Below are 62171 nucleotides of genomic sequence, written 5' to 3' on the forward strand. Positions count from 1 at the left end.
AGGCTTTCAGGTGAAAAGGGGAAAAGCACCCTGTAAAACAATGTCATACAATATGTATTTGCATCTTTCCTTGCAGTGGGTGGGTCTTGAGTGAGTGAGTGAAGTGATTGAGTCATGTGAGTCAATGTTCTACACTTTTTATGTTGCTCCACTTAGGTACATAGAATATGTAATGTAATGTAACATTGGCAGAGTCTGTTGCTGCACCTTAATTTGTGTACTTCCATGCTCACACTTGCTATATTGAGTGCATATGTGCATTCATATTGAAAGGTATGGCAACATGCAGAGCACTGTAAGTATCTGGGTGTTGCACTCAAAACAGTCAAAAAATTACATACTTCTCCCCCTCAACGGTTGCCATCGTGGCTACACAGCGGAAGGGGAGGAACCTCAGTTGTATTTTCAGACGTGTGGAAATGTTGATTGTGGAAGGAGGACACATCGTCGGCACTGATGGCCCATGTCGAATGACACAGGGGGCACACACGGGAAAGTAAAACACTAATTTAAGTCAAGTGAGCAAAAGCAGCCGGAGGGTGGTGCAACAATTGTAGTCACGTGTGCGATCATCATTTCCGGTGAATGCACAACGGCATTGTTTGATTTGGGACAACACTATCCTGTTGAAATTCGCGCACTTCTCCACAGTGTACTACATGTGAGTGTACTGACTGAAGTATCCCATTTGAGTCACAGCATGTGTGTTTGTCTCTGGGTAAACACATTCTTGTGAACACCAGTACTCACAGCCCTGCCTCATCAAGATAACATTTATATATTATGAAATTGTTTTCCCAGTTACATTGTGGTGGCAAATGTAATCGCTGGCTAGATTTATATTCAGAGGCAACATTTTTATGAATGAAGCTCTATGGTCATGGATTTTCCAGTAGATGGTTGGGGTTGATGTGAGGCATTCAAAGCACAGGGACTAAGGTTTACATCCAGACATCTGTGGTTGAGTTTAGGCAACAAAAACACTTTGGTTAAAGTCATGGAAACATCTTTTGGTTTTTGTGAAATGTAAATAAACATGTTGTGTCTCAAATCACTGTGGATATTTTGGTGCAAGAATGGATATTTTGGTGGAAAACATACATTGTCGTTGAACATTTTGCTTATGTTTACTATCAACATATTTGCAAACTGCAAAATACGAAAATAAACATTTACTGTCTATGTTATTAGAAAAGTATTTGCTATTATAAGTGAGTTATATATAAATGTAATTTCTAGGAGACAGAGTTGGTACTCAAGTGCAATCATTTATCATAACTTACACGACAGTATCCTTAATCAGCCTGGAGTTTATGATCAGATTAGATTTATGCCCCCTGTCATATAAATTCACATTAATGAAAAATATTGTGGGACATATGAACAGCTGCTGGTAGAGAGAATTCGCCTTAAGGAGGAAAGACTGACTACTAACCATCGTTAACAAAGAAGAGAATAGTCAGCGGTTCAGAGGTCGCTGATATAATGCACTGTAATCGCCGTACTTTGAGCTAATGTCAGCATGTTCACATGAACACAATGACAATAATAACATGCTGATATTTTATTAGCAGGTTTAAAATAGCTATTTGTAAGTTTTGCTATTGCTACATAGCTAACGTTAGCATTAGCAGCTGTTTACTTATCAGTCTAAAAGAAACATTGTGACTTCTGCATGAAACCTCATTCCTTTTCTCACCAACAATTGTCTCCAGAGGTGGAAACAAACACCAATGTTAACTCTTGTCCCTATCATGTCTTTTCTTCTACTGAAGTTAGCACGCTAACCAGCTAGCCCAAACTCACTGTAGCGTCCAATCTGTCCTGAAAACGTAGTGCTACTCAGAGGGCGTATTATAACCTCCTCTCTTGTAAATAGGGGTCACCAACCTGTCGACTGCTATCTTTGAGAAATTTAAGGTAGATCTTTAACACTAGACGTGCAGTAGGTCTAAATAACAGATTTCCTTTCACCCCATTTTCAATATGGGCTAATTGGACTGTTTTCCCTAATGACATTACGTTGCAACATGAGGGATGCAAGCTGCTACTATTTTTCGCTGCATCGCTGACAGCTCACGGTACATTTAGCTGGTTGCTACTTGTAGCTTGCTAGCTACTGTACAGTTTGGAAGCAGAGCATAAAAATAGGTAAGAAGAAACCCAGAATGGGAAGAACAATATTTTTTCACATTAGTTCAAGACAAATGTGTTTGCTTGCTGTGTTGTCAAACACAGGTCCTGTGTAAAAAGGTAATTCGAGGAGGTGCCAGCCAAAGATGACAGGGAGATACTGGGTCTTCAGAATTACACTGTACTGACAGCAAAGTCAAAAGACAGCCACTTCCGCAGCCTTGAAAAACAATGACACTTTTCTTCTTCTGTCATCCTGTGTACTGAAAGTGTTTGCTACTTTGGGTCGACCTATGTTTGTGAAAAGGCTTTTTGGCAAATGAAGCAGATCAAATCCAAGCACGGGAGCCACCTCACTGACTAACAACTCACTGACTGCATGAGGTTGGCTTTGTGGAGTTATTAACCGAACTTTAAAACACCGGCTGAGAGATATCAGTTACAGCCATCTCATTGTTTGAGTATTTACAGCCACTGTGACAATTATATCTGTAAGAGTGAGTGAGTGAGTTGTCAACAATACAGTAATTGTAATTGGTAAACATTGTAAGTAGAGACACAGAGTGGATTTTAGAAACACAGACTCAGTTTGTAATCGACTGTTTTGACACTGGCAGTGAGGATCCATTTTATTTTACGTAGGCCTACATGTGTTTTATACTTGTTACAGTCTTATTGTGGTGTTTAATTAAAAAAAAAAGTTTTGAATGACTTTTAATGAGTTTTATTTTGTACTGGGCTACAAAAGTTGTCCCAGCCTAAATGCAAATGTAACCTTTATCATTTTCAAAAAGGGTTTTAAGCATTTTATAGCTGCAGAATTTCTTAAGTTTGTATCAACATACAAATGTAACCCTTTATTAAGAGTAGGAAGAAAATTAAATTCTGCTATCATTATGTGTCTCATTATTTCCCTTTTATCACATTGATAGATTGAAGGCTTTATCTATTGTCTTAAATGTGGGTAAAAAGAAATGATGTCGAGGTAAATGTTTTTTTTTCTCTGTGAATTTACACAAGTAGATCTGGCCTTTCTCTATTGACGTCATAGGTGATCTTGAGTTAGAAAATGTTGGTGACTGCTGGTCTAAAACATGCAATAGGAGGAGGACAGAAATAACAATAGATAAAATCAGATACAGTGTTTTAACTGACATGAACTGATGCTTAAATGTTTTTGTTTTGTCTCAGTTGTGTTAATTTTCAATTCTTATGTTTCTACTTGTGACGTGTGTATATATTTATTTCATTCTCATTGTTGGAGATCAGCCTGTGACATTATATGCTGGCTGCTCATATTTGCATAAGGTCAGCTTATTGTGCTGTTAGATTCTGATGGATTTACATAACAGAATAACAGAATGATTGACTTGCTGTTTATTAACGTGTCTGAATAAGTCCATGAAAGATGGGTCATGAAAATGGCCAGACAAGAAATTAGATAATAATAATAATAATAATAACAACAAAAATAATACACCATTTAGTTTATATATGAAAATGTAAAAGTATTTGACATCATTGACAAATATTATATGTATATATTTCAGATCATATCATATTCTTCCTTCACTATGTGTCATAAAAGAGTGAAGTGCATGTTGGATAATTCAACAGCAAAACATAAACATGTGTGATAGAATCAGTGTTTTACTTAATGGTGATTATTATATTTTGTTATTATTATTATTATTATTATTATTGTTGTTGTTACTGTTGTTGTTGTTGTTGTTGCTGCTGTTGTTGTTATAAAATGGACTTACACAAAAAACACTCATAACAGATACATTTCATACAACAGACATTTTGACTTGCAATAACAAGAAAAGCACAGGTGTTAGTAGTGTCTCACTGACATGACTTCCTGTGCCACTTAAAAGAACAGAATTACTGTCATTAGTTAGATGTCATACCTGAAATGACAAGTTAAAATATCTGCTGTGAAATAGGTCTATAGACTGGGAAATATACTTTATGCAGGGGGACAAATAATTGGTAGAAGAACTAAGTGATGAATGGTGATGAGAAACAGGCCAGTTAAATACATTAGGAAACATAAGTGATTCATCCTGTGCAATGACAGCAATCCAATACAATTAAATACATCAGTTCTGCAGGAAAAATGCCTTTGTGAATCTTAACTCTATTTTTTCCTATCAAAGAGGTGTTTAGTTAATGGTGTGTTTAAAACATAAAAACATAGGAGAGACCAAGAGGCTCCTTTGAGGGAATCTGTCGTTCAATCCTGTATTTAGTAAGAACAGCCACAAGAGGGAGGCAGACACAAATTAAAAAAGCATGACAAACACAGTCTATACATCAAGAGCCCCAGAGCATTTCAACACACACATCTCTCAGTCTCACAGAGCTTGAAATCATGCAGGATTTTCGGACACCATGTGCTGCTGCCATGTTTGTGCTTACCGTAAGATAAACTCATCCCTCAGAGTTTTTGAAAACAGCAGTCGTAGGCCTTGTTACAGTCAATATCTCTCTCCACTGTTGTGAATCAGCCAAAGTCAATAAAATATTTAAGAGTAAGAGAAGAGAAACTAAGTCAGCTGGTAACATCAAAGTGTCTTCTAATATACACTGGAGCAACTTGTTTACATGGGATGGTGGCAAGCCCCTGAGGGAGGTCTGGCCTGGTTCTTATTCTGCTCAGCTCAAGCAAACAACAGCTATGGCAGTGTCAACATACAGATGAGAACCACTGGAGACAAACAAGTGTGGATCTATGCTGGTGGTTAACAAGAACCTCGGTGTGGTCGCTGGTCTAGTTTCTGTGGGGCTACTCACAGTCCCCTGTGTTTGATTGCAGAGCTGGTTCTTCTGTCAGTTGACAAAGACCAAAGCGGTGTTTCAGAAAAGTGTGGATTATTTTGAAAAGTTGAATTAGTCAAACAAACTGAACCATTGGTGATCTGTTTCATAAAGCCATGCAATGTCTCCATATCTGTTTTTGATCTAGGTCAGGTATACTAGTTGCAAGCCAAGGAATGCTAGTGGCTATAGCCTCAGCTGCTAATAACCACAGTCAGTAGGTTACCAGGCCCATCAAGTGAATAGCCTGGCAAGTGGGTAGCTTCGCTTGGAGACTGATAATCAGATACAGCCACGACTAAACCAGTTTCCAGTCTCAACATAGACACAGACTCCTCCGATTTCTCAGTGGTCTGAATTTTGGCACTTCCTGCACAGTAAAAGATTTGGTTAAAGCAACAACAAGGACTGGAATTTAACAAGGTGAAAAGCAAAATAACAACCACATAACTAGAATAGAATAAGGAGCTCCAGAAACAATAGAAATGATTTCCAAATGTTAAAAGAAAGGCATGGGCAAGTGTGGGACTTTCTCTGTCTCTTTTGTTTTATGTCTGATGATGACTGAGCTACACATAAAAACAAAAGTTAAAAGTAATGCGAGACTGTTTCTTGTTTTGTTTTCCTAATAAAAACCAACAGAAGCCATTTGTTATTTCCAATTATCATCACTAAGTCAGTAAGTCATGTTATACTGAGCTGCAGTGATGGAATATGAAGAACACTGTCAGGAATCTCTCACAATAATAATAAAAGATTCTTTGTGAAATTGAAACACAGATATAATCATCATTATGTGTAGTGTTGTAAACCATCCCCCTGTTTTATAGAAGCTCTGTTTTAAAAACAGAGTAGACATGGCAAACCTTCAATAGTATAATTATTCTACTGATCTGTTGCTCTTTATTACACCTGACTTTATTATAAACTCAGTGCTTTTGTCCCTGTGAGGTTGCTGTCGGAATGAAGACTCAGTTTGTCCAGTGATCCGATGGGTCAGTAGTTGAGTTGTTGCTAATCTTGTTTCATAAAACACCCCCCAAGACTATTCCAGTTTTGATGGGATGAAAGTATTATACTGCTCACAAAATCATGGTGGAAAACCCTCCTGATCAGAAGGGACTACATCTGTTTGGTGTTTGACAAATTTATTCTATCTGTTGCTGTATTTTTTGTTTATTTGTTTCTCAGGCAGAACTCGTGACTCCAGCGATGACGCATACAGACTGATGAGTCTTTTGTGCAACACTGATCAAAACAAAACAACAAAACAGTGCACACATAACCTAATTAAAACATAACACTTCATAAGACATAACGGTTCACAAAATGGAAAAGTTAGGGACGACATTTTTTGTTCATGACTGGACAGAACCATGTCACGTCAGAGTTTAATCAAGACTGGCCAGTGATGCTATAGGGATGTGAATTACCTGCTGCAAACACCTTTGTTTTTATCATTGACAGCTTGAATGTGTTCAGCGCTAGAACACCTTCAGCACATGTGTGTGCATGCACCACTCTCTGCGTCTCTGCTGCTGTTTTCACGCATGCACACATCGCACACTTCCTTAATTCAGTCCACAACCGACAGCCAAGCCATAAAGTGGAGAGGGACCGAGGACACACGCGCATCACACGACACAGCAGTTAGCTGCACTGATACATTTATTGTACTGACAACTGAACAAAAGAGGAGTACCATCTGTTTTGAGTGGAAACATTACAAACTGTGATGTGTATAGGAAGGCTGTTCACAACTGTGGGGACATCACAGATTTGTTTAAGTACATTACAAAAAGAACACAAGAAAGAGTCTTTTCGGAGAAGCATTAGCCTACCTGAAATAGCTTAATGTCATTAATGTGTCATTGCAAAAGGTATAAGAGTCCAATGTAAGCTAGAATAGGCAAAATACATTTTGTTATTTCACAGGTGATTCTCCATGAGGTCAGGATAATACAAGAAGCCTTGCAGAAATTATTGTAAAAGGCCGTCTAACTTTCTCATTAGTCGTAGATGAGGGTTTTAGAATTTCCTTGATCCATACAAGATTGCTGCAGTGTAAAAAGCAGATTGGATGTACTATCCATGTTTTGCACACACTATAAATTGATTAATCTAATTATTAATATAGTTAATCTAATTTAATCTGATCTACTTCACATACAGTAGAAATACAGTGCTACGGTAGTATTCTTTCACCGAGGCTTAAAGAAATTCAGAAACAGCTGAAGATCCCTTCAGACAAACTGATACAAGCAGCTGAAACAGAAGGAAGCTGTTACCACAGTCTTCTGTCTTCTTAGAGAAAGCTCACTGTGCTTAAGTGAGGAAGACAGGTCCTTGATCAGTCTGTCCACTGATGCCCTGAGGCCTTTTGAAGAGGGAACAAGAGAGATGGGATCTAAAAAAAAACATGTTTCAGTTTCAAAAGTGCTTCCCCTTGTGTATCTACTTCTGAGAGCAACTGCATCTCGTGAAAAGTTAGCATGTCGGCTACAGAGCTGTCACTGCAATGCCAACATCATTTCAGAGGTACTGGAACCCTTTATGGTCTTGCTGTCAGCACTTTCTTGAGCACAAGATATAAAAACGTTGTATTCTGTGATCAGGCAAAATGTTGAACCCTTGAAAGTTCCTCAGTTCCTGAACTTACCTCAAGCTGTGCCTTAACAATGGATGTTGTGACTACATAGGCTGCACCTGGAACAATAGGTGCAGGGGAGGAGTTTGACTCTAGTACTTGCATCTCAGCAGCATGGGATGTTAGTGGGATGTAACATTTATGTCTTTGCCTTATATAATGATGTTTTTTATTCTACGTCATTGCTTCGTATGACGATGGGGAAAAAAAGGAACACAAAGGATGAACTCCTGGCTTTAAAGTTTACCAGATATGGAGTTAAACCTCCCATACCGGCTGAGCTGAAGAAGCCATACCTTCGATGCAAAGCCGGGTCTAAACTAAGGCTGGGAGATGGCACTTGTGAAGAACCAGCGAGCATATCGTGAGTGTAGTCTCATGTGTTTCACAGAGACCTGGTTAAACGACAACACTCCCGACCGTTTTGTGGATTTCACTGGCTTCACTGCAGTAAGGGCGGACAGAGACACCAGAGCAAGTGGGAAAAATAAAGGTGGAGGACTGGTTCTGTTTGTGAACAATAGATGGTGCAACCCCGGTCACATCACAGTGAAGGAGAAGATCTGCTGTTGGTTGGCAGTTGGTCTTAGACCGTACTATGTACCGAGGGAGTTCTCTCACATCGTTGCCATTGTTGTTTACATTCAACCACGAGCAGAGCCTGCAGTCGTGCGTGACGTCATTCACAAGACTGTTGCAAGAGTACAGACCCAGCACCCTGATGCATTCATTGCAATATCAGGGGATTTTAACCATGTCACTCTCACCTCTAACCTGACTGGCTTCACTCAGTATGTTGACTGTCCCACAAGGGGAAATAAGACATTGTTGTATGCAAATGTCAAGGAGGCCTACACTGCTGCAGCTCTACCACCACTTGGCAGATCACATCATAATCTGGTTTTTCTTCAGCCTTCCTACAAGCCCTGTGTACTGAGGCAGGCTGCAACCACCCGCTCATTCATGACTGGACCCCAAAGGCCAGTGAGTGTCTAAAAGACTGTTTTGAGTGCACAGATTGGAATGTCCTGTTGGGGTCACAGGAAAATGATAAAAGCAAGGACCCTGGCCTTGATAGAATGGTTGAATGTACCACAGACTATATTAACTTCTGTATGGACACTGTAATACCAGCAAGGACTGTACACTGCTTTCCAAACAACAAACCCTGGATAACCAGTAACATCAAGACCCTCCTCAACCTGAAAAAGGAGGTCTTCAGGGATCAAGACAGGGAGAAGCTCAGGTGTGTGTAACATGAGCTGAAGAGGAGATTAAAGCAGGAGAAGGAGGGCTACAAAAAGAAAGTAGAGAGGAAGATGCAGCACAACAACACCAGAGAGGTGTGGAAGGGGATGAGGACCATCACTGGCTATAAAGAGAAGAAAAGCCAGGCAACATCAGGTGATGTGCACAAGGCGAATGAGTTCAACATGTTCTACAGCAGGTTTGACACAGCCTCACCTGTTCTCTCTCCCACTGCTTCAGCTGCAGCTTCTCCTACGACATCTCCTCCACAACTTGACACTGCAGCTGCAACTCCCTCCACACTGGGGTCAATTCTCATGTCCTTTACTGTGGAGGAGGTGAGGGCGGCTCTCAAGAGGCTACGTCCTGGAAAGGCAACAGGCCCGGATGGTGTGCGTCCGAGGCTGTTAAAGGACTGTGCAGCCCAGCTGGCTGAGCCTCTACAGAGAACCTTTAACTTAAGCCTAGAAACAGGGAGGGTCCCGGTCGTGTGGAAAACATCATGTCTTGTTCTGGTCCCTAAAGTAGGACGACCAGCTGAGATAAATGACTAGAGACCAGTGGCCCTCACATCACACATCATGAAGACACTGGAGCGGCTGCTTCTCCACCTTCTGAGGCCACAGGTTGAACATGCACTAGACCCCCTACAGTTCGCCTAGAAAGAACATACTGGAGTCCTTTACATGCTCCACCAGGCCCATTCTTACTTGGATGAGCCAAGTAGTTACATGAGGATTAATGTTCTTTGATTTTTCAAGTGCATTTAACACCATCCAACCCCCCATTCTTAAAGACAAGCTGGAAGGGATGGGGGTGGATCCCTGCTTCACGTCCTGGATTGTGGATTACCTGACAAGACGACCACAGTACGTCAGGCTGGGTAACTGTGTCTCAGGGACAGTGATGAGCAGCACTGGGGCTCCACAGGGGACTGTTCTGGCTCCGTTCCTGTTCACCCTGTATATGGCCGACTTTAAATACAACTCTGAGTCTTGCCACATCCAGTAATACTCAGATGACACAGCTATTGTGGTGCATATTAGGAATGGACAGGAAGATGAGTACAGGGATCTGATGATGGCCTTCAGTGAATGGAGCGACAAGAACTGCCTCCTTCTGAACACCTCCAAGACCAAGGAGATGGTCATGGACTTTCTGAGGTCCAGGCCCACCCTTCAGCCAGTCAACATTTGAGGGAAGGACATTGAGGTGGTGCACACTTATAAATACCTACGTGTGCACCTGGACAGTAAACTGGACTGGTCCCTGAACACAGATGCCATCTACCGGAAGGGGCAGAGCCAGCTCTTTTTCCTCAGGAGGCTCAGGTCCTCTGATGTCTGCAGTGAAATGCTGCACATGTTTGATCAGTCAGTGGTGGCCAGTGCACTCTTTTATGCTGCAGTCTGCTGGGGTGGCAGCATGTCAGACATGAAGACAAGGAGACTGGACAAGCTTGTCAGAAAGGCTGGATCTGTGCTTGGCATGAGTCTGGACTCACTCAGAACTGTTGAGTAGAGATGCATGCAATGTAAGATGGAGGCCATCTTGGACAATACCAACCATCCTCTCCACAACACTCTGGCAGGACAGAGAAGCAGCTACAGCTGCAGCAAACGTCTCATCTCACTGCGCTGCAGAACACAGATTGTAAATATGATGAAGATACACTTTAAATAGACCACATTTCATACCCATCCAGCCTCTAAAGAGATAACTTGGGTCATTTGTTTTACTTGAGTTGTCATCATTTAGTCCATTTGCTGTTTGTAGCAAGTATAATCAGTTGACAGTTATCTTCATAGGTCCTGTACAGTCACTGGACCAGCCAACGACATCTCCTTTATTATTAATTTATTGTTTATGAATAAACATCATTTCTAAAATATGACACAGAGTCTAACATCTTACCACTATAACATTAACAATGTTATTATTTATCTATGTTGACTGGATATTTACTATAAAAGTTGTAGCCTGAATTGAGAAGGACTAGTTGTAGTTTCCTTTATGCTACACACAAAAACAAAAATTAGATAGAGTAAATGAGTGAATGAATAATAAGTCATAGAAATGAAAAAAAATTCATGGTGGAATTTCATCTTGTTATATAACCCTAACCCTTTAATTTACAGGCTGTTGATTATGTAGTAATTATATAGTAATCTCAAGTCAATTAAAATCAGTAAAATCAGTATAATGACAAGTTGTTGTAGTATAATTACCAGCAATTACTGTAAAATATTATAATTACAGAGTAAAATTGAAGCAGAATAAAGCGGGTTGGCCGGTAATTATATGGGAATTTTTATTTTAAGTAGTATAGGCAACATACAGGGTAAGACAGGAGGGTCGTTTCTGTATAAGCTACCATTAATATCAATAGCATTAATATCCCATATTTATTTTCAGACGGACTACAGACAGTTTCCTCCACATAGCCAAGTACTTTCAGTGTAATAAACTTAATGTATTTGTAATTTCTAGTCTTACCTTTTAATAAGCCAAGAGGAGTGGTAGCAACTTCAATAGTTGTTTACTAGTATTTGGCAACTGCTGGAAATGTCAACGTTGTTAACCCATATTTACCTTTCTGCCTGTAAAGTGAAGTGTGCATTATTTCTTGGAAATATATAGTTTCAACATAAATTTAGCAAAGTTATAAGAACAACATGGTAACAAGAAATTACTTTGCCATGGTCTGTAAGATGTAACCTGCACAGTAACTTATCTGAATGAAATATGTAAATATTTTCAAAATAATAAATGAAGACAGGGTAGGTACCATGAACTGTTACTGTCATTACCTTTCTACGGCCTGTAAAATGTAACGTGAACTCTTTTTTGGATCATACAGGTCATTTCCTTATGATAGAGGACAACATGGCAGTATCAAGATAATTACCTTTATATTAGATGTCAAGTGTACAGTGTTTCCTTGAAATAGTTCCATAGTTTCAACCTAACCTGACCCATGAAGACTTTGCGACAAATTAAAACAATCAAAGCTCAAAGCTTCCAATAGTGCCATGGGTAGATTTATACTTGAGTCAATAGACAATTGGAGCGGTTGCTTTGGGCGCACAAAAAGTTAAGGGCTACCTGTAGTGGCAGTGTTAGCATAATGTTGCTAACAATGTAGCTGGGATGTGGTAGAACAAGAGATTGGCAGCATGAATGTGCAGTTGACAAATCGGCAGAAATGATGTGATGGAATCATGTCAACATGCATGGAGCAGAGTCTCAAAGGGATGTTTCCAACATCTTTTGGAATCAGTGACATGAAGAATTTAGGTTGTTTTGAGAGTAAAGGAAGACCCTACCCAGTATTTGTATGGTATTCCTAATAAAGTGCCCAGTAAGTGTATACACAATATACATTGTGGCCAACGGGGCTGGTATCATGGCTTATAGTATCTTATAGTATCCAGACTGGGTGTAAAACAATTTAGAACTGTTAAACAGAGTTTAAAAAAGTCAAAATGCACCTTTAGTAACTATTTGTAATCTGAGTTAACTTCTTTAATTTTGTCTGTGGGAAACTGTATAAATCTGAGACAAGTAATGAATGTTTGCACTTAGTCACACAGCTCATGATGAGAAATGTGGATGAATAAATAGAGCTTGGAAGTTAATGCAGGCTAGACAGTTCTTCAGTGTGGTACATGAAAACATTTACATTGACACTACACTTTTGGTTGCAGTATAAATTCACACTCAACCACATTCTGTGGACAAGCCCAAAACACATTTCTATACAGACTTAAGCATGTATGGAGTCCCATGTCAGGAGGAGCTGAGGAGGAGCCGAATTAAATTAGTCCACTTCCTTTGGCTGAGGTGTTGTATAGCCTGATGGCAGTGGGAACAAAGGATCTCCTGAACCTCTCTGCTCTGCAGCGCAGTGAGATGAGATGTTTGCTTCTGTAGCTGCTTCTCTGTCCTGCCAGAATGTTGTGGAGAGGATGGTTGGTATTGTCCAAGATGTCCTCCATCTCACATTGCATGCGTCTCTCCACAACAGTTCTGAGTGAGTCCAGACTCCTGCCAAGCACAGACCCAGCCTTTTTGACCAGCTTGTCCAGTCTCTTTGTGTTCGTGTTGGACATGCTGCCGCCCCAGAAGACTGCAGCATAAAGATAATAGGGATAAATGTCACGTTCCTTCACTCCTCAGCCCTGTGATTGCTGCACAGATGCAGCCAATCTTTAGCAGCCTGCTGCCATGAGCCAACTGAATGATTATGTATTTAGCAGACACATTTGTGATCACAAAGCCCTGCAGGTGATTGAACACACATCACTAGGTAAAACCCTGGCTCAGTTGCTTGGCAGATCAGACAGATTGGCTGTTCATTAGTTTAAGAGGGCCGTTACCTTTAGATATTACAACTATAAAATACTTTTCACTGTAATCATTTGCAGCTCATAAAACATTGGAGGCACATGCGCTGCAGCAAGAACATGTGGAAGACAGTTTTATTCTCTATCAGACGATGTCCTTGAATGCTACTTCATATATATTTGCATCAGTCTAAGCAGTTATTAGATATAATCTCTTTGAATGTCAGCTGTTGACAAAGAGTGAGACTTAACTTTTGAAGTTTTTGTGATTCTCTTTATGCACACAAGAGCAGGTTGTAAAGGCATAAAATATGTCATACTTGACAGAATAATGTTTATAGTTATGCAAATTCTAGCATTACAAAATGGACTAAATTGATTAATTAAATAAAATTCTCATCAGAAGAAACTTTTATAACTTCTTGTAATGTGAAGTTATCAATTTCAAATGGATATTGAAATGTTCCAGCAGGATGATTATTCCTGCCCTGTTGTCATGACATAAGCTTCTATTACACTGCACTCAGCGAGTCTAACTGACTCCAAGTGTCTGCAGAGACTGGTTAAGCCATGTTTGTTTGGTTAAGCTATGTTAGGTTCAGTTCAGTGTTTCCTGTGCACCCCCCAGGTCAGATGAAGTGGAGGGGATGGGGCTACCAAGGATTGCCCTGCCTTGGCATCTGCTGCCACTACTGTAATCCACACATTGAGCAAACCAGTTGTCTCAGTTCATAACAAAGTCATGCCAGTTTGATTCAACAGGTAAATTAACTTCAGTGAGACTTGTTACTGCTGATGAAAGTTATTCAGTTCTGCTATTATTATTGTTATAAATTACCAGAAATTTAAATGTAAGTCAACACTCATTGTATGAGAGACTGTTTCCACTATGAAATGATTTACTTTGTTTTTTTGTTTTGTGTGTGTGTGTGTGTGTGTGTGTATGTGTGTGTATGTGTGTGTATGTGTGTGTGTGTGTGTGTGTGTGTGTGTGTGTGGTTATAATGGTCTGACTGGATATAATAAAGAAGGTCCAACATGCTCTAAAACTTTACTACAGCAAAATTATGAAATGATGTGTTGTACCAAATTCAGGAGTCTCCACTCAGTCATAAAAAAATAATAACACAACTCAAGAATATAAAAGCACTGCTAAGCAGCCCCTAGAGGCCTGCATGTAACTAAAACTAAGCCATAAAATATTCCCTGTCTTGATGCATTTGCTAATTCATAGAGGTAACAGGAGGACATAAACAGATTCCTCCCAGTTTGCTGCGGTCAACAGGAAGCTTCATGTAGCCAGGCACAAATGAAGATAAAGTAAAACAGTGACTTTTTGGCCTTTGTGACAATCTTTGGTCACGGCCTTCTTGTTTAAGATGTCTTTAACTGTGATGTTGATCCCAGCTTGGTCTCTAGAGGGAGCCATACGCCTTCTGACTGTATCCCAAAAGTGTGGTCCAGGCAGTTTGTGGCTGATTGGAGCTGAGTAAACCCACAGCTGATGAGTCTGAGATGCTGTTTGAGAATGGAACATTTATAGACTTCAATTTTACAGTTACAGTAATGAGACCAAAACCTTGTCAGAGTAAAAACAGATCAATATTTTTCCTTATGTATCCAAGAAAAGTTAAATTTTAGGAGTGTTGAGCAATTTAAAGGCTCTAACATACGTCCAATCTGGTCTCCATGATGAAAAACTAGTGACCGTTTCATTATTATTTTGTTTCTCATTTATGCCAATAAAAAACGAAAATGAGAGGTCCTTTAAAAACAAAATGAAAAGGTGAAAAATGTAATCCAGTGAGAATTTGAAGGACCTTTATTTATTATTATTTAGGGATGTACATTTATTTTAACATGGGAGAAAAAACAAAAATTGTGATTGATACTAATTGTGAAAGTTGTGCATACTGTGGTAAAGCCACATCTGAAGTCAGAAGTAATGTGAGTAGTTCACTGAAACCACTGCAGATGTAATTTCTTTGATTAAACTCCCGGTGGTGTATCACAGAAGACAGAAAAAGAGGAGACTAAATCATAGAGGTGCAGTAGATCTATTTACAGATTAATACATTGAAAGTTTGTTTACAGGTGCAGTGTCGAGAAAAAGTAAGTAATCCTTTGGAATTACCTGCATTTCTGTAGAAATTTGTCATAAGTTATAGTCAGATCTTCATCTAAGTTACACTAATGAACAGACAAAATGTACTTTAACTTGTGAAAAATAATATATTTCATTTCATTTATTGGTTTATTTACTGTAAATCAGGGTCAAGGTACAATACATGTATTGCACAAGATATAGCACAATGCTAATTTCCATCTGTTGCCCCTGGGCATACAATGCACATAACAATAAAAACATGATTATTCCACCTGACACTAATAAATACACCTTAAGGACAGGTCAGTGTGTATCCATTCATAGGCATTATCAGCATGACTCTGTCTTTCAACCATTTTCAAACATTGGTTTTAAACTGATTAAAACTAATATACTAGAAAATAAGTTGAATCAAAGTTCAAATTTTGTTGAGCAATGTTTTATATAACATCTTCCCTCGTTGATGATCTTGTTTGTTTTATTGCACCATGAGCTGTTAACAGAAATTGTTTAAGGGGTGAGGGAGCTAAACTATGCAGTGTCTAGTAAAATAAACACATACTGGTCATAAACAGAAAAAAATCAAAGCTCAATAAATTTTAGTTTTTCAATAAAAAAATTAAATAACATTGTAATAATTTAAATAATGTTGTAATAATTATTGTGGTATGAGTTTATTTTTCCCAGTGTTTTAAGAGCGTTTGAATTGTTGTTGTTCAGGTCTGTGACCAGGAGGTGGCACAGTAAGACAGATGTGATAATATAGGGTGCATACACAACATAGCTGCACAGGTTATGATCTGATTGATCTGTTAACCTGAGTCTATCTTAGGTTACCATGGTGGTTTACTCTGGTAAGAAGTGAACCACTGTTGAACTGAAAGCAGTTACCCAGAGTTACCTCGCTATCCTCAAATCCTGATATAAAAGTTTCGCACTCTAGCTTTTAGTAATTTTAGTAAATATGAAATTTGTTGAACTATGTATGATTTTCTGTGAAATGTACTTGGTATGTTTTATGTTTTTTTTTATTTAAGAGTGGCTAATCAAGCCTCAATACTTAAAATGGTTGACAACCTCCACTTTTTCTCCATTCATTAGCATCTCAGGATTGGGAGTACTGGCTTTTTTAAATGAGAAAAACATAGCAACAGTTACTGCATGTCCATAGCTTTTGTGAATTGTAAAGCCGCTTGCTGTTTTGATTTAGAATGTACTTCTAATGTGTCATCTGCGTACATTTGTATGCAGGAATCTACACATATGATTGACAAATCACTGATAGAAATACTGAATGACAGAGGTCCATCAGTTACCCCAACAGTGTAGTCTAGAAAAATAGACTGATGTCCTTTTATTCTAGTGCAATGGCATCGAATATCTAAATAGGATGATATCCAGTTCATTGTGCTGTCAGATATTATATTGTGATATGTTGTGCTGTTTTTAAATCAATAAATATGGCATCATCAAGTGGACAATGACAAGAATTCAGACGTTTTAGTTGAGAGGCCACCACCTTCTCCAAGACTTTCAAACAGATGGGCCTATAGTTATCAACTGGAGTCAGTCACCATCATTCAATATTGGGTGTAATAATCACAGCAGCTTTTAGACAATGAGGGAAATCAGCTTAGTAATGGGAGCACATAAAATTGCTGAATTTCTTATCACCAAACAAGTATCAAACCCATAGACAGCTCTTGAGCTCTTTAAATTATAATGTATTTATTATTTATTTCATGATGTCCTGTTCACTCACTTCAATCAAAGAGAAAACAGGGTAGCCTTTAAAGACTCTGGTGGTTTAATTACAGCATCTCTTGATCTGAATGATGTTGCCAGGTATTCAACTGATTATTTAAGAAAAGTCATCAAAGGATGTTGCTTTTACTTTTGCATCTTGTGTTACTTTATTGTTAATTCTCAGTTCGAGATGCTGAGGAACCCTGTCTGTTCCATTCAGGGTATTAATGTGTTTCCAAAGCAAATTACTGTTTTCCTTTGGACTTCCTGAGTTCATTTACAATTTCATTCCTAAGATTTCTTTTTTAAAAAATCATATCAGTATTGAGACCTGACTAGTTGTTCTATCTTCCCAGTAAGCCATAAAAGGTTAGCTTTTTTTATGTATTTTACTAAACACCTCAATATATTCAGTTTTTTTTCCCAAATTGGTTATATTTATAAATAACTGTATAAACTGTATATACTGTATGTATATATATATACATATATATGTTACATTTCAACGTGCCAAAACGCGCATTCGCACACACGCCTGTGCGTGTCAGAATTCTGTGTGTCAGAATTCTGTGTTCTCATTATGACGTATCATTCGGTATCAAAGCCACATTAGAAAGTAGTCTATATATCTGTGGACTGGACAAACCAGCTGGCAGACACACAGTGGATCTGGATGGAGATACATCTTGGAGCTTTTCCTTGTTAATGAAGTTTCTTAACTTGCTGATGCCCGTGGCTTCTCGAGACACACGGAGAAATTTCATAGGAAGAATACGAATATTCTTATATTTATTTGTTTATTTATTGCGTGTTTTTAGTGTTTTTTTGTGGTGGGTTAAATTTTGGAAATCAGAATGGTTTAGTCTTGCAGCAGGTAAACGCGGTATTTTTTGGACATTTGCTAACTTTGTCAATCTTAGTAAATGTTTTTGCCTAGTGGAAAACACACACAAACAGGAGAGGCAAGAGGAACACCGAAATTAGTAGCAGAGGAAAATACCGTGATGTCGCTTTAACTTGCTCTGGAAAGTGGATTCAGAAAACTTTGATGAAAATCCTGGATATAGCTTCTAAAAGGTAAGGATCGACGTGCTGAATAAGAGATTTCGTGATTGTATTACATGATTATATCACTAACCCTAATATTGAGTGTTGTCCTGAAAGTCACTGCTGTAGATTTTGTGTTGCTGCAGTGTTTTGTATGTGTGCAGAGAGCTGATAAAGTCGTGGTGGACGATTGTTGTAGTGAAAGTGCTGTGTTTCTGAACAGCTGTGTTGTCTCAGCAACATTTCTACTTTCTGTGTTCCTATTGTCTCTCCTGTTTGTGTGTGTTTTCCACTGCAGCTTCAAATCTTCTGTGAATTAATGCTACTCTTTTTACTTATTTTAATAGGCAGTCACTGTACATCTATCATAGATATATTGTTCAAAATGTGCCTTGTAATACTTAAGTTAGGGAGTAATGTGTCCTATGAATTTGAGAAGGCCCCCTTTTGTGTATTTCTTCCAAAGGATTTTCTCCAATCCAACCTAAAAGATTTCCTGGAGTTTTGTGTTGCTCACTTTAGGGTGGTGACGAAACAGTTGGCTGTAGAGCACCTTTACCTGGCTGCTTAGGATCTCACACCTGTTCCTTGGCCTGAGCTCTGGTTCTCAACCCCTGGCACTGGCCCCTAGTGCTGGGGAGAACCAGAACCTGGGCCAAGTGTTTCTCATTTTTCTTCATTGCTGTAGTACTTGCTCAGAGTATGCCAGTTGATACTTTAGTAGTGTCCTGTGGATTGGAAGAGAACCCTCATGTGCATTTCTTCCCAAGCTTGAGACGCCAGGGCTGGCAGGAGCCAGTACAAAGGTTCAATGCATTCTATGCCTTGAAAGAGGTATCCACATGTCTATTTCTCCCCAAGGATTTCCCCACTCTAACCTAATAGGTTTGGACTTTTTGTTCTCTTACCCCTTGGCCCAGGTTATATTTCTCAACCCCTGTCAATGGCTTATTGCCCTAAGCACAGGCTTCTTGGGCATAGGACAACCTCACACCTGCTCATGATCCATGGCCCCTGGAGGTTATGGAGGATGACCAGGGGCTGGTGCCCCAATGACACATGAACACCTTAGGGGGGCTTAAGGGTAGAGGGAGTGATCCATGACCCTTGAAAGTTATGGAGGATGGCCAGGAGCAGGTGCCCCGATAATGGGCGTTTGCCTTAGGTGGCCCATAGACCTTGATCAGGGGTGGGTGCTCTGATAATGGCTGCCTGCTGTTCGAGGGGCGGACCCTTCAGCAAACATAATTTTATCTCAAACCCTACCCAGGGTCAATGACCCTAACTTGAGGGGGGTCTCACTTCCCCATAATGTTGCCTTAACTACCCTGCTCGCCCGCCTAGAGGGGGCCGTGCACAACCTTCAGTGCAAAGCCCGGGTGGGCATCCACGCCGTTCCATGCACAAGGGCTACCTGGTTGATCCTGCCAGTAGCATATGCTTGTCTCTAAGAATAAGCCATGCAAGTCTAAGTACACACAGCCAGTACAGTGAAACTGCAAATGGCTTATTAAAGCTGTTGTGGTTCCTTTGATGACTGTCAAGTTATATTCATCACTGTGGCAATTCTAGAGCTAACACATAGAAATGAATGCTGACCTGACTGGCCACTTTGATGAATCAAGATAACTTTGATATGATCGCTGGCCGTAATTCCAGCTCCAATCGCATATCTCAGATCAGATCAGATCTTGGGATCGAGCTGACCATAAACACTGCCAATTAGCGATCCAGCAGCGTTATTACCATGACCTGCCGAGCAGCTTCTGGGAAACCAAAGTCTTTGGGTTCCAAGGGGAGTACGGTTGCAAGGCTGAAACTTAAAGGAATTGATATAAGGCTATGATTCCAGAAACCCAGTTTTTGAGAACACAGGCCTCAAGAGTTTAGTCCCGACTAGTCTCCCAACATGTTTCCCGACATGGGGGTGTTCTAAACCGCTGGTTGTTGGCAGGTTTCCCCTTCCATAACTGTGGTTTCCACCAATAGACACTGACCGATTGGCATCCATGACCCACCATTGATGGGCCCCCACTGGCTGGCCTAGTGCCAGTGTTCGGGCGGACTGTTCCTTTGGCCTGTGGTTTTACCTCTATGGCCCGGGACAGATTTGCGTAGTGGGAGTTCGAGGACTCTTCCTCCACATTCCTCCCATGGCTGGTTGATTGATAGCGAGACGGAGATGCCACGTCTGCCCCAGTTGTCCTACAACAGAACTCCTTGAGGGGTCACTGGTATCACAGCCACAGCCTGAGACACCTCAGTGCCTCTTTCAGCAGGCCCTTCAGGGAAACGAAGTTTCTCAAATCGTACCCAGGGTCAAACACCCTAACTTGAGGTGGGTCTCACTTCCCCATAAGGTTGCCTTACTTTCCCTGGTTCCCAGTCCAGAGGGGGCCCCACACATGTCCAGTGCATGGTCTGGGTGGGCGTCTGTGCCGTTCCGATGCCTCGAGGGCTACCTGGTTGATCCTGCCAGTAGCATATGCTTGTCTCAATGATTAAGCCATGCAAGTCTAAGTACGTATGGCCAGTACAGTGATACTGCAAATAGCTTATCAAATCAGTTAGGGTTCCTTTGATTGCTCTCACGTTAATTGGATAAAGGTGGCAATTCTAGAGCTAATACATACAAAAATCACTGACCTTCAGAGATGTGTTCATTTATCAGATCCAAAACCCATGCTGGCCCCCGTGGAGCCGATGTCTCATTCGCATCTCTGCCCAATCAATTTTCACTGGTACTTTCTCTACCTACTACGGTGAGTCAGTGTGGTTCATTTCTGAACTGGTGCCATGATTAAGAGGGACAGCTGGGGGCATTTGTAGTGTGTCTTTGAAGTGAAATTCTAGGACCAGTGCAAGAAGGATGAAAAGAAAACAATTTGCTAAGAATCTTTTGATTAATCAAGCACAAAAGTCAGAGGTTCGAAGATGAGCAGACACCCTTGCACTTCATTAATATCCTTTAATGAGGATCAATTGGATGGCAAGTCTGGTGCCAACAGCTGCTGTAATTCCAGTTCCAATAGAATATCTGAGATCAGATCAGATCTTGGGATTGAGCTGATCATAAACAATGCCATTTAGCGATCCAGTGGCATTATTACCATGACCTGCCAGGCAGCCTCTGGGAAACCAAAGTCTTTGGGTTGCAAGGGGAGTAGAGGCTGAGGCTTAATTTGACTCAAAAATACCCTGTATGTGAATCCAATTCTAGAGGTAATATATGCAAACAAGCACTGACATCTGGAGATGCGTGCATTTATCAGATCCAAAACCCATCCAAAGGGGTGTCTCTCGGGGTGCCACACCGACTTTGGTGACTTTGAGCTGAACTTAAATTACTTTGAGTGGTTGATAATACTAGAAAAGTGTTAAATAAGTGCAGTCCCTTTACCAAGTGCAGACAATTCCTGAATTGGGGGCATGATTAAGAGGGATGGCTGGTGGCATGTTTTCATTAATCAACGGAGGTCGAAGGTTCAAAGATGATTAGAGACCGTTGTAGTTACCGGTTACATTGTAGTACAATTACCATGACCTTCCTGGGCAGCTTCCTGGAAACCAGAGTCTTTAGGTTCAAGGAGGAGTATGGTTGCAAAGCTAAAACTTGAGAAAACAGGCCTCCAAACTAGTGTCCCAACATGTTCCCCAACCTCAGGGTGTCCCAAATGGCTCATTGTTGGCAGGTTTTACCCTTCCAGAACTGTGGTTCTCAAAAATGATGAGTGATTGGCATCCAGGACCCGCCATAGTGCCATGCAGTTCTTGGACGGACAGTTTTTCTGGCCTGTGGGTTTGCCTCTATGGCCTCGGAGGGCTTTGTGTGTAGGGAGTCAGAGGACTCTTTACTCTGTGTTCTAACTTTCAATGGAACTTTCTCTGCCTGCTATGACAATCACAGGTAATGGTGAATCAGGGTATGAAATCCTTGAAATCCTTTTAAGGAGAATCAATTGAAGGGGTTCTGTTTCTCAGCCCATGTAACAAGTTACTTGACACCAGTCCTTACTACTTGGGAGAACCAAAAGACCAGTTCCTAGGCCAAGTGCTTTGACCGAGAAAGGCTAAAGTGTTTCTCCAGTCTAACCTACAAGGTTTTCTGGAGGGCCACTCATGTAATTCCCCCCATGGTTTTCTCCAGTCTGGCCAAAAAGGTTTTGAGTTCTCTTTCAAACATTGCTTGGTATCTCACTGTGGGATGTACCCTCTGGCATGACCAATCACGGAAGCTCCACTACCACCATGCCTGTCAGGGAACTGACCAATCATCTGAGCTGCATGATCCGGCCTGTCCTGCTCTATAACCTCCTGCAGCCCCCACAAGGCATTCTCGCTTCCTTGAGCTCCTCAGCTATCTTGACTCTAGATTTTCCACTTAACAGTTCGCTGACACAGCCGTCAACATAGTCACTGAATGTGGAATCGTGGGTTGAGATTGTAGACTTTTAAGGCTACTTTACATCTTTTTGTCAAGGAAAGTTGTCATTCAGGTGGAGGTTATGGCATTGTGGCAGACCTGTACCTGTGTTTTCACATCAGCTAACAGGCTAACACGCCTGTGGTCCAAGCGTGGATGTGGGAGATGAGATGTTATTGGGATAAGCCTTTTAGGCACAGGGTTCCCGAAAAGGGCTACTCTGGCCTGTAGATTGCTAATAGGGAGGTTCTGGGTCTTGTGGACCCCACGGTGGTGTAGCAATCGATGGCATAACATCTTTGTCCCAACCACCAATCCACCCTCGCTGGGACGATGGTAAGATGGAGCATTTCACTGCCTCCATGTACCAAAAGGTTTACAAGTCGGCTGCCCAGTCTATTAAAGATCTGAATGTGGTGATGCTGCTGACAGCTTATCAGGGCGAACTTTTCCATGATATGATTCACCTTCTGGATAAGGGCCCTCCAAGTCCAGCAATGTGGGAGGAAATATGCGTCTTCACGGACCTCATCCTCTGTATGTCTAGAAGTGAAGTTCAGGGTTGTGACCGCGTCATGGGCCTGGCTGTGGCAGGAGAGAGATTGCTGTGGCTTAATCTTTCCAGCCTTCTGTTCCAGGATAATCAGGTCCTCATGGATTCCCCTTTTGTCCCATCAAGGGCTAAGGGGTGGTTTGGAAAAGCTGTAACCTCTATGCAGCAGGTTAGTGACCTGAGAAAGAAGCAGGGCGAGGTGTTCGACCTCTGCTTCCCTCAAAAGTCCACTTCTCGCCAACCACTGCCATCCCACCAAGGTTTTGTGGCTATGGCAGCAAGAGGACGCAGCGGGAGCTTTAAGGGCCCAAGGTTTCAGACACTGGAGCAGCCTGCCACGCTCCGACAAGCCCTCAGGGCCAAAAGCATTGGGGCGCAAAAAGTCTTTCGCTGCTGCCAGCCCCGCTGCCCGATCGAACCGTCTCTCCCACCCACCAGAGGTGATGAAGCGATGGTCAACTTACCAGCTGTGGTTGGTGTAAACATAGGCACAGCAGTCAGCACTCATGGAGATATCTGCCCTGAGCATCTATGGGACGGATCAGGGTTTTCCTTCCCCTCCCAAGAGGAGAGGAGGAGAAGGATTTCAGCAAATTTCACCAAAACCTTGCTCTGTTTTGGAGGGAAAACACATTAGGAAATGAGGATGCATGACTGGGAGTGGATACACTGGCTCATGCATGGCCAAATATGCTGCTGTATGCGTTCCCCCTTCTCAGCCTCATAGCTCTGGTGAGAGAGCACAGCTGGTTTTGATTCTGATAGCACTGAAATGGCCCAGCAGACCACGGATAGCGGAGCTAGTGTGTCTCCTTCACAGCCGGCCATGGCTACTGCCGCTGTGCAGGGACTTGGTGTCACAGGCGCATGGACAAATTTTCCCTCCAAGCGGCTGGCTCTTTGGACCTGGCCCGTGAGAGGTGAAACTTAAATGAGTGGGGTCTGCCTCTGAGGGTAATTGAGACTTTTCAGAGCTCAAGGTAGCCAGCAAGTGGAGTGTGTTTTAGAAAAGGTGTGAAAGTAGGAATGTTGTGTCTTTTCAGTGTTCTGTTTCCCGAATGTGTTATGCTTCCTGCAGAATTTACTGGATAATGGTAAGGCCTTTTCCACTATGAAGGTCTATTTTGCTGCTATTTGGTAACGTGCCAAATGGTCAGCATTGGCCAGGGTTTTAGTTTTCAACCCCTGGTACTGGTTCTATGCCCCCAGCCCTGGCTGTTTGTATCTGGGAAGGCTGCATCCCTGCTCTTTCTCCCAGGCTCTGTTTCTAAACCACTGGCAATGGCACCAGGCCGCAGCCCTTACTGCTTGGAAGAACCCAGAGCCCAGGCCAAGTGTTACGACTGAGTAAGGTCAAAGTACTTCTTTAAACTAACTTACAAGTTTTTCTTCGAGGTCTCCCCCCTAGGGTAATGTCAAAACAGTGTAACACTAGATGAAAATGTGCCTGTGGATACATTGTTTAGGGATCCAGGGAGGGGTCGTTAAGTGTGGGTGTACATGGTCAACTGGTGGACCAGATCTGCCCTGGAGGGGGACTAAGCAAAGTTCAGACATGGGAGGAAGGGTTGTGGCAAAGCATAGACCCTGTCAACCAGGGTCTGGGCCTGGAGCCATAGCCAGGGTTGAGAACCATTTAAGTAATGGGTCCTGCATCTTGAAAGAGGTCCTCTCGTGTATTTCCCCCTAAGATGTTCTCCAGTCTGACCTAAAAGGTTTAGATTTTGTTTGTTGTTGTTGTGTCTGTGTTTTGTGAGGGAAAAAACAAGACCTCTAGAAAACCCTGTAGGTTAGATTGGAGAAATATTATGATCTTTCTTGCTCAAAACACTTGGCCTGGGCTCTGTTGTTTTTTGGTTCTCCCAAGTAGAAGGGCTAGGGACGGGTTGAGAACCAAAGCCCATGCAAAGGAGAAAGAGTGTGGCCCTTCCAGGCCCAAACAGCCAGGCCATGGGCAGGCAGCCAGTGCCATTGGTTGACAACCCAAGCTGAGGACAAGGAGCAGGTGTGAGGCCCTCCCATGGGTCAAGAAGCCAGGGCTTGGGACCTTAGAGCCAGTGCCAAAAAAAGAAAAGTACAACCCGGGCTAATGATAAGGAGTGAGGCCCAAGCAGCTAAGGTCTCCGCTTTACCCCAACCAGTCCTCCCATATCTGGGTATTGTTTAATACTCCAGGGATCTGAGACACCAGTCAAACATGTATACGCTAGAGAGCGACCGATATGGTTTTTTCAGGGCCGATACCGATACCGATTATTAGTAGTCAAGGAGGCCGATAACCGATATTTGGAGCCGATATTTATTTGCAATAAAAGGGAAAATATTGGCGTGAAAATTTTGAATAATGGAAAAATTCCACTTAACTTTGTTCAAATGCCTTTAATCATATGTTTATTTAACAGCTTTTCAGATTTGCAACATGTTAAAGTTTTTTTTTTCTTAGACAATAGATATCTTTGTTTTAAAATTCTAACAAAAAATGCAGGGAACTCCCAGGCTCAGCAGCATGTCTTATAAAGTTAAATGAAAACTTAAACAAATAAATAGCTCACTAAAGTTTTCTACAGTAAATAAAGTTTTCCAAAATTTCAATATAACTGAAATGTTAATCTTTCACTTATCTTTGTTTTAAGTTCAAACAAAAACAAAAAGTGCAAGGAGTTCCCAGGGTCAGCAGCATCTCTTATAAAGTTAACTGAAAATTTAAATAAATAAATAAATAGTTCCCTGAAGTTTGCAGTTTGAAGAATGCAGTTCATGTAGGCTTTATGATGCAGTTACATTATGTCTTAAGTCTTGAACAGCAATATCCTGCTCCTCTCTACAAGAAACTATCAAAGACAGCTTCAGGACACACTTCATCTAACAATATGTCATTTTCTGCTGCTTGGGATCTCTCAATCAACACAGAAAAAGGTAAAGTACTTGGTAGTTAAACAGCCATTATTGCCCTACAGTTTTCTCTCAGACAGACGGTACTTGCTGTCAGTTTCTGCAGCTTCTCATGTGGCTTACACAAACACAAACACACACACACTATTCACTAGCCATCCCCTCAACGTGCTTCCCTGCAATCTCTCTCTCTCTCTCTGTCTCTCTTTCTCACACACACTTCTTACTTTTATAACTATTTCAGTATCAATGTTATCAGTAACCTTGTTTCAAGGGATTAAACACTAAATAGCCTAAAGCATCTTCACTTTAATAATCAGTGTTTATCGTAGGAACAGACAGCTGCCGCCAACGTATTGGGCCTCACAGTAACGTTAGTAGTCGTGAGTTGTAGAGTTTCTCATGTGACTTCCACACAAACACACACTTTTCTCTACCATAACAGACAGTCTCCCCATTGCTACAGTCTGCTGAGCATCTAGAGCCGCGGACCGATGGGTTAACGTTACGCTAAAAGCTAACCAGCCTTCACCTCGACGGGCTTCCCTGCAATAAAACCGGACATATCGATATTATCAGCAACCTTGTTTCAAGTGATTAACAGGCACGTCTGGAGGGACTGCGAGCAGCAGAGCTGCCGCTTATGTTTATATAACGTTAATGGGCTCACAGTAATCTTACTAGTAGTTGTCAGTTGTAGAGGACTGGGATTTTTATTACAATTTCGGGAAACTCTGCTGCCTTAACTTACCTTCAAAACAAGTATTTGCTCTCCGGACCTTCTCCACCGTGTGTGTAAGGACTGTTCATGCACCGCTTACACTGCTGATTGGCTGTTACCGTGGCTCTGCTTGTAACCAATCAGATGGTGCTGTGGGTGGGACAATGCTGGCGACAGAGTAGTGACAGCAGACAGAGAGGCGCGGCTGCATCATAGCCAAAATAACCCAGTTTTAAATTGATCTCTTATCGGCTGTCGAATTTTAAAAAAGGCCGATGCCGATATGCGTCAAAATGCTGAATATCGGCGGCGATAATCGGCCCGGCCGATAATCGGTCGATCCCTAGTATACGCACACTTAAGCACGACTCCCTGGATTCCTCAACAATGTATCCACAGACACATTTTCAACAGGTACTGCATTAATTAGCAAAAACGAGAAACCGTTTCAACATTACCCTAAAGTGAAGAAAAAAAACAAGACCCACAGAAAACCTTGTAGGTTAGATTGGAGAAATACTTCACCTTTCTTGGTTGGAACACTGGGCCCAGGCTCTGGTTCTCTGGTTCTCCCAAGTAGAAGGGCTGGGGGCCTGGGTCCCGGAGCCAGCGTCGCATATTTAGAACCAGAGCCCAGTACAAGGAACAGGTGCGAGCCCAAGTACAGTAGCCAGGGCTACCAGAGCCAGTTACAGGGGTTGAGAAATAAGTAAGATTAAAAATTCTGAGAAAGAGGTGAAAAAGTTATGGAAAAGGCAGGGTTGTTTTTATTGAGGTCATATATCTCTATATCTATATCTTTACTATTCTTGATGATAATGAATCTTTCCTCAGGATCTAAGATGGTTGCAGTGTTAGTGAAAGGGATTTTTGCTGAATAAAATGGAAAGCCCCCTTTACCTACAGTTATTTTATAGAGTAATCTTTGATGAATTGTGGCCAGCCTTTTGTTTGAGCATCTGTGGCTGAAGCAAGCAGATGTCTGCTTTCAGTTTTTCAAGGTGAGTAAAGAACTTGTTTTTTGTTTGTTTGTTTTTCTCCTTGCAACCAACCCTGCATATATTCCAACTAATACATTCTAAAGCTGATATGAGATGGGTTATGTTTGCTAAGATTAGTATTAAAAATGTTGTGCGTAGAGCTGAGTGAAAGATGAGTTGAAATTTTTCATGAAAAGTTTTCTTCCTATTATCATATTATCAGATTATACATATCTGTAATATAAACAGAGAACACTATGGAGCTAGGATTACACATGAGGATGAGTGCTAACAAACAATCACAATTACAACAACAGTAGCCAAAGAAAATAACAATTAACATTACGCAAATTGGTAGTTTGCTGGGGGTTTGTTGTGCGATGGATGCTGAGAAAACCATAGAAATACTTATATATATATAGTATTTCACAGTAAAGGTGATAGTTTTTGTATAATACAATGACTGCACTTTTTCTTCTCTCCAGGTGTTAGGATTGGAAATCATTTTTTCGGTCTCTATCTAATATTTCCATTGGGTAGTTAAGTTCAAAGCTGGTCCCTTTGTTGTAATGTTTGATATTGGCGATACCTAGTCTGTCTTTAGTGTTGTTTTGTCCTTTCCTCCTATGCTGTGGATGTGATTGAAAAGTCACTTGTATAGTGGTTGTTTCTTATTCCTCTTGGCTCATGGATTGTTTGATCTGCTGTTTTTGATGTATGTTTTGTTGTGAATTAAAGTTGAATATCCCCTCTGGTGATCAGCATGCAGTGAAGACTTCCCTGCCCTTCCTGATCAAACACCTTTGTGAAGCAGGTTTCTCCTTTATGTCAGCCCCAAGATTTTGGAATAGAATGAAAGTAGAAAACACTCCTCAATAGCAATTAAAACTGCTTCTGGCTCACCTGGTTAAGCCTCGATAGTGTAGTGTCATTTAAGGCCTGACAATATTATAATTATCAAAATTGGGTGCCAGATAGACAATTAATTCCATCAGTGAAGCTCAGGGGTGAAATTTAGACCTAGCTTTTTTTGTAACCCACAGCTACAAAATAAGTTAAATGTAGAGAGATTTACCAGTTCTAATTCTTACTATATTACCATTCAAATGTAGTTTTGGGCGTTTCTGATTTCATTCAAACACTCAACCAAAACTCAGGACAACAGACATGTCATCAGCACAAACGTTTTAATGATCCAATATGATATCTAAATGATTCTCCAAGTTGACAGACAGACAGACAGACAGACAGACAGACAGATAGATAGATAGATAGATAGATAGATAGATAGATAGATAGATAGATAGATAGATAGATACTGTACTTTCATGTGTCCATTAGCTCATTGTTGATGATGATAATAATAAAAACAGTTAATAATAAATAGACAACAATAATTAGATTAGTCCACTTCCTTTGGCTGAGGTGTTGTATAGCCTGATGGCAGTGGGAACAAAGGATCGCCTGAACCTCTCTGTTCTGCGGGGCAATGCTTCTGTAGCTGCTTGTCTGTCCTGCCAGAATGTTGTGGAGAGGATGGTTGGTATTGTCCAAGATGGCCTCCATCTTACATTGCATGCGTCTCTCCACAACAGTCCTTAGTGAGTCCAGACTCCTGCCAAGCACAGACCCAGCCTTTCTGACAAGCTTGTCCAGTCTCCTTGTGTTCATGTCTGACATGCTGCTACCCCAGCAGACAGCAGCATAAAAGAGTGCACTGGCCACCACTGACTGATCAAACATGTGCAGCATTTCACTGCAGACATCAGAGGACCTGAGCATCCTGAGGAAAAAGAGCTGGCTCTGCCCCTTCAGGTAGATGGCATCCGTGTTCAGGGACCAGTCCAGTTTACAGTCCAGGTGCACACCTAGGTATTTATAAGTGTGCACCACCTCAATGTCCTTCCCTCAAATGTTGACTGGCTGAAGGGTGGGCCTAGACCTCTGAAAGTCGATCTCCTTAGTCTTGGAGGTGTGCAGAAGGAGGCAGTTCTTGTCGCTCCATTCACTGAAGGCCATCATCAGATCCCTGTACTCCCCTTCCTGCCCGTTCCTGATATGCGCCGCAATAGCTGTGTCATCTGAGTATTTCTGGATGTGGCAAGATTCAGAGTTGTATTTAAAGTCGGCCATATACAGGGTGAACAGGAACGGAGCCAGAACAGTTCCCTGTGGAGCCCCAGTGCTGCTCATCACTGTCCCTGAGACACAGTTACCCAGCCTGACGTACTGTGGTCGTCTTGTCAGGTAATCCACAATCCAGGACGTGAAGCAGGGATCCACCCCCATCCCTTCCAGCTTGTCTTGAAGAATTGGGGGTTGGATGGTGCTAAATGCACTTGAAAAATCAAAGAACATAATCCTCATGTAACTACCTGGATCATCCAAGTAAGAATGGGCCTGGTGGAGCATGTAAAGGACAGCATCATCCACTCCAATATGTTCTCTGTAGGCGAACTGTAGGGGGTCTAGTGCATGTTCAACCTGTGGCCTCAGAAGGTGGAGAAGCAGCCGCTCCAGTGTCTTCATGATGTGTGATGTGAGGGACTCTCCATCTCCTAGCCTTTAGTTTAGCCCCAGCTCTGCATCCACATCTGGTAAACTTTAAAGCCAGTCCTAAACAACATCACAGGGGAAAACAAGCTAAAGACCATTCTCACCAGTCTGATGCAGCTCAGGGATTCTCCACTAGAAAGCTTGGGATTACTCAATAAAAACTGGAATCAAATTAGATTGAAACTTACCTGGTTTGTTGTTGAGACACTCACTTCTCAGTTATGCCACTCTTTCCTGCACTGTGTCTCTCCCTCACACGTGTCCTCCTTGTCCTCTCCTTTGCTGTGCAGTAAAGGAGCAGTCCGCTTTTCACATCCTCATTCATGCAGTCGATATCATAGCACGTCGGAATCATTCATTTGAGGTTTACGACTGGAGAAGAAAATCGAAATCCTGTTTGGATATTAGTTTTGTTACTAAAAGAACTATATTTAATATTACCACTTCTATGGTCTGTACTGTAGTAACAACTGTAAATAATTATATTCAAGCTTTAGACATATAAGACACTGAACAATGAATAATCGTTTCTCATGTTTTGAGTATAGTACACTGATGGAACATTCCCATCATAGCTATATCATAATGGAGATTATTTGAATATTTCTGAGTGAGGATGGTTATGATGTTCAGTTTGTGTTGAAAATGCTGGAGAGAGGTACTGATTCAATTTAATAATTTTGGAGGATGTAGTTTATGCTGCTGTTGAACTGTATACATTATACAGATTTTTGATTAGTATTAGTTTGAAGTTTGAAACATCTGTCCACAAACTTCAGCCTCCAGTATTATAGTTTGAAAACACCTCTCTGTAAGTTTCAACACAATCATAGCCTTCATGTTGTTGCAGAGCTGCTGCATTAGTTTTAGTAAAGTGTTCCTAATAAACTGTCAGCTTTTCACCTTCAGTCATCGCCGCATGTATTTTGTCCCTGTCAGGTTATAGCTGAATAAATGTTTAACAACTCGACACACAGTTAAGTAGGATTCCAGCACCTTATCATCCATTAAGGAAATTCAAGTCAAAAAGCGAACTAATGAAATGTAATAGTGTTAACTTATTTCATTTTTTCTCCACACATAAAAGGCTATGGTGAATGACAGAACTGGAGCTCCATTGATGATGGATTTTTTCATTCATCACTTGGAGTTACTCAGAGTTCACTGGACCAACGCTGATGAGATGTTTCCCATCTCAGGGTTTGATTTAGATTTTGTTAAACCTATTTCGAAACCGGCTCCCGTGTTTCTGTTGAGTTTTCTAAAATGTGTTCCACGCCTTCAATATTTAAATACTACACAATCTAATCTTTGACAATCTAAGGTTAAACTAAACAGACTTGTATCTTCTTTTAAAGTCAGTGTTTACCTGATACTGTTCCCCTCTAACTTCAGAAACATATGGAGCTCTGAAATACCTGTGAATTGAGATCAAATCTTACAAGCTTTCTTCATGGCACTTGTTCTGAATTCTAAGATAATACACAGAATTTTCATTCTTACAATTTTGATTGAGTTAAGAACCAAATTTTACTGCTTTTATTTTGGCATTATGCCTTTGTTGGACAGTCAGTAATTAAGACTGTCATGACATGCAACACAGGTCCCCAGCTGGAACTGAACCATGGACAGTGCAGACATGTAGCAAACACTGTGACCTTCCCATTACTGGAGTGCCCCACTCAAATTTTACTCTTAACAGTTTCATTCCTACCGATCCTGAAAGACTCTAGACTGTGTGAAAAAACATGCAGGATTGGTTCTATAGCTCAATCTGTACGCTACCAATCTGAGGCATGTCAAATGGGGATGAATACATTGAGATTTTTAGCATTACAGAGTAAAAAGTACGACAGCAGAGACAGACAAAGCTCTGCAAGGTTTTCTGTTTTGACATCACAAACCTTTTTCTTTCACCTCCATTGCTGTGGTTTGTGGTTTTTCCCTACACTTCACTCAGGAATTGAATCCACCAGCACACTGTACTGTGTTATTTCATGCTGCATTTTGATTGGTTGGTTTGTAGACGTCTTGTAGCAGCAGTCACACTGAGAGAACTTGGTGATTAATTTCAGCAACTATCTGATTTTTGCTGCAGGCCGTCTTTGGTCAGCAAAAAATCTAAATGAGCCATTGGTGGGTGTGAGTCATAGTGTGATCAAGGAATCAGCATTTTGGAATAACAACCAGAGATTTTTACCATGTTTTTCTCAGGACTGTCAACTTACATCTCAGACAACTTTTACTTGGACTTGCCTTGAATGAATAGAGACTTGACAGCTCTGCTCCGTCATTAAAATACACACATGCTCTGAACTGAATGAGAACTTCCTCTTGTAATCCTTTCCCCCTCAATATCACATCTGTGCGTTGCATGCATGGTGTTTGTGCAAGTTTCTCATGCAAACTGAAGCATCACACTGACATCTAGTGGAATAAAACCTGTGTGCATCTGTGTGTTTGTAAGGTTTGAAGAAAACATTAACACTAAGATTTCATTAAAACTAATTTCATACTGTGAACTATTGTACCTCCATAATTCATACTGCACACTGTACATGTTTGTATTAGACTTTTTTTTTTTTTTTTTTTTTTATATATAATTTATACTACATATTTTATTGAAAAAAAAAAAAAAGTATATTTAAGCTACCTGACTTGCAGTACTTTATATTAATGATAAACCTGATTAAAAACGACATGTCACTGAAAACCCATAGTACAACAAAGGATTGCTAAATTAAAAAGTCTTGAGAAACTTTCTTTGATGGAAAATATGTAGCAGCATTTTATTTTTAAAATGTCAAAATAGAAATCTTACATTTTGGTGGTGGGCAAACGAACTGCAGGTTGGGATAAAAAAAAAAAAAAAAAACAAAGTTAAATACAATCCATAGTTTAGCTTCTGAAGCCTGGCTTTGTCACTTGTCCATTTATGTAGCCGAGCTACTGGTCCCCAAGTAAAACATGGCCATGTTTTATCCAATAAAATGTACAGAGAGTACAACCAAAAACAAGAGCAACACCCTATTTCATATCATTAAGAAAAAACAAAAAATCTCACACACTCATTCACACACACACTCGCTCTCCTCCCCCTCCATCATGCAAAGCCCACTTTATAGCAGCACATAGAGCCAAATAGGACTCTAGGAATAGTTTTTGGGCAAATGAGGCCACTAAAAGAATTTAAAAAAAAAAAAAAAAAAAAAAAAAAAAAAAACTAGCACACACACACAATCAAATACAGACTCCATAAAACTGAATTTGGCCTCTGCATAGCAAATAAAGATGGCAACCATTAAATGTAGGTGTGACTGGTAATTAATGCAAGCATGAGGGTGCAATGCTATTAAAAAAAACAAAAAAAAAAAAAACAAACAAACAAAAGAATTCTCCTCTTGGGCCGTCCCATCCCTACTGGCCCTTAGCTTTGTGTTTTCACCCGAGCTGGAGGGTTGAATAGGTAAAGATTCCTGTGGGGATCAAAGCCATTTGTTCACTGATTGTCAGTACTTCCCCAATTTATCCAAAGTCAGTGTATTCACCCCCTTCAGAGACATTTAAAAGCATCCAAGTAAATCAGCATGACTTTGAAATGAGAAAATACCACTTCCAGTGTTTCCCCACCAGAAATCCATCATACATCTGTACTGGTGCTGCAGAGGCGTCACTGTTCAGAGGCAACACATCAGAGCTGCGCCTTTCTTACAGCTCCAATGTAAAAATCGAATTAAAATTTGCTGTTGTCTCATCAGTTTCAGTGGTCGCTTCGCTACTTTGGAAGGGACCGCTGTGGAGATGCCGCGTGCATCCTTGGTATAACTTTCAGTTTTGTGCTGTCCACTCGAGCCAGCTCTTCAGTTTTCTCACTGCTCAGAGGTGGAGTCAGGACGCCTGAAGGGACAGAGCACCGGCCGTGACACTCCAACTCCACATCCTGGTAAGAGTAGGCCTTGTCCTGTAGACAGCAGGAATACACAGGTTAACTGTGCTGTCACTAGGAAGCAGTGAAATCATCATGACCTTCATCACAGCCTTCGGTTCATTATGCAAAATACCACCATACTGTGAAAATGTGCAATGAAAATACCCTGTGAAACTTTCAGTGTACAGATACTGATAGTCTTTAGTGGAGTTACAAACAGCTTAAACTTATGATCAGACATATTTACATTTATGATGTCGAATTTTTACTGGAGTAGTAGATGTGTTTCAAACCTTTTCAGGAGCTTATTCATTTATTACAGAAGATATTGAGTTGAGTGTTTTTACACGTCTTTTGTTTCAAAGGAGTCTTAAGTTTCTTCACGTAGCCCTTGCCATTATCCCCAAAAATTCACACTGATATGCAGTGTGAATAGTGGGGCCTCATACACACAAAAGGTGTGTGCCTTTCTAAACTATGTCCAATTAATTGACTTTGCCATAGGTGGACTCCAGTCAAGTTCTAGACACATCTCACAGATGATGAACAGGAAGCACCTGATCACAGTTTGGAGAGTCACAGTAAAGGGTGGGAATGCTTTTGTAAAAGATTTCAGTTTTTGATTTTGAATAAATTTACAAAACTTCAAAAACATGTTTTCACTTTATTGTTATGCGTTATTGATTGTAGATTGATGGAAGGTTTATCCATTTGAAATTACATCTACAACACAAAGTGAAGGGGTCTGAATACTTCCTGAATCTGCTGTATCTACAAGTCCTCAGCTGAAAACATTTCAGATATGTTAGGTTGCAGGTTAAATGGCTGCACACATTTTTATCCTCACTCCCTAAGATTACTCATATTTTTCATGGATCAAGATTTTTCCCGCTTTCTTTCTAATTTTTCAACATATTAAAACTGAGAATATATAGAGAGATAGAGATAGATAGATAGATAGATAGATAGATAGACTTTCACTTACCAGCCATGTCAGATAAGGGGCATGGGACTGGATGTTGTGCATGTCATCCGCAGGGATTCCTGGGAATGTTTTCATGGGCAACCCGCCAACCTCCCGCAGAGCCATGGCAAAAGGCACCATCCACCTTACACACTCCTCTACCTCCACCCACTTCAGGGCTGCATGTACAGAGGGATGAACGGTATGGTTTAATAAAAACTTTTTGCTCAAGAAGATTAAAAGTTAGTGAAGTTTGTCTTATTTTTACCTGAAACGTTTTCCACCAGCTCCAAGGAGGAGAAGTGAAACAGGGCTGAAGCAGCCAGGGTACCATTGGAAAACTCAAGGCAATGCACATCTAGCATACAGAGATCCAACAACTAGAAAAAACAGAAAAACACCATGGTTAAACATCAGAGCACACCTCAGAAGAAGTACTGCTCTTATAAAATGAGAAAGAGGATGATTTACGATCAAATAATCCAAATTTTCTACAAGATGTGTAAACTTTCCACTCAGACTCTGCTCCACATTGACATGATTGTATCACATCATTACTGCAGATTTGTCATCTGCACATTCATGCTCCATCCATCTCCTGTTCCACTGTTCAGTGTGCATCTACTTAAACTCTCATATTTCTGTATTTAAATACCTAATGGATAAATCAATTCATTAGTGAAGACACACACACACACACACACACACCTCTGATATCTGTGAGAAGGTAGTCTGGGGGTATCTGGGGATGAGCAGGTCATCTGTCTCTTTCAGGTAGGCCACCTGCATGTAAACATTGAGCCAGGAGATGGGAGTCTGTGGACTGAGACTCCACTTCAGCTCCTGTGTTAGAGACGAGAGAGAGAGAGTGAGCGAGAGAGAGCCTACATAAGCAAGGTTTTAGAATAACTACCTGTACAGACATGCATTTAGAACCTCATGTCATAAAACAAAAAGGAGGAAAACATGCTGTCCACCAGTGGTGAAAGGTAACTAAGGGCCAATCATTACAAGATCCATACTATTTACAGACCCTTGGACAAATGCAGACCAGTTCATACTGATGTGTCATGGGTCAATGAGTTACATTTGTGTTCTTTACCTTCATAATAATGATTTCCATACTGAGAATCTCATCTTCCGTGCAGGCCTCGTCTGTAACGTAGGCAAACTGGTGGACCTTGGGAGGATACATCTCCTAAGAAGCAAAATTACAAGATCATTATAATAACCAACCATACCAGCCAACATATTACAAAATAAAGCAGGAGAAAAGGTGCAAAGGGCAATTTAGATCATTCCACTTGACGTCCCGCACAGTCCAGTATGTCTCACCTCGACTTTGGCAGCGATGAAGAGACAGGTGATGCCTATGAGCTGCAGTGTTGATTTGAAGACGTTTCTCTGTGTGGCCATGAAGCGGTCAAAGTAGTCCTGAGCGAGGTGGTACGTCTCCCTGTGCAGCTTGTACACCTCACTCACCTGAAACATGCACACACACAGAATGTTGCTTCAGTGTGATGAACTCCCACGAATTCAGACCACATCCACTGGTAGGTTCGTTTATGCGAGTGGCATTAAATGAAGTTCACTATAATGATGGTGGATTACTGATAAGTGTCATTCATATTTTATATTCTTGCTTAAAAAATTGAAATGACAGTGAGTGAGTTTTTCAGTAGATTTCCACACAATGTTTCACAAAAGAATGCAACCAAGAGCAAAGATTCAGAGGGCACTGGACACTCAACAGGTGTGATTGTAGCTTGATATGTTTTAATTCATTATGTTTTCATCAGATGTTAGACATGTCACAAAGTGCTGTAAGTTTCTTTTCTGTTCTTTTTTTTTTTTTTTTACAATTAACTAGATTCCCTGCTGTTTATTTCCTGCTTTACTTTGGGTTTCATCCAGGATGTGACTTCTTGACCTCTGAAGTGTTGGTCAGCGCACGACTATAACTAATACTACTATAACTAGTACACTTGGAATAAGCTCTGTGCAAGGTTTCTGGTTAAAAGTCCAAGTGTCAAAGAAAAAGGATGTTTGTGAAGCACACATTACAAACAGCACTAGATACAAAACAAAGTGAACTGTTACAGCTGCTGGAATGTGACTTTTAAAGGCTTGTTGCATCATCCCTCTCTTTCTGTGTATCAGCTGTTATTAAGTGGATCTGTGTGTTGTTATTTGCATTGTTGACACACTACTCCATTTAACACAAACAAATTTGTCATTTGGTTTCTTGTTGGGTAGAAATTGAAGCTGCTCTAGCGTTTTCAGTTCATTCAGTTATATTTGTGAGATTCCTCAGTTACCTTTATTCTGTGTGCTGTGTTTCTGTATTTCCATAGCAACCTACAACATGAGATTTTGTTGTTTCCATGGATGTCTGTGGTTGAATCAACTTGAAACATCCACATCATCCTGGCACAACTTAATCTATTCAGAAACTGGAAATGCTTTGCAGAGTACATTGCATGTATTCCTACATATAGCTATGGAAGTAATACAATTCTAAATAAAGTTTCCTGTACCTTTAAATTGGTATCAAGTCTAATATATTCAAGCAACAACATTACAGGGAGAAAAAATGAACTATCTCAGTGTTTAAATTTAAACGGTGCTGCACTGAAACAGATCTCAGATCTCGAAGCTCTTATCACCATTATTCATAGCAATTTATCCTTTGATATGAAGAGGAACCAAAAATCAAAGGGCTAAAGCTGATTTGGTCTAATCACATTGAGTAAAGACCCTATCAGACTGGTTGATCTCCTTCAGAAACAGGAGAACTCATAAGTCATTGCAGCTCATTATTCACCTTCAGTACAATGATGTTCAAAGTAATTTTTTTTCCTCTGTCAGTTTTACTTTAACTGTTTATGCCACAGGATGTTTACAGATAATTATCCACCTAACACAGGTTTGCAGTTACATTACAATAACCAGATCAAAGCAGAATTTGACTACATCACAAAGAAAGAGCAGAGTGCTGACCAAGTCCTACAGCTCAGTTTACTAGTGACAGTACTTTACCCTAAGAGATGTTCTGTAGACATGAAACTTAACATGATGCTCTGCAAGGTTCATGCATTTTTTTTTGGCTGGATCTATACAGGAGAACCAGTGAGTGTCACAGAAACCACATCTCATTCTTTGTCTTATGTGTTTGGTGATTTTGTCCAATGACATCATGTTTATAAGAAATCTAGATATTAGCAGCAGAACAGCAGCTTGGAAATGTCTTGAAGTGCTGATAGTTAACAGGCTTAGACCAGGTCCTGTAAACTCTTTATACCGTCTATAGCTTCTGTTAACAGAAAGCACAAAAGCCAATTTAACCCTAATGTAAAAGTCTGCTGAAATTATCAAAACTAAAGTCATTACATGCATCGTTTACAGGTGTGATGACTGAAGTTATTAAACTGGTCACTGAGACATGCTACAGACCTCCATGAGCCAGTCCAGGAGAATTGCTCTCATCTTGGGCTGAAGATGAGGATGCTTCTCCATCACATGCACATCTCTGGTGTAGGTCTTATCCTTCTCCAACATGTTGCTCCACACCACATCCTTACTGGCCCAGCTAATTAACAAAATAGATGGACACAATGGTCAAGGATTCAACTCTTGACTGTTGTCTTTGTGGTGCAACATGTGCGGAGTATGGTTTTTGGACAGATACATTAAATCAGAGCAACATCATAAGAAAATACTAAGTTAATATTTTTTCAGTCTAGTTCCTACGTGGGTTTACAGGCCTGTATCTTTGCTCTAGCCGGGTGATAACACAAATGAAGTCTGTTGCCTTAGTACAGATGGGTGACAAATTAGGAAGGAAAACCAATATGAAGTATTTTAATAGGATGTTGTTTCAAAAATATGCATCAGCAACATCTTCAGTGCTGCATGTCATAGATTCTCCAACTCTCTGGAATTCTTCTGGAGGGAAGACAGCACTCTTCCTTCAGATGTTCCCTCACTTTAGTTTTGATCAGCGTTTGCTAACAAACTGCTCCAAAATCCCTCATGAATTAACTCATTTATTCAGGTTTTTCTTTTAATTTGTCACCTCCCTCTATGCGCTTTGATATAAGAGAGCACACGTGGTTGTGGGATGTGGAGATAAGGTGGCAAGAAGCAGTGAGTGAACACAGGGTTTACCTCCATTTAGGTATCGACTTGCTACTAAAATATCTCCAGAGTTTCATCTAATTTTTAATAATAAACACAATCTATTTTAACTCATAAAACAATTGTATTGTTCTTGTCCATATCAAAAGACAAACATTCACAGTGTAGCTGGAAAAAGTATGTGAATCCCTTTTAGCTAATGACAAAAACAAAAGCTAACTGGAGTCGGGAGTTATCAAAGTCCAGAGTCAAGTCAGTGAAACCAGACTGTAGCTGTGGGTTAGAGACAATTGAAGACTCAAACATCTCGAGTTTGCTGTTCACAAGAAACATCTGATGTGAACCATACCTTACAAAAGAGATCTCAGAATACTTAGGTCAAGAATTGTTGATTAGCATAAAGCTGAAAGGGTCACAGGGTCATCTCAAAGAGTTGAGATCTTCATCAGTCCACAGTCACACAAACTGTCTATAAATAGAGATGTTTACATTCTGTGGCTACTCTCCCTAGAAGTCAGCTAAAGTGACTTCAAAAGCTCAACACAGGTGATCAGTTATGTAACAAAGAGCCTCAGAGTAACAGCTAAAGGCTTAAAGGAATCATTGGAGCTGGTTAACGTCTCTGCTCATAAGTCCACTATACACACACACATCATGACGCATGGAGCACGGAGGAAGGTGCTGACTCCACATCACTACTGAAAAAATGTTTTATGGACTGAGAAAACTATGGTTGAAGTGTTTGGGAAAAACATGCAGCACTATGTATGGTTTAGAAAAAGGTTCACTACATACCAACATAAATACATCATCCCAAATGTTAAGTAGGGGGAAGGGAACACCATGATTTGGGGCTTTGAAAAATAATTAATTCCCAAGGTTTTGTCAGTGTACCGTACAGGATAGTGTCAGGGTGGCTGTCCACCTGCTGGAGTTCAGTAGACGTTGGGTGATGCTACAGGATAATGACCCTAAAAATCAAAGTAAATCTACAACAGAGTGACTTCAAACAAAGAAAAATCCACCTGTTGGGGTGGCCCAGTCAGAGCTCAGACCCAGAATCTGTCTGAGCTGAAGCAGTTCTTTAAAGAAGACTGGTCCAAACTTCCTCCTGAACACTGTGCAGGTCTGATTAGAAACTACTGGAAGAGCTGGTTTGAGGTTATTGCTGCCAAATGAGGTTCAACCAGTTAATAAATCCACAGGTTCACTTACTTTTTCCACCAGCACTGAGAATGTTTAATGGCGGTGTTCAATAAACACAAAAGATTATAACTGTGTGATATTATTTTAGGGACACTGTTTGACTACAGAGACTGAGATGAAGATCAGGTCACATTTTATGACTCAAGCTTTCACACACTTGCTTGCCACTGTAATTAACCACACTACAATAGTACTCACCACAGCGCAGGGAGTGGGGCACAATGCACGGGGGTGACAAATATGTTGTTAAAGTTGTAGTGGGGGAAGCCTGCATTTATCAGAGCAACAGGTTGGTCCTCTTCGTGATCAGGCGTGGGAATCCACCTGTGTGGACTCTTGTAACCAGTACCAGGACTCCAGACCAGCTTCACAAGAGAAAGAGAGAGAGAAAGAGAAACAAAGAGAGAATTAGAGATGACAAGGAAAATGTGAGGGTAAGGTCACAGTAAACAACATGTTGTGATGGGCTCAGCTCTTCAATAACCTTGACGTCAAACATTAAGGCTACAGACAAACCACTTAATCAGAGATAACCAAGCCTACCTCACAGTCACGCTGCTTCTTCCTCGTCATCTCTGCTACCTCCTCATCATCATCCAGATCTTGTAAATACTGTAAAGGATTAAAAAAAATAAATAAAAAAAAGATTCACCATGTGATTCAGTTCAAACTGCCAAAGCTTGTCAGATCAGATCCATTTCCACAGCATGAGAGCTTGTGAAAGGCAGAAACTGAATCCTGCACTGTCAGTTTTTCACTTTATAAGCACCAATAAAAAGTATTATTACAAACAACTTAAGTCATAGGCAATACATGACCAGCTGCATCAATCAGTCATACTTTAGTGACGCAAAGGACACTGTTACTTGCCAGCAAATGATGAATATACAGTGTGTTATTCAGTTTTGGTTATTGAATCAGGCCCAGCAGCTACAGCTGAAAATGGGGTTCATTATGTCAATTAAAGGCCAGTCTGAAAGCCTCTCAGACCACTCACAATAGCAACATCTGCCTTCCTCTTTCTCGGTCGTGCTGTGTTTTCTTTGGGCGCCTCAGGAGCAACAGACTTCGGTTCTGTGTCTTCCCTGTAACATCATAAAACAACAAACAGGTGGCTGTAAGTCTTCATAGTGAACAGAATATGTTGACAAGCTTGATAAACATGCTAAAATGCTCAGACTAATGTCTCACAGCAACAAGCTAGCTAGCCAAACGGCTAAAGCTCCATCAACTCTTCTTCTTCTTCTCTTTCTGTCGTCGCACACTTTGAGTGACACGGTTGACAGAGCCGTGATTTAAAAACATAAAACTTACCGTTTTCCTCTCATTATATTCTGAGGGGTTGGTGTCAGTTCCCAGAGTAAACCTGTGAAGGAGACATGTTTTAAAAAACTTTTTCATTTTGGGGTTTAGATAAACAAGCATATAGCTGATACTCCCAACCCCCACTCTGAACTCCCTCCTGCTGACAAAGCCCAAGTCAGTCTGGCGCGGGGAAATGAAAAAGGTACGCGGTGTTAAAAGTCGTCAAAAAGTACCACACACTGTGAGCACATTCACGAAATTAACCGATTATTAACAACAGATGCTGAGTTATCCACTGAGTGTTGTTATTTCGTGTATTTTTAAGGGGAAGCTGGTAAATTTCCCCTGCTAACTTTGAACAGCTGGCTTGCCACATAATGGCCGAACTACCCCGGCACAGCTGGGGCGCCTATTTTCTTAATTCACCATTTAACAGCAACAACATCGAGCACACATGAAACGGTAAAGTGTGACCATCCATACAAACTTTTAATTCAACGTCCGGTTTAGTTATCATTAAGGTTAAAGCCTGCGTAGCTACACAAGCTGCAGCTGAAACTAGCACAACATAAATAACTTGATGCAATGATAAAGTTTCTTTTCATCCACTCACCTCAAGACTCTGCCCTTGAAGTTCACTCTCATCCACGTCTAAAAAAATAAATATGAATTTTGAGTAACTTCACCGCCTGTTGTTCGTACTCGGAGGAGCTCTTTGTGCGTCTGTGTACCCAGGCCGGGCTAGTTCCTCTGAGCTGGCGCCTAGCAGGGAGGAGTAGATTTAACTTGGCGCTAAACCTCCAATCTCACCGCCTCTTTATAGTCTAATCTCGCCTCCATTAACCGCAGTTTCACACCTGGAGCGGCTCGATTGCACGTATGTTTAATATATCCTTTCTATATTGTGCTAAAAAGAAGGAAAAATAAGTTTATAATTTAGCCGACAAGCGGGAGGCGTGTGGTGACAGCTGAAGGGGAGGAGCTTCCTGAGAGGAAGTACCCAGCCACCGCGTGGCTAGTCTGTCAGATGTAAACAAAACCGTACTTCTTCAGATTGAGCCTAAAAAGAGCAAAAACCGACCAATGTATTGTGGGATAATTGACTCTTTTCGTTGTGTTAAGTCCACAAAAGGTCATCAGTCGCTGTCACTGTCTGTTATCCAGCAAAAACTTAACTATGCTAAGCTGCGGATGCTTCTCCCTTTGCCCCCATTTCCAGCGCGTCATACTCTCCCTCCTTCCCCAAATAATTGACCCTTGGCCTATCACGTGATCCCCGTCTTTAAAAGAGAAAAACAAGATTTGTTCTTTGCTACCTGATTACTCAACAAAAAGAAGGAAATATGAAGTTTTTGGAGCTTTTTGGGCGCTTAAAATCCGTGGTTATTGGGATGATTCACGTTAAAGCTTTACCAGGTAACGCGAGATTACACTAACCAGTGTCCTCCATGACTGAATGTAAAGTTTTCAGTGGAGGAAGTATTCTCTAACACCATGCACTGTAAGAATACTCCATTACAACTGTGCTGAACTGAAAATGTCACAACAAAAGTGTATTAGCAACATGTACTTAAAGTACTCAGTGCATAAGTGACTGTTATACTATTATATATTACAGTATAAGATTATATTTGTCCATGCATTGTTATGTAAGTATTTCTCTGTTGCAGTTGGTCTCTGAACAGTAGTGGAGTTAAAGTTTTAAGTTGGATGAAATGGAAAAACTCATGTAAAGTACAAGTACTTCAAATTTGATGTTAAGTGCTTATTTACATTTCACTGCAGTAAGTTGTGATATCTTATACTGTATGTAATCAAGTTCCTTGTCTATCTCAGGTACCCCTCTGGGTCGTATGAAAATGTCCCAGATAATTGAAGAAGCATGCAGGGAGGCCTCAGTCTACCGTGATGCAGGAATTGTAAGTTATTGCACATCGTGTGAGTTCCTTCCATATTTGAAGTCTTACCAGGAAAGTCAATAACCATGACTTGTGAACCCCTTTGTCAGGATGGTTTGATCATTGAGAACATGCATGATATCCCTTACTCGTTCTCTGTGGGCCCTGAGGTGTGTGCCTGTATGACTGCAGTATGCTCTGCTGTGAGAGGTATCTGTCCGGCCCTGCCACTCGGCGTGCAAATACTGTCCGCTGCTAACCAGCAGGCTCTGGCTGTAGCTCTGGGTTCAGGTTCAGACTTTACATCAATTCATTTATTCTTATACTGTATATGAGGCTGTAATCATCTGTAAGACTTAGCCAAAATCTACCTGTATTTGATCTGTGGCTACCATAACATTATAATGTGGCTGTATGGTGACAGGTCTGGATTTCATCAGGGCTGAGGGTTTTGTCTTTTCTCACGTGGCTGATGAGGGACTCCTGAACGCCTGTGCCGGAGACTTGCTAAGATATCGCAGACAGATTGGAGCTGAACATGTGCAGATCTTCACTGACATCAAAAAGAAGCACAGGTGGGATCACAGTTTGATTAGAAAGTAGAACCAGATCATCCACTGATATGAAGAAAATAGTTTGTATATTTGACACTTTAACATGTTGATTTAGAACTACTTTATCTCTGATGATCCTGACATAATTACAATGGCATCACTGACTACTACTACTTACCCATACTGCTTCTAAATGAAGATCCATACAAACAATTTTGGCGTGATGAAACAAAAAATATCAGTTAGGGAGATTTAAGGTCTTGTCAGTGTTTGTCAGTAGCATCAAAATTGATTTACTTGACTCTGGCTGCTAATTGTGTCTGACAGGGTTTCACCAAATTTAAATTTGTATTTTTCAAAAAGTCACATCAGCTTTTATGTGTTTTTATCAAACCGCTAAAGGTCAAATTTTGGACTTAAATGAAAGATGAAAGTAAAAATCCTTCAATTATACTGTCACTCTCAAACTTAAGAATAAAACCTATTTACCAAATATCTTTTGACTTAAAAACTGTTCTTAAACTTAAGAGATTTCCAGGGATGGCCTGACAGCCAAATAGTTAAGTTGCTTACCTTATAAACACAATGTCGCGGGTTTGATTCCAGCAGGGGACCTTTGATGCTGTCATGCATCTCGCCTCAGTTCCTGTCTGTCTCTTTACTGTCCCTGTCCACTGTCCCTACTGTCTCTTAAGTTGGCTAAGAGGAGCATGTTGCATGGCTCCTATACAGAGGTGAGGACACACCTCCTAAGACATGTTTTGGAAAAACTGTACAGTGAAAATGCCTGATACCTGAGACAATATGTATAATTCAGAGTCGGGTAGATTCAGCCTCTTGCAGTTGCTGCTTTCTTATAAAATATTCTCCAAACATACTTTTGAATTTACATTAGTCTTTTTGTAATTCTCAGGGATGTAAATGATAATAAAGCTGGCATTATATTTGTTAGCAGTTACTTTCTCTGCATCTTCATTGTCTGCAGTGTGGTAGTAAATCCCCTCATTATTACGCAGTATGTTTTCTTTGAATTACAGCTGAATTTTATCCTGCAGCAGTTTGTTTTTCTTATCATCTCAGCTTGCCATTATTCTACCCCTGTTTATACAGTATCTATATATTACAAATGTATAAGGCTTCACATGTTAATAGCCAATGAGAATATGATGTATTTCACACATAAAATTAATTTAGTAAAGATTAAAGACATATAGGCTTTGCAGGATAATACATTACTCATTGAAATGTAACAATGAACAATGCAGCAGATGTACTATAGATTAAATCCTTGTTTCTGACTTTTTATTTCTACATTTGATTAATTATGTGATCACCTGAGAGCTGCTCATAAATGTTAGGCTACCTCTATATATTGTTATAAGTAAGATAGATGGTTTATAAAAGTCTTTTTTATCACTTACAGTGAAAGCATTGGCTCTTGAGTGTATTTTTATGTCCAGACCAATATTCCCCCAATGCTGATGTAACTTTTGTTTTTACTGTATCTTACTGTATTCTAATTGTAATTAGCTCATCCCTGGATTCAGCCCACTGTTCAGAGTTAGTCTCTCTGCTTTATCCCCAAATAGTTTTATTTAGCCTGTGCATTCATGTGTATGTATACTGTGTGTGTGTGTGTGTGTGTGTGTGTGTGTGTGTGTGTGTGTGTGTGTGTGTGTGTGTGTGTGTGTGTGTGTGTGTTTTCCCAGCTCCCATGCCCTGACGTCAGATGTGAGCATTGAAGAGACAGCCCGTGCTGCGGAGTTCTTCCTCTCAGACGGACTCGTCATCACAGGAGCGGCGACTGGTGCGGAGGCTGACCCGAGGGAGCTCACAGGTACTGCCACAAAAACTCCACACCTCATTCAACCAGGAGCTGCTGTAATGAATGCTAGCTCTAAGCATCCAAAGCACTGTTTGACATTACTTAGTCAAACAGTTTTGGATAGCAATATAAGGCTACAGCTAATAGCTTTCAACACTGATTTGATTTATTTTGTGTTGATATTTTTAATAAATAAGCATTAGTCTATAAAATATGGGGGAAAAAAACAAGTAACTGCCCAGATTTAAATTTTAAATCACTGCCCATCTGTCCAGCAGAGGGCACCCTTAACTGTAGTGATCACTGATACTGTATGAGAGTTCCTGACAGTGCTCAGTGTCCTCTGTTGGTCAGGACAGTGAACATTGAGACCAGGGATCAGTCACCCAATATGGGACCCATTTGAGGCCTGGCTGCACTGTAGCTCAGTGTAGGAATGCTGGATATGCGCTCTCACTCTGCCTCTCTCTCACACACACACACACACACACACCATATACAGTCAAGTGCAGGAAGTAATATGCAGTCTGAACTCCACTGGGTGGGAAGGTTTTGTTCCATCAGTGAAAGGGGGAAGCCTCAGTACCTGACCAAGTAACTGCTGACTCACAGGTGGTGGTGATCAACTATCTTATGAACACTCAGTCTACACATCACTCACTCTGTGTACTTTGTAGAATTGAAGAAATGGACTCACAGTTCTCATTATTCTGACTGGATGACTGTAAGGCAAACCCAGTGGTGGGAAGAAACAAAGTGCTACATTTGCACAAATACTCCAATCAGTAAAAGTAAAGTTTTGAGAGACTTTTCTTGGGCTGAATATTCATATTCATTCATATTCTCCATCACACTTCCAGTGGTTCACTGTAAGTACATTTAGTCAAACGCTGTGCTTAAGCCTGGTATGATACATGCAGACTCACTGTCACAGCAAACACTTGAATAGAACAGAGCCACTGTTAATGTTGTTATTAACACCTGAGCTTTTCTTACCATGACAAGTCAAAATGTGTCCAGTGAGAAAGGTAGATTACCGATTAAAAAAAGGATGTTGTGATGTTGTATGATATGTAATGTGAAAGGTGTCGCTCGTAGTAACGAACCCACAGAGAGTTATCACCCTATAGACCTATTGTTTATAAGCCTCAGACAGCAGACAGACAAAGTTAGTGACTAGCTGTAGCAACAGTTTACGAGCCAGATAGTTGAAGGAGACATATTGGACTTTTAATATTGGTGGACAGACACATGAATTCATGCTAATGTTGCTCCATGTCAGCTCAATGTGTAAACATGCAACTATTTGTTAATAAGTCAACTGTATTAGGTGATAATATGTCACAGTTGTATTTACAACAAGTAGCAGGTAGAAGTAAGCTCCTTCAGTAACAAAACAAAGAAATACTTCAGAACTTAATGGGAAATTCCCCTTATAAAAATGCAAGCTATGAATATGTTCTCAGGATTATTCATGATTTTAAATGTGTCCTGCAGTGCGGCTCAGGCCAGACCTGATGTTATATTTGTATCAGTTTCAGCAGGCAGCTGCTTTCAGCTGTGACAAACCAACTGTACACAGCCTGCCCACTGCCAAACAGCAAACACACTCATTTAGCTGGTGAACATAGTGAAACATTTACCGTCTGAAGAAGCAGAAGAAGCAGAGCTACAAGGACAGTGAGTCTCGGATTTACAGAAACATGACTCCAGATAAATGTTGATTTTGCTGCACATCTAGTGGATGTGTAAATAAGCAGCTGTTTACTACTAAATTTGTCAACCTCATGAGATGTATAATATGTCAATATGTTTACAGTTTGCTGTTGGTCAAAATCAGTGAATCAGTTTGCATAAAACACAATTGATACTTTAGGTACATTCTGCATCTAATACTTCCATATCTGTATTTAAGTAAGATTTTCAGTGCAGGATTTGTAGTAATTGATTATTTTTAAATTGTTATATTGCTACTTACACTTATCTGAATACATCTTTCTGCAGTGTAGATTACTTGTTACTCCACTACTTTTATTTGACAGCTACAAACACTTAGGAGAATCAAATTTTACATGCAAAACAAACAATCAGATATTATGAATGTTTGATGTTGTTGTGTTTTGTTTTTTCGCCATACTGACAATTTATATTTTCATGTAACTTCATTTCATTACCCTCTGTTTTATGATCTGTTTCTTTGTCTTTTGTTTGTAATTTTTGTTTTTTTAATTCCCATTTACTCTCTGTTAAGCTCTTAACTTTGTTTTAAAAAAGTGCCATATAAATAAAGTTTATTATTATTATAACCATAAAAAATATGATGCAGAATATGAAGTAGTTAAAATGAGCTCTACCTCAAACAGCTATAGCATTAAAATATGTTTTTATGTGTAATTACAGATAAGATATAATATAACACTCCTAAAAGGGCCAAATTGTAATATAAGTACCTGCACTTTTAATACTTGGTACTACTTTTTGAATGAAGGATTTTTACATTGAGGTGATCCACCATAATTTGGATATGTCTCCCTTCACATGCTTAATCTGTGGCCAAGGAGGCACCAGGGGTTAGTAGCTACCGAGGGTCAGTGGGTCTGCAATCTGGACCAGGTCGCTCACTTAGCAACACCAGGGCTTTTATTTTAAGAAGTTTCCAACACGACATACAAGACTGTAAACAGTCGTAGCCTAACAGGCACACAGCCTTGATTTCAAACACACACACACAAGTGTGCCGACACACATTCGAACACACACACGCACACGCACGCACACACACACACACACATCCACACACACTCCCCAACCCCATCTCTGTCTCTTGCCCACACACGTGTACTCTCTCTCTCTCTTGTCAACACAAACATGCAGCCACTGGTCGCAGCTCACATGCCAGTGTGGATGTTCACCTCGACTGTGTCCAAAGATCACTGAGTGTATCACAGCCTCGCTCAGTTAAACCCCTTCTCACCATTACAGCAGACACAGTGGGACACATTAACATTCACATTCATAAACAAGTCCAGATTTGAACAGAGCATTAACATTAACCACATCTCAAATACAGTTACACACATTTTATTATCACTCTGTATTGCGATTTTGTTAGATTTAAAATGCATCCATGTACATTTACTGCTGAGAGGTGGGTAGGAATTAAAGTTTTATTTGCCTTAAAAGACTTTATGTCCTGAAATTCCCTGCATCATTAGTTGTTATATATTGTTTCATTTTTAAACCCCGTTATGGTGTCTCTTTGTTTTTGCAGAGGTTTCCCAGTCTGTGAGAATCCCTGTGCTGATTGGTTCAGGAGTGACCTACGACAACGTCGAACGCTACCTTGATGCAAGTGGAATGATCATCGGTTCACATTTCAAGCAGGGCGGCCACTGGGCCAACACACTTGACCCGGAGCAGGTGAAGAGGTTCATGGGAAAGATACACAACCTTCGAAAATGAAAGGGACGGTTTTCTGTTCATCACCACAGTGTCTTAAACACCTTTCATTACACTGTCAGGATATCTGCAGGTCCTTTCCTCAGAGAAAGCCTCAGGTATTTAAAAGTCTTAAATATTTTATGTTGCCTGTTCAGTAGTAATGAAGCTCACTGACTCATAAAGTGTCGATTTTAACAAAAAACTTAACAAATCTCTGTCACTTATCTGCATCCACATTTATTATACCACTGGGAATTGTTGTTATATACAGCTGTAATGCACCTACAAAATATGTGATAGAAATGTCAATAAATGCTGAATGGACTGCACTTATATAACTAAGCTTTTCTCGTCTTATTGACCTTTACACGTCAAGACACAGTCACCCACTGACTCAGCACCTTTTCTATAAAGACAGCACTTCTCTATTGTACACACACTCATACATGTGTGTGTGTGTGGGGGGGATTTTGGGGTTCAGTATCTCGACTCAGGACACTTAGATATGTGTAATGGAGGAGCCAGGAGTCAAACCATCGACCTGCTCTACCTCCTGAGCCACACCCGCCCACTACTGCTGTACTGTGCTTTTCCAGCTTATCCTGTATGTGTGTGTGTTTTTTTAATTAATTAATTAATATTTCATTTACATCAACATTTACTCATCTGGCAGATGCGTTTATCCAAAGCTACTTACAGGTGAGGGACATCACTAAAGCTTCAGTGCAGCAGGAGACCTTGGTGTAAGTACTAAATACTACATCTATTTGATAAGTACAAGGAAATCACCGAAAGTACTAGTTAGACATGTGAGGGTGTTAGAGGTGCTAGGAGAGGAGGTGTTGTCTGAACAGATGAGTCTTCAAGAGATTCTTAGATAGAGAGGGACGCTCCTGCTCTGATAACATTCAGTATCTCGTTCCACCATCAGAGAACCACAGACCAGAACAGTCTGGACTGAGACTGTCTTGTGTGGTAATGTCAGACAATGTTCCTTGGAGGATCACAGTGGCTGTGAAGGAGCATCAGTCTGTATGATTGAGCTCAAGTAGATGGAGCAGACCCAGAAGTCACTCTGAAGGCAGCATTAGTGATTGAATTCGGAAAAACCCAGCAGAAACTGTCGCACAATCACTGTTTGTACTGTCATATTAAACACACACAGACACATCCTTAAGAAAACAAGATTTATTTTAAGCTTTTTTTGTACATTTTATAAATACACACAAATAGAAAAACATAATATTCAACTGTATTTACACCCATGAGTCTAAAATGAACAATTAGCGTAACATGAAAGAAAAGCGAGTACCTGCTGAAAAGTACAAAATCTTACACTCAATAGAAAACTTGAACAGTGGTTTTGCAATTATTCTTAAGCAGATTCAATTAGAAACAAAGGGGACATTTATTTTAGGGACTTCACAGGGAATCATTTTCACATGGCATGAATACTGTACAGGTTTCAATACACTTGTCACGAGAATGTCTCAAGCTCATAACTGATCAAAATGTGCCGTAATCCCAACTGCATCATAATTTAGAGCAAAGTATTCAACAGGTTTGAGTTTCTCATATTCGGAACAGTGTCACACACTGTAACAGTAGCAACTCCTTTAGCATAACTTCACACAGCTAATCCATCTAAACAAGTCACACAACTCAAATGTTCTCTTTGATACTGTACAAACATTTTTGCTTGATAGTAACTGCATCTGTTACTAACGTTTTCCAATCTGAGGGACTGAGTCATTCATGATATCAGGAGATTGAGGTTCTTTGTTCTCAGCACTTTCAGGTGTGAGGGCCGCAGTGCCGGTTGCCTACGTTTTAAAATCAAAATGAAAAACTTGTGTTGCAGTGAAATCAGAGCATTTCAGAGTCAAGGCACCATGCTGCACCACACGGGGCTGTGGTGGCGGCAACTTGAGACACAACCCTTCACAAGTAAATTTCATTACTCCTTTTCAGTAGTTGTAGAGACGCTGGCAGGGCTGCTTGAAGAAGCCGTAGCGCTTCTCTGCGGGGGAGAATCGCAGCTTAGCCAGGTTCTGCCTGTGGAGAGAGCTGCGGCTCAGCCTCTTCCTCTCGGCCTGGGTCCTGGCCCTCTGGACGGCCAGCAGCTGCACGTTGCAGGGCAGGGGGATTCCCCAGGCAGCCAGGCGCCAAGATATGTGCTGCCTCACTGCCACCGGCCTGGACAGAGACATTATGTGTTGGTGACATATTAGGTGAAATTCAATATGAGGAAGATAAAGTATTACCTGACGCCAGCTCAGAGTGAATGTTCTGTCCTTCTAAAAAAAACTACTTTGCAACATTTCAGATGGTCCTCATTTCTCAAAAAGGCGTTAGGATTAACACAGTCTGATCTTTGTGTGTCCATGTTGTTAACCAACAGCACAGAGGTAACAGCCCCCCTAAAACATCTCTTAGCCCATGATAGGTCAAACAGGGAAACCATTTGAACGATTTATTCTGGTCTAGAAAGGCTGGACAGATTATTAAAAAACACAGCGATCGCTCCGCTGCCACGGCGACAGACCTGACCTGAACCTCTAGACATATGGAGAATCAAGTCTGTGACACATATTTCCTGCCAAACAGCTGGACGTGGAGAAGCTTTATCCAAAAGGTGGCCTCTCTCTTGAAAAGGTTGAGCCGGATAAATCGTCGGCAGAGTTAACCTCATACAAGTTTGTGATGGGCACCTTTTGGTTCATGGAGATTAGAGGTGTAACGATTCTGACACCGAAACCAAAACCACGACACAAACGATCCTGTGCAATGATACTTGTGTAACTGCCACTACTGCAGGTGCAGCCTGTTGAGCTTTCATTAAGTTACTAGTATCACTAAAGTCATTTTTCATTTCACATGTATCACTATAATGTGTGTAAATCATAAAATGCTGTATATTTTGAAAATATTACACATTGCACCTATTGTCTTGCAACTGCATGAGTCACAGGACTATTTTGGTCCAATCGATGATCGAGTGATCACACCTGAAAGTTAGGCTCGTTTTAATAACTCAAGATGGGTAATAACCCTGAGACTGCAGATCCACCAGGCGCACTCAGGTCAGCAGTGTGGGAACATTTTGGTTATCTAGATAAGACAAAGCATGATCCACAATCAGAGAACAAAAGAACCCCCACCCCACCTCCTCAAGTCACTGCATGGCCTGAAGTGCTGACCCTGGGTGGATTCTGAATATCCTGATTCACGTACAGCCCTATTTAAAAGGAAGAGCATCTGCTACAGGTGGACAGGAGGCTGAGAGAGAATTACAGTGGCGATCAGAGATCAGCCCTGACCAACTCAACTGATGCACCTTCAGTGAGTGTAGTCATAAGAACCACACCTGAGGATGAGCCAATAGCAGCATAAAGACTGTGTAAAAATAACTACCCCTTTACACAACCCCCTGTGCACCGGTCGAATGTAACTGAATACATTTACTCAGATCCTGTGTTTAAGCATAGTTGTTAGATACTTCTATTTGAATACTTCCATTTTATAGTAGTTTAAACTTCTGTTCACGACATTTCAGAAGGAAATATTGAACATTTTACTTCATTATATTCGTCTTCCATAGTAATCAGTTACTTCAAGATTCTTTCTATTGATTTTACTTTTAAAAAAACCTACAATCACACAATAAAATACAATGTACTGTTAAATTAGACTAACCAACAGTTATAGTGGTTAAAATAACCTCCACCCTGACCAACTATAACAGTAAAATGCTGCATTAATATAATATATACTAATATAACACACAGATAATTTTTCTGCATATTGATACTTAATATAATTTACTGATAATACTTTTAATTCAGATCCTGAATGCAGCGTGTTTGCTTGTACTTGTATTTTTATATTGTGGTACTGCTATCTATACAAGGAGCAACTTTTATGCAATTAACTTTATCAGCTGCTGTAAAAGTTCTCCTCAGTATTTTGCCATTGCAGGTCAAAGAGCTTGTACAATATTCTATAATAGTTCCAGGACCCATTTTGAAATGTTTGAAAACAGCAGGTTGCATTTGTGACTTTCCATCTTGGAAGTATAGTCTTGCAAATAATGTGGAAATATTTGAATTACTGGAGTTTTAGTAACAGTTTGTAGTCACTGGGTTTATGCCACGTTTAGCCATGTTTAGAGAAGGATGACTTACATCAACTCTGACTGGTGTCAATTGGGTTCAAGATCCAGGAAAAATGTGTGTGTGAGCTGGAGTATCAAAATGGAAAGTAACCTGGAAGTGTTCTCTTCATCTTCATCAAAGCTTAGCTCCTCCTCCTCCTCCTCCGCTCCACTCATCCTGCATCTCATCTGGTAAACAGACATGCTGGGGTGCTCAATCAGCAGGTTCTCCAGGGGGTCCACCTCAGGGGCTGACAGCGGCCCGTTGTCTGTATGAGGAACATCCCAATTCACACAGGTCAGTTTTCGTCCCGGTATAAGTCGCAACATCATTCAACCTTCAAGAACGTTTGAAATCTCACCTGGGAGATTGACAATGACCCATCCTCCCTCCTCAAACTCCATCAGCTCCTCGTAGGTGTCATCTGCAGCCTCAAAGTCCTCACCGGCGTTCCCAAGCAGCTGAGAAAGAATCTTTCCGATCATCTTTATGCCTCAACTGCGACCTGTAAATCAACAACCGCAAGCAGGTGAATTTAGATGCGGAGGTGAGCGCTGAGTGGATCTGAGTAACTTCCCCTCTGCTTGTGTCTTTAGCACAGTAAAATTGTGCAAATGGCTCCCTCTTGAGGCTGTCCCAACGAAACACCCACAGGATTCTGTCTACAGTTGACACCTTGTGCCTGCTCTTTATCAACAACTGCTTCCATGACGCCTGATCAGAAACCTGAGCAACCTGAGTTGTTACATTGCTGTAATGGGGGGTCAGGGGGTCAGGGGGTCAATTTACAACTGAGACCACTGAGAGAACACGATGGTGAAATAGGCTTGAATTACACTGACTGAAGCAACATTATACAATCTGTTATTCTGCTTTAGATTTCTGCCATGAAAACAGGAAGTGACTTTATTTGTGACTGACCTTTTGACCCTGCAACCTTTATTCTAGCATTATTTGAAACTTACAGTATATTAATGCTGTGTTTGTTGGTAGTCCTTAGTACAGGTTCCTATGACATGTCCATGATTGGGCAATGGTATGTTAATGTCTTTATTACTTATTACTATTGAAAGCAACATTTTGGTGACTTGATAACAAAGTCAAAGTAGTGATCATAAAATGCTGACCTCCTATTTACAGGTACAATTTTCAATGCTAAACAATGCTTTTCTTCATCTCTTTAAAGTATCATCAGGTATATCTCAAAGTATATTATGCCCATAACACACCATCATAATAATACACGTATTTGTACATGTATGCCCCCCCCTCTTTAGTGTCTGGATGCCTTCCTGTCTGCATATGCAGTGTTTGTCTGAACTCTAATATAACCAGACCCCTCCCTGTGAACAAAGACAGGCCGTAGGACAGTGTCCCCTCACCCGGATTAATGCAACACAAACCCAGTCGATGACAGCCTCAGCACAGCAGGCCTGTTACCACCCAGTGTCCACACAGCAAAACAGCTGACTGTGTGCTCAGAGATTAGTGTTGGTTCATTTCATGAAAACGCAGCGAGCAGAGTGGAGAATGTCGTCCTGCTTTAACATACATGACAATGCAGATGATATTCAGTCCAAATAAGAGGAAAACACAGGCTGCAGAGACATTACACAAAGACAGTAAGACAAAGACTTCACACAGCCAAGATGATCGTAGTTAGAGAACAAAAGACCGTGGCTCATAAAAGGCCAGGATAGCTCAGTGAAGCATAGAGATTTAGTTTTGACTCACCTGACTAAATAAAAGTGTGTTTTTTCTTCGGGTGCGGCCGTTGTAGGGGAAGAGTCCGGCTCTGCTGCTGTTTTCTTCACAGATTGTTTTGATCTCAAAGTTGTTTGTCTGCGAGAGTCCTCCCCGTGTTCTCAATCATCAAACCACGCCCAGCGAGGCGGGGCGAGCGTGCGTCTGGCACTGCGTCACATGTCAACCAACCAACCCACGTATATGTGTCTATGTGAAGCGCTTATGACGGAAATATCATATTTATATGCCCAGTCTTATACTCAGAGTGGAGCCATAAACAGCGTAATGGACACAATGTTATATCTGCGGAGTGGACTAATGATTCATTCTACTTCAGTAAAAATGGACACTAAGTCAATTGTCTCTGTCGGACAAGAAAATATTTAACAACAAGTCACAGTTTGAATGTTGTTTTCCGTCACTTTGCACATGCGCGCTGCACGCAGCTCGTTGGGAAGTTGGGAAGACTCTCATGTTTTGAATGACTTCTGAGGAGATTTGTTTGCTTTTGTTTTAACAGATATTAATGTTCGATGTCTAATGTTAAGGTTCAAGACTGATGACAGACGATCTGTACCCTGTGTAATAATCAGGCTTTATCAGGCCAGAAATAGCCCGAGTTGCAGGCTACATGGACACTGTAATTATAGGTTATCAACAGATACGTATCCTGAGAGCGTATTAGCTTCAGTATTTAAAAATACTTACTAGCTCACATTATTTTCTTATTTTCGCAAGAATTTGCTTCCTAACATGATCCTCATACATAAATAGCATGCAATAATACCCTAATGATCTTTAACTGACTAATTGGAACTGCTTTGATGAGCAGGGCCACTAGATGTCGCTGTAGGACGCGAGCAGATCAAATCAAAGAGAATTAAGAAAACAAGAGGTTATTATCTCCTCTTCTATGTGGTCTCTGGTTTTTCCTACATCAAGGATTGACAGTACAACAAGGTTGGACAGTTATCAAATCAAAATCCCACACAAAATAATTAGGATGTTTGATTACATCTCTCACCCTATTGTGTTAGAAACTCAACTTTACCCGTAACATACTATTCAAGCTTTATAATTGTGTTTATTTGATGACAACAAAACTACTTAGCATTTATTTTTCAATGTATGTATTCTGAAACTTTATGGCTTGATATACATGACTGGTTTTTGCCCAAATGTTGTTACATTTTTCTCAAAAGGACATTATTTATGGACTTGTTTAGAGCAAGAAAACGACCTCCTGGTTAATACCATTCTCGACCTTAGGAAATTTTATACACAAAAATCTAATTAGAAGAAAGTGAAACTTAAGTTTTGTGTGTTTCATAATGAGTGTTTTTCTTACATAAAAGCCCTGAAAGTCATGAAAACTAACTTCTTTCTAGAGTGATACAGGATAATGATTTACAAAAAAATGTGATGTAACATCATTTCAACCTTTTTGGCTTTGTTTACCTTTTGTATACTGTGAAGAGCTCAGAGCCAAGTTGTTATATATGCAAGAGAAAAAAAAAAGGTTGCACTGCTAACTTTTCATTGGCTTGTCAAAATCCAAGATGGCGGTCCCTGGCTGCGTATTTTTGTTGACGAAATCATCTTGCCTCAATTGTCAGTTATATACTCTCTGATATATTTCATCAGGAAGTAGGACTGCTACATGTGTAGAACAAGAACGGCTACTTTGCTCATTCAGGTCAGGACTGAAGGTAAGAAACATTAATCACATCAACTTAGTAATAGTTGGATAAATGTCGAGGGGAGTCTGGTGACAGCTGACTGCTGTGTCTTGTCTCAACGTAAACAGAGAAGAAGAAATGAAGCGGCTTGTGTTTGAAGCCTTGTGTTGTTCGGTGTGAAAATAGAATTCTAACTTAAATTGTGTTGAATTTTAATCGAAAAAGCGTTTGTTAAACCGACTTCACTCTTTAAGTGTTCTTCTCTGAAAAAAGACGTAGACGTATAGTAGATTGTTATGGCTACTTAGTTTTTATCAAGTCAGTTTCAAAGTGCAACGGAAGTTTTCAGCCGGTCACAGAGTTGCCATTGATCGGTTTATCTATTGATCTATTGATCTATTGATCTGCAGTGACTCAGATAAATTAAATCATCGACTTTCAGATTATATGGACATATGAAGTTTAGAACAGACTTCTTAATTCACGTCACCCTTCAGAAACCTGGTCATGTTGATTGTTCAAGTGTACGATCATTACATCATTTGAATTTAAAAGCAATCAAGATTTATTGAAATATGTTAGATCAGAAAATAACCGACCGCATACTGTATATTTAAAGTTGCCTATTTCATTATTATATTTCTTTTATGATGTTTAGTTTATGTTGAATTTGAAAGTAAAAGTGAAAGCACTTTCCTCTGACCTTTATTTTCAATTTGATGCACCTTTTGTTTCCTCTTCCTTAAGGAGATGGGTCAGGCAGGAGAACAAAGAGCCTATGTTTGTACACTCAGCTGCAGTTTATTAGGAACACCTGGCTAAAACTAATGCAGTCTAATACAACAGTCTTTTCATTTGTGCTGACAGAAATAACAGAAACACCTCTCTTTACTAACAGCGCCACAAGCTACATCATCTAATGATCATACAGTGGAAGCAAGACCTCTACTGTTTCAATGAAAACTGAAAATCACAACTTCCATGAAAGATGATTTATTGTAGGACTGTTGTATTAGACTGCATTACATTTGACCAAGCTGTTCCTAATAAACTGCAAACTGATGTCAAAGTGTCTGTGATGACATTTGTTGTAGTAAAGTTTCATCTAATAGTGAACTGTAGTTAAACCTTACTGAGAGACAATAGTCTGCCATTGATGTGAAAGCAGATGAATTTCTTTGAAAAGAGATTTGAGCTTTCTCTTTCATTATGTAGACAACTGCATAACAACTCTATTACCACCGCTAACAGCGTCAGGTTCACTGCACGTCAATGCGTCTTCCTAATTTGTATAATTGCATGTTTTTATTGGATTTTTTGCACCACTAATGTACAATATCAATTAAGGTGGGTCGTACATTATCACCTAATTTTGTGGCCATGAAATTTTGTGTTCACATGAAGAGCAGAGTAAGATGTATTTAATCACATTGCCTCAGACTAACTGACTGGTTAGTGTCTGGGTCTATAATAAAGGCTACAGAGTACAGAGTTGTATACACTCAGTTTTTAAAGTTGTACACCAAATATTTTGTGTTTATATCCAGCATGTGGAAAAATGACAATTAATAGTACTCAATTGTAAGGGCACTCTGGGATATATTTCTGGCTTTAAAATAAAATGTAAAAACTATAAATCATTGCAAAATTTATGCAAAGAATCTAAAGTTTAAATCAATGTACATATATGTCACTCTAACCATATTCTCTTTTATATTCACTCATCACAGTCAACACTGAAGTTACAAGATACTAAAACTATTATTACTGCAGACAAATGGGATTTAACAGATTTTTTAGTTTACTAAATGCTGTTTCCTAACACTTCCTCTGTGAGAACAAGCCCAGAAATTCAGCCTTCTCCTTTTCTCCTTTTCTCCCGAGGCTGAACTTAAAGCTGGATCTTTCTTATTTTTTTAGGAAGGACACCACAGTAGAGTCGACTGTTCGCCCTCCTATCTCACCAGTGCCTCAACGCCGGGATGGCTCCTATCATGGGTGATGTGATGCGCCTGTGCTGCGAAATTTCAGCTCACGATCAGATCAAGGTCGCAGTGAAAAACTCCACCAAAGGAGCGATGATGGCAGGAGGAACAGCCTTTGTGGGCGGGCTGCTGGGTGGACCTGCGGGGATCGCTGTCGGTAAGAGTCATAACTCAGATTTCTGGATTTGTGAGGTAGACTTCACAGCTGCCCCAAACGTAGCAGACTGCACAGAACAAAAGAGGAAAATTGAGAGATGTGAGCGTCTTTGGCGTTTAGACCCCATCGTGAAGGAGTCGTATATGAAAAGGGGGTGAGGCTGTGTGAAGTATAGAAACCCTCTGACCTGAAGTCAGCTGATTACAAAAAGTGGGGTGAGAGAGGGAGAGAGAATTGTGAGTGAATTTTATGCATAAAACATTTGAGCAGTCCCTAAGCACCAGTTACTTTTGTCATGTTAGTTGAGTAGGAATTAGTAGTAATTAATTCCTACTCAACTAACGTGACATGACGTAAACAGGTCAGTCATAATAAACTGCAGTGGCCATGTTCATGTTAATGTCTCACTGATCTTCAGAAGAGGAACAGGATATTTGAGGCTTTGCCTACTTGTTAGTGGCACCAGTTTAGTGTTGGTTTGAGTCTCTTCATGGGATTTGTTAAAAATTAAAAAGACATATAAATGGTTTATCAAATATCACTAGACTTCTCCTTCAGGACTCCTCATCAGTTGTGTTTTCAGTTGTCTTCGATGCACGTTTTCTTCATACTAACACATACTTACTTACATTTGATTTATTCTGAACCTGTGACTGACCTCTCTCCACCTGTCTGTGTGTTTCCACCAGGTGGAGCAGTGGGCGGTCTCTTGGGCAGCTGGATGACCAGCGGTCAGTTCAGGCCTCTGCCTCAGATCCTGATGGAGCTGCCACCCAACCAGCAGAAGAAGCTCTGCGACGACATTATGGCCGTCCTAGGCAACCTGAACTGGACGGACGCGGCCCAGCTCATCGCCCTCGTGATGGGGAACGCCACTCTCCAGCAGCAGGTCACCGCTGCGCTGCTGAACTACATCTCTAAAGAACTCAGAGCAGAGGTCCGTTATCAAGACTGAGTCATGGATACAGACGGACTTTTCAGGATTTCAGATTAGGTTTTAAAAACACCAACACAATCCTTTTTGCACTCGGCTGGTACTCGGCAACTACAGTGATCATAGCAACTTGTCTGTGTAACTCAATAATGACTGGATAGAGAATATTTAGTATGACAGGTGGACTTCAACGTCAGTTTTCCTCTCTGCCTTTTCAACCTCTGTATAATAATGTTTATTCTGGATTACAACATAATGTTCTCACTATACACTACTGTGCAAGAGTTTAGATTCTTCTCCATCACACACTGCAGCAGGGCAACGAGCCCAACACACACACAGAGTCATCAAGAACTTTCCTCTGTGAAAAGTCCTGCAACAGAGTCCTGATCCCAGCAGCATGGAGTCAGTCTGGGATCACATGAAGAGACAGAAGACACTGTGGCACATTCTCCAAGACACTTGGAGCAATCAGCTGACTGCCTTAAAAAACTGTTCACAAGTGTACCGAGGAGAACTGGTGCAGTCACACCAGATATAGTTTTGATTTAGAATTTTTGTGTGAAGGTAATTGATCAATAAAAACTATTCATGGCTTTATTTTTTTTATTTTTTTAAAGAATCCTCACTTTATTTTTAGTACTTCAAACCTTTGCACAGCATTTTACCTGCTTAGGAATTTCAAATTAAAAAAAAACAAAACATTTGATGATTGTGATGATTTTGATTATTTTCTTATTGACAGTTCTCGGGATTGTAAAGACACATGTTGAAAAGTAAACACAAGCAAGAACTGGAGCAACGATGTAACTTTTCACTACTTCTGTACAAAATGGTAAATTCTATTTTTCTTATGTAACAATCTAAAGCTCAAAAGTCCAACTACAGACTCTCTGAAGCTTTGATTTGGTGGGATCTCCAAACAGCTCCTCTGGAGTCTAGACGCTGCTGCTGCTGGTGGTGGAGTCGAACCAGCAGGTGGTTGATGGAAACCTTTGGACATCATGGAGGTTTTGATGGTGATGGGGAGGAGGCGGGTCGAGCAATAGTAGGTCTGAGAGACAGACCAGAAGAATTGCAATGATATTTAAAGAACAACATCCAGGAAGATCCCGTCATGATTGTGTTATTTTGCAGGTCTATGTACCCCGAGTACACAGGAAGCGAGTGTAGCTTTAACTGTTTATACAGGTTCTAACTGAAGACAACCTGTTCCAGTATAAAACACTATGGCATGAAGGAAGTGGAATTTGAACTATTTAATGATTCAACAATGAGTATTTTGTATTTGACTACTTTATCTGCTGCTACATTTAGTCTTTGACATCATTGAGGTCAAATCTTGATGAAATCCTATTAGATAATTGTTGATTGTTGATAGTAAAAATAGGTGGTACCAAAGTGTCAATTTAAGATCTGAGTGTTGCTGAAGTGAAAAGTGGCGAGTTAAAGATTCGGTAGATGTTGAAGCCCTGACTGGAGATGAAATGTATGGTAGGTGATAAAATGCTGCAGGTTTCAAGTGAAGTGGAAGTCCTGAAAGAAAGTAGTCCCAGTCCAGGTTTATAATAATACAGTTCTTAAATTGTATCAGTGTGTCCAGTGGTGGATATTCAGTTAGCCTTGAAAGTTTTCAGTGTGACAGATGAAAGACTGTTGAAAAGTTGAAAGAGAGTTGGAGGCATTTACATTTTGCTGGGTGAGGGAAGAGCTGAAATGACCCAGGTCAGAATTGAATGCTGATACTAAACGCTGCTCATGGGAAAATTTAAAGCAAAACAATTTCTTTGATTTTCATGTCTAAACATTAAGAATTGACTGTAAATTATAAAGTTGTGACATAAATCTGAGCTGTCTCTTCTTCAATTTCTCTGTGGTGTTGCAGCTTTTCTAAAACACAGGTGATACAGAGCAAAAAATGGAAACACACTGATACAGCTGTTTTTGACAGTGACGCTGTCAAACACACATCTGTGTGAACACTTTACCCAGACAACTTTACTCAGTCCAGGGCTGAGTTAGCAGTGAGGCCCATA

General features: G+C 40.5%; 4 protein-coding genes across 8 annotated transcripts; 2 read left to right on the forward strand and 2 right to left on the reverse strand.

Moving 5' to 3' along the window:
* Positions 1 to 32957: 32957 nt before the first annotated feature.
* On the reverse strand, positions 32958 to 42684 carry ccne1 (cyclin E1). The gene is made up of 12 exons (XM_056385780.1): positions 42376 to 42684; positions 41772 to 41823; positions 41455 to 41542; positions 41001 to 41069; positions 40656 to 40822; positions 38568 to 38703; positions 36450 to 36596; positions 36217 to 36312; positions 35823 to 35957; positions 35383 to 35494; positions 35136 to 35293; positions 32958 to 34183 (listed from the first exon to the last, which is right to left on the reverse strand). The coding sequence occupies exons 2-12, from the start codon at positions 41783 to 41785 to the stop codon at positions 33998 to 34000; spliced, it is 1308 nt and encodes a 435-aa protein (XP_056241755.1). The 5' UTR covers positions 41786 to 41823; positions 42376 to 42684; the 3' UTR covers positions 32958 to 33997.
* Positions 42685 to 43019: 335 nt separating this feature from the next.
* Positions 43020 to 49809, forward strand: zgc:162297 (uncharacterized protein LOC555865 homolog). Of its 4 annotated transcripts, none has more exons than XM_056376918.1 (6): positions 43020 to 43178; positions 43599 to 43681; positions 43771 to 43870; positions 44085 to 44235; positions 45924 to 46051; positions 49311 to 49809. In XM_056376918.1, the coding sequence occupies exons 1-6, from the start codon at positions 43106 to 43108 to the stop codon at positions 49499 to 49501; spliced, it is 726 nt and encodes a 241-aa protein (XP_056232893.1). In that variant the 5' UTR covers positions 43020 to 43105; the 3' UTR covers positions 49502 to 49809. The 4 variants fall into 4 exon arrangements, with proteins under 4 accessions (XP_056232893.1, XP_056232876.1, XP_056232901.1 ...); XM_056376901.1 differs by having other exon boundaries at positions 43022 to 43178; positions 43771 to 43951; XM_056376926.1 differs by lacking the exon at positions 43020 to 43178 and adding an exon at positions 43290 to 43411 and having other exon boundaries at positions 43771 to 43951.
* An 844-nt stretch (positions 49810 to 50653) lies between these two features.
* Positions 50654 to 55524, reverse strand: si:ch211-260e23.9 (uncharacterized protein LOC555795 homolog). The gene is made up of 4 exons (XM_056394014.1): positions 55369 to 55524; positions 53996 to 54139; positions 53746 to 53902; positions 50654 to 51676 (listed from the first exon to the last, which is right to left on the reverse strand). Exons 2-4 carry the CDS (start codon positions 54117 to 54119, stop codon positions 51448 to 51450), a joined length of 510 nt encoding a protein of 169 aa, XP_056249989.1. The 5' UTR covers positions 54120 to 54139; positions 55369 to 55524; the 3' UTR covers positions 50654 to 51447.
* A 1408-nt stretch (positions 55525 to 56932) lies between these two features.
* Positions 56933 to 60735, forward strand: LOC130167518 (protein C19orf12 homolog). 2 transcript variants are annotated; one of them, XM_056373825.1, is made up of 3 exons: positions 56933 to 57089; positions 58980 to 59201; positions 59891 to 60735. In XM_056373825.1, the coding sequence occupies exons 2-3, from the start codon at positions 59042 to 59044 to the stop codon at positions 60154 to 60156; spliced, it is 426 nt and encodes a 141-aa protein (XP_056229800.1). In that variant the 5' UTR covers positions 56933 to 57089; positions 58980 to 59041; the 3' UTR covers positions 60157 to 60735. The 2 variants fall into 2 exon arrangements, with proteins under 2 accessions (XP_056229800.1, XP_056229883.1); XM_056373908.1 differs by having other exon boundaries at positions 56981 to 57089; positions 58944 to 59201.
* Positions 60736 to 62171: the final 1436 nt, after the last annotated feature.

This window comes from Seriola aureovittata, chromosome 1, assembly GCF_021018895.1.
Source record: "Seriola aureovittata isolate HTS-2021-v1 ecotype China chromosome 1, ASM2101889v1, whole genome shotgun sequence".
In the NCBI taxonomy this organism is placed as follows: Eukaryota; Metazoa; Chordata; class Actinopteri; order Carangiformes; family Carangidae; genus Seriola; species Seriola aureovittata.

Coding starts and splice junctions, on each gene's coding strand:
- ccne1 (XM_056385780.1), bottom strand. Junction 35,495..35,822: donor CCTTCTCACAGATATCAGAG/GTGTGTGTGTGT, acceptor TGTTTTTTCTAG/TTGTTGGATCTCTGTATGCT. Junction 35,294..35,382: donor GCTGGTGGAAAACGTTTCAG/GTAAAAATAAGA, acceptor CTGTACATGCAG/CCCTGAAGTGGGTGGAGGTA.
- si:ch211-260e23.9 (XM_056394014.1), bottom strand. CDS start 54,119: ATGATCGGAAAGATTCTTTCTCAGCTGCTTGGGAACGCCGGTGAGGAC. Junction 53,903..53,995: donor GGTCATTGTCAATCTCCCAG/GTGAGATTTCAA, acceptor TTCCTCATACAG/ACAACGGGCCGCTGTCAGCC. Junction 51,677..53,745: donor GATGAAGAGAACACTTCCAG/GTTACTTTCCAT, acceptor GTCTCTGTCCAG/GCCGGTGGCAGTGAGGCAGC.
- zgc:162297 (XM_056376901.1), top strand. CDS start 43,106: ATGAAGTTTTTGGAGCTTTTTGGGCGCTTAAAATCCGTGGTTATTGGG. Junction 43,682..43,770: donor TCTACCGTGATGCAGGAATT/GTAAGTTATTGC, acceptor CCCCTTTGTCAG/GATGGTTTGATCATTGAGAA. Junction 46,052..49,310: donor TGACCCGAGGGAGCTCACAG/GTACTGCCACAA, acceptor TTGTTTTTGCAG/AGGTTTCCCAGTCTGTGAGA.
- LOC130167518 (XM_056373825.1), top strand. CDS start 59,042: ATGGCTCCTATCATGGGTGATGTGATGCGCCTGTGCTGCGAAATTTCA. Junction 59,202..59,890: donor ACCTGCGGGGATCGCTGTCG/GTAAGAGTCATA, acceptor TGTTTCCACCAG/GTGGAGCAGTGGGCGGTCTC.